Raw genomic sequence first — 72,089 nt, 5'->3', positions numbered from 1 at the left:
TTAGGTCAAATCATAGTCAATTTAGGGCACATTACTTAAAAATTTTAGGTTTAATCAAGGTCAAAATTTTTGGCCGCAAAAAAATTATTGACGAGAAGCCTAGTGTTACTGCTGCTTCGGGGGTCTTTAGTCATTATCCCTGAATTAAGGTTAAAAAATTTAGCCATCAAGCCAAATTCAGAGTTAATTTAAGGGTTCAACTGAACACTTGTGTAGCCTGAATCAAACCTGAAAATTGTAGGTTGATTCAAGGTAAATATTATTTGCAGAAATCCAAAACCAAGGCTTAATTTGGGGTTGAGGAAGGCAAAAAAAGTCTTACGAAATATGAATTATTGGCTTAGCCCAGATGGAAATTTTTTCCTGATTCAGTATTTAATCAAGGTTTAACTTTCAAGAATTGATCATGATTTTACTTTAATTTAAACGCGTTTAAACCTTGATTCAACCTCAATTAAGCCTTGATTATGGATTTCTGCAAATAACCCTGATTTTGGCTTGATGGTTTGATTTTTTTAACCTTAATTTAGGGTTGCATCCTTGAAAGTTAAAACTTGATTCAATACTAAATCAGGAAAAAATCTATATCTGGACTAAGCCAATAATTCATATTTTGTAAGACTTTTTTGTTTGCCTTCCTCAACCTCAATTAAGCCTTGATTTTGGATTTCTGCAAATAATGTTTACCTTGAATCAACCTACAATTTTCAGGTTTGATTCAAGCTACACAAGTGTTCAGTTGAACCCTTAAATTAACACTGAATTTGGTTTGATGGCTTGATTTTTTAACCTTAATTCAGAGATAATGACTAAATACCCCCGACGCAGCAGTCACACTAGGCTGCTCGTCAATAATTTTTTTGCGGCCAAAAATCTTGACCTTGATTAAACCTAAAATTTTTAAGTAATGTGCCCTAAATTGGCCATGATTTTACCTTAATTTAAACGCATTTATACCTTGATTCAACCTCAATTCAGCCTTGATTATAGATTTCTGCAAATAATGTTTACCTTGAATCTACCTATAATTTTCAAGGTTGATTCAGGCTACACAAATGTTCAGTAGCACCCTTGAATTAACCCTGAATTTAGCTTGACTATAAATACCGGTTTGCTATAAGACCGTAATTATAAGAATATTTAAATTCCTTTTCAATTAATCACTTCTATGTACCGTAAGTTGATCATGATTATACTTTAATTTAACCTGAATTAAGCAATATTTTTTTATTGTGGCCAAAAATCTTGACCTTGATTAAACCTAAAATTTTTAAGTTATGTGCCCTGAATTGACCATGATTTGACCTTAATTTAAACGCATTTATACCTTGATTCAACCTCAATTCAGCCTTTCGGATTTTTGCAAAAAATGTTTACGTTGAATAAACCTATAATTTTCAGGGTTGATTCAGGCTACACAAGTGTTCAGTTGGACCCTTGAAATAACCCTGAATTTGGCTTGATGACTTGACTTTTTTACCTTAATTCAGGGTTGCATCCTTGAAAGTTAACCCTTAATTCAATAATAAATCAGGAAAAATTGCTATCTGGGCTAGGCCAATAATTTGTATTTCGTAAGACTTTTTTGTTTGCCTTTTAATTCCATTACCTGTTGTTGAATTTGAACTGTAATGTTGTCACTATTTTATTAATTAGGCTAATTTTAAATATTAAGACAAAAAGAAAATTTCTGATATCATTGTTTGAAACCGAAATCTCATGAAATTAAAAGTCATATAGTTTACATTGTAGTTAAACAAGGTTATCATAATATAGCCATTTTAGGGAAAATAATGTTTTGCAGCAAAGTCTCTGGAACACATTTATGATCACTGTTGTGTTTCAACTGGAAAATATCATCTAAATAGTCCGTGACTAACTAGTGCTGCTACCTAGTAACGCATTGAACAACCATCTGTAGCGCTATCTGTTCGCAATTGGTGGCGTCAGCTTAAATACCGGTTTTTGACTCCTCAGTCTTTAAGCACATATAGCCGAGATGGCTAGGGCGTGAGTCATTTGGCCAGTGGCATTCGTCTGCTCGGGTTCGATCCCCGTTCTGTGTGGCAAATAATTGGTGACCTGTGTGTTTGTAGCGATATACTACAACCACTGGGGCATAGTGAGGTGTTCACAATCCTTGGTTTAGACATACACCTCGAAATCATCGGATTGGGCGAATCTTTTAGCTAAGTGGTTGTTAGTGTATCCTATGAACATGCAGGTCACCAATGGCCGTTTTGCTACTTTTTGTTAAAATAACCTTCCTCTCTATATCCCTTAGAGATTATTTAAAACCTTAGATTATTTAGAGATTATTTAAATTATATAAAACATAACATAACATTTTTAACTCAAGGCATACAAATAATATTTACAAATATGCTTACCATCTATTTACAAAAACTAATTGAGCTTATCATTCTTTATTACAGGTTGAAAAAAACTCCTTGACACTTTAACATGAGAAGCTAATGAGATCATTTTTTAAACGTTTCCTAAACTTGGAATGGTTTGATTCCAACTTCAGGGACTGGGATAGGTTATTGTGTAGTTTAATACCGTTGTGGAGTGTATGCTTTCTGAAAAAGGAGGTTTTATATTTCGGAATAGGTAAATCATGTGTATTTCGTAAGGGGTATGGACAGGCTGAAGATTTATCTGAGACTTAAAATAAAGAAAAATTTTGTTTGACAAAAGCTAATGTTTGCAGGATATATAAACTGAGGGAAAGTTAAAATGTAATATTTCTTGAAGTAATATCTGCAAGATTGGCACTTGGGCAGTGAAAAATAGTTCGCACTGCCCATTTTTGGAGTTTGAATAGAGACTTGGTGTTTCTACTCTCATGACCCCAAATTGGTACAGCATACGCTAAGTGGGGGTAGATGAGGCCATAATATGCAGAAATCAAGACTTTGTAGTTTGTTGTGTGTTTCAGGCTGCGCAACACAAATGTTCCTGAGCGTATCTTTCCTGAAATGCTTTCTATATGGCTCTTGAAACTGAGACCTTTGTCTAGGGTCAATCCCAAGAACTTAACTCTGTCAGTTGGGTGAACCACTGTTTCATCTACGAAAAGACTAAAACTCTTGTGGTGTTTTTTAGTTATGGAAAAGTGTATGAGTTGGGTTTTTTTCAGGGTTTATGGTTAACAAGTTGTCATCAAACCATTGGACTAGATTGTTCGCCTCAGAAAAGGCACTCAACTCTAACCGATCGATATCGCAGCCAGAAACTGAAAGGGAGGTGTCGTCGGCAAAAAGTGTAGGTTTTGCAGCTGGAGTGTATGAAGGGAGGGAATTTATAAAAAGGAGGAATAGGACAGGCCCGAGTACAGAACCCTGAGGCACTCCCCTCACTATAGAGGACTTGACTGTCAATGTGGCGTCTGCAAAAATATCGTTAATAATAATGACCATGCCCTGCAATGTGAAGGAAAATGTAAAAATTGGTTTCACATTCACTGTATTAAGTTAGGGAAAGTTAAATATGACCGTATTGTGAGCCTTGGTGATATAGTTACTTGGTTTTGTTCAGCATGCAAGAAAGACATTGAAGAAGGACATGAACCACCTGTTCCTGTTTGTGAACTGAAGGATGGTCCCCCTGCTACGATAGAATTATTGTGTGATCGTCTAGCAAAATTAGAAGAAAGTAATGATAAACTTTTTGATGTAATTATGGGTCTCGTCAGTGAAATCATGCCCAAGAAACAAAGCAGTGTTGATATTGAATCGGTTTGGTCTAGGCCTAATCGTGAGGAAAATTATCCCGCCAAAACCTTTTCTGATGCACTTAAATCGGCTGCAAACAAGGAAAAACTGAACATTGTGCCTAAAAAATGCACTTCTAATTTACCTAGTGTTTCAACTGGCAAGATACAGGGTAGTAAACTTAGTAAGCCTGTTCCAGGCCTATCTTCAGTTAAAGCACCGGCAAACCCTAGTCCTAGGCCTCAGTCTTTGGAGTCTTCATGTGATCATGCAGAGTGTAGGAGTAAGGATGAGGATGGTTTTTCGCGAGTGTGCTATCGCAAAAAGACCAGACAACCTAGGCCTAGATCAGTCAAAAGTAATAATCCTAGGGTGACTAAACTGATATCTGGTAAGAACAGTAGTAACAAACTCCTTGCAGTTCCTCGCCAATCTTGGATCTATGTCACAAGATTTCAAGCTACTACAACTGAAAGTGACATCGGTGACCATTTGAAAGCATCATGTGGTGATCTCAGTTTTGTCTGTGAAAAACTTCCTACGAGACACACATCTTACAATTCTTTTAAAATCGGTGTACAGCCCGAGTGTGTAGAGGACATCATGAACCCTGATATCTGGCCTACTGGTATATTAATCGGCAATTTTTTTCCGCCTCGTTCCTCTAGGCCTAGGTCGATAAGTAGCTCCACTGACGATAGGCCTACTCAGACTGTGAATTTTTTAGTGGAATCAGTGCCAACCGACTCGAAGAAATAAACATGGATGGTACAAAAAATAAAGTAAGTAAAATGCCTTCAAATTTGAGTTTTTGTGTGCTTACTCTTATTTTCCTCAACATCCAAGGACTGATGGGTAAGTTAACTCTACTTGAGGACTTTACGATGCACCAGCGGTGTGATCTAATATGTCTTTCTGAGCACTGGATTCCTCTGGCAGGTATAGACTTTTTTAACCTCAGCGGATATAACCTAGTCAGCAATTTCTCTAGATTAGAACATGGCAGAGGTGGTACTCTTATTTACGCTCGTTTGGAACTTGACTGTAGACCACTTGACCTGTCGTCTTTTTGTATTGAGAAAATAATTGAAGCATGTGGTGTCCTTGTTACCTCACATAGACTTATTGTTATTTCTATATATCGAACCCCAGACAGTGATGAGTGGCTTTTCTTAAACGCTTTGGAAAAAATCCTGACGTCTGTGACGGAATGGTCCAACCATAGGATCGTCATTGGTGGAGATGTCAACGCACAGTTTGACGTGACAACTACCAAGAGGTCGGTGGCAACTCTTCTCAACCTTCTAAGGGAGTTTAACATCTACTTCCACAATGACCAGCCTAGCAGAGGAAATGCCTGCCTAGACAATGTTTTTTCTAACATCCCCAAAGATGATGTATTTTGTTGTATTGAACCGTTCCATTTTTCAGATCATAATGCCATTCTTTTCAGAATAGTTAATGATATCATACATGAGCCTGATAAGATCAGCACCTTTGCCTTTAAAAGTCACTTTTCTCTTCAAAACATCACAAATTTCAAATTCAAAATTAACTTGATCAATTGGCAGGATAAATTTGACCAATTTTGGACTTCGACTGACTTCACAGGTAACGACATATTTTCTGTATTTTTTGAAATTTTTATGCATGTGTTTGACGAGTGTTTTCCTGTGTGCAAGTCTCGCTCAAAACCAAACCCAAAAGGGAAACGGTCACGTGCCTGGTACACTCCTGATCTTGACAGGCTCAGGCAGCAGGTAAGACATGCCTATGATCTGACCTGTGTAAGTAGTGACAATCTTTGTAAGTTAGAGTATAAGACCCTAGTTAAGAACTACAAACGGGCAGTAAAGGAGGCCAAGCTCAATTATAATGCCCTATTCATTGAAAACTCCAGCAACAAATGTAAATCAGCCTGGGCAATTGTAAAAGAAAATTCCCAATCTCTCGGAAGCGGTAATAAGCTTCCATTTCATCCAAATAAACTAAATAGTTTTTTTATTAACTCTGTTAACAGTATTAGAAACAGTATTAAGAAACCTGCAAATACTTATGATCATTTCTTACAAAAAGTTCCTTTCAACAATTCAGAGTTTCACTTTTCTTTGGTCACTTGTAGTGAGGTTATGTCAGTCATAACTAAAATGAAAAATACCAAATCCAAAGATATCTATGATATCTCCAACTGGTTCATTAAAGAAATTGTTGATGTAATAATTTCACCATTGACTTACTGTGTAAACGCCTGTCTACAGGGGGGATTCTTTCCTGATTGTCTCAAAATTTCCAAAATTTGTCCTATTTTCAAAAAAGGGGATAAAAACTGCCCAGGAAACTATCGGCCTATTAGTCTAGTACCTGTTCTGTCCAAGGTTCTAGAACATATTATTCACAATCAGATTAACAGCTTTTTTGAAAATAATTCTCTCTTTAACAAACAACAATTTGGCTTTAGAGTTGGACAGTCCACTGTGGATGCAATTGATGCCATGGTTCAGGACATTCACAGGGCTTTTGAAAATAAAGATTTTGCCTGGGCCACCTTCATTGATCTTAGCAAGGCCTTTGATTGTGTTGACCATGAGATCTTGCTGCATAAGTTGGAGTTTTATGGAATCAGAAACAGTGCTCTAAATCTTTTGTGGTCTTATTTAGCAAATCGTAGACAGGCGGTATACGCTGATGGTGAATGGTCCTCCATCGCCCTCAGCAACTGTGGGGTACCTCAAGGCTCCGTCTTGGGCCCCCTTCTGTTTTTAATTGCTATAAATGATCTGCCTATGAATCTTAGTTGCAATTCCTATCTCTATGCGGATGATACTACCTTGCTATCTTGTAACAGTGACCTTTTGCATCTTAAGTCAAATGTCAGAAACACAGTCAATACTGCTGCTGAGTGGTTTTCAGCTAATAGTTTTCTTTTGAATAAAGACAAAACACAATCAGTCATATTTTGCCTTAGACCTCTACATGATATAGGCCCACTTGAAGCTGAACTGTCCAATGTGGTAAAGTTTCTAGGTGTCCATATTGACAAACAACTGACTTGGTCTGATCATATAACGCAACTCTGTACTAGGTTAAGTAGAATGATTTGCCTTTTTCGTAAGCTTAATGATTTAGTTCCTATTAGTTATTTAAGATCAGTTTACTTTGCTTTATTTCAGTCTGCCTTGAACTATGGTATCATTTTTTGGGGTAATAGTTCTCATGTCTCCGATGTCTTAATATTACAAAAAAAGGTCCTGCGCATAATGGCTAGGGTTGATCCTGAGGAACATTGTCGCCCCATTTTTATTGAATTTAATATTTTAACTGTTATTAATTTATATATATTTAATATCATGTTAACTAGTTTTAAGGAAATGGACTCACATGCCATAAGGAGTGATTTTCATGATTTTCAAACTAGAAACAGACATCAATTTGATATACCCCATGTTAGACTGAGCAAAACAAAGAAAAGTCATAAAATTCTGGGCCTAAAATGTCTAAATAAATTGCCCAACAAATTGCTATCACTTCCTTACAAAGTTTTTAAAGCTAAAATTCATATGTGGCTAGTTAAGAATCCGTTCTACGAACTTAACGATTTTTTAGAATTTCCTAAACCATTAAATATTGAGTAATGATTGTACTTTTTTTTTCTCTTATAGTTATCCTCATCTGCATGTATTTTATATTATCTTTGTATATTTTGATTTGACCTTGTACTCTACATCTATTGTACTCTTCCTTGACAAATGTTTCCCAACATAATACCTTCATTGACCATTCCACATGCATTTGTAATGTCTATTGGAAAATAAAGCTTTGATTTGATTTGATTTGATTTGATTTGACAGAGGAATATGGACGCAAAAGCCCAGTCTCATCCGCAGAACGAATCTCCACAAAATGTTTTCTACCTTCAAGGTAACTCGAGATCCAGTTTAAGGCCAGGCCCAATGAGCACTTGTGCTCGTTGGGTGGATCCTTTTGTTTGCCTGACGATGGCGGGGATCAGTAAATAACCGCCGAAACATATGTACGGAAAGTAAATAAAAGAAACGTCTTATAACACTTAAAACATATATTGACGCTTATACTGTTACTCACAGGACTGTAAATATACAAAACAGATGGTAAGTGGTGATCGATTTCGATTGGACACTCCAATCATCATCAGACCCAATAGGCGAATGACAAGAATCTTAATGGCGTCCCTACTTATACCCTATTGGCTACCGGAAGCACCGGCCAATACATTTTTATAAGTACAACTAGAATCAAAATGTATTTGTTCATTAATCAACTTATTTCTATTTTTACATTTTTCCTTATAAATATACAATTCTTCCCAAGCATTCATTACATATCCTTTCTTACAATTCTTTAAAATATCTAGACTATCCTCAATTTTTCCTAGTGAGTGGCCATTTTGTAACAGGTGTTGTGCGACATTTGATCTTTCCGGTTTGTTGTTACTCCACGCAGATATGTGGTTTTTGAAGCGGTTAACGAAGTTCACAGTCTGTCCAATGTAGAAGTTATCACAATCGTTACAATTGATTTTATAGATGCCCGAAGCGTCGAATTTGTTGAAGTCTTCTATTTTCGGATGCAGTATTTTACTCATGGTGTTCTGAGTCCTGTAGGCTATTGAAACTCCGTATTTCTTGAATCTGTTAGCAGTCCTTTGTGTTGTAGTCCCCGTGTAGCTAAATGTGATATATCTGGTGTTTTCCTCTTTTATCTCTTCTAATGTTGTTCTGCTGTGTAGTGTATTCTGCCTATCGATTTTCCACCTCGTCTTCCTTGCGATGTCCTCTATCGTCTTGGTTCGAAATCCATTAACTTGAGCGATCTTCTTAATGGTGTCCAGCTCTTTCTTCCTATTGGCTTGGCTAAGTGGGATCTTATAGGCACGGTACAGCATAGATCTAAAGGCTGCGGTCTTGTGGATTGTCGGATGGATAGACTTGCTGTTGATTGTAGTGTCCGTTTGCGTGGGTTTACTGTAGATGTCAAACTCTATCTTGCTGTCATTTCTACCATTACCATTACCAACTCCTATGTCGTTGCCCAACACTTGTTGGATAGACTGCGTCAAATAAAATTACAGTAATAAAACTAATAAAAAAAATAACATACATATTTTGAGTGTATAAAGAGTATTTCGCTATCGTCAGTTTTCTTGCACTTCAGCCGCACTGTTGACTTTCGTTATTGACACTGCTCAAGCTATCTAATCAAAACTCCTTGTACTGTTATTGCCTATAGTCAATCTCTGTTAAGCATGTTGTTGAATGATACTTAAGTGGTCCCAATTCTTGACATTTAGTGTTAACTACTAAATCCTATTGAACTTTATTGAATTTATAGGTAAACTATTTTACCCAAACATACGGATTTTAGCTCGTGTATTTAATATGTTCTCTTACTCTCTCTGTAATGTCATATGATTAACTTATTTTTAGAAAATAATGATTACCAAAATTGGTCCTCAAAGAAAAAACGTTGTATAGCATAATTTTACGATAATTTGGCTGGTCCCTTATAAAAGTGTGTTCGTAATCCGTATAAGTTTACATAATATCGTTTATTTTTACCTGATTCTAAGGAACACAATATGAACTAAATCTAAATTTGGTTTCTAGATAAAAATTTATTTGATATGTAATCTGAATTTTTACTTTTAAGGTCATTGGATTTGACGTTTCTAAGCTTTTTGTTATCTTACACTGGCCAGTTTTTACAGCAAAAGTGTGTTTATTAGAAAAATTATTAGTTAAGCTCCCAATTTGGCCAAGAAAGCATTAGAGGACTCCACGAATGTCACTATGTTTTTTTGCCCAGTCACACTTCACAATTGTCTGTGTGTGATTGTACATGACCGTGTTTTGTGCAAATCATTCGTTTCTCTGCATAAATTACTCGTGATAACTGGTGAGAACTGTTTGTTACGTAACTGTATAAGGTCAGTCACTATAAAAACTTCCAAAACGTAGTGCAGTGTGGTCATATATGGTCATTTTAATTTATTTTCAGTTAAAGTAACTATGTGTATAAAATGTTTTGGATTCGTAAATAATGATGTATTTTCTTTATTTCAAGCATGATTTATAATCTGTGAATACCGCTCGTAGCTATTCGTTTCGATTCCGCTGGCTCCAAAGTTAAGATCCCAGAGGCCTTCGTTAGTTTATTATCCACCAACATCCTGCGTATTTATTTTACGCGTAAGTAAAAAAAGCTTCAGATGTATGAATACAGCTAAATTAATTTTTAATCGTATTTGCCATCATTCAAACTTTTCATTAAAAACGTTTACCTTCACCAAAACGTATATTAATTAAATAACATGGCTTGTTACACAACACAAATAAGAAAAATACCAATAAGGCACTTACCGAAAATATAAATTTAATATGGTCATTAAAAAACAATAATAGTTATTATGAATGTGTGATTAGTACCACAGTATGTAAATCTCAACTGTCTGTGTTTTAGTATGCTGGTGTTGAACTTAAAACCGATTGTAAAATACTATCGATACCACTGATTTAAAAGGTAGCTTAAAACGTGAGGTAAGGAGGAAGCAAGAATCAAGGTGAGTGATATTTTGTAGTTATAATTTCTGATCATCAATTGCCTAAATGTTAAAAAGATAATCTTTTCCAAATATGCGCACTTTTTGTACCTATAGTTTCCGTAATTCATCTATATATTACGTATAACCTTTGGCGATTGCTGGAAAAGAAAAATCTTAAAGGCTTTACACTTTTCCCAGACTTTTCATAAATAAATAATTGGATATTTTACCTTAACGAATACTATTGTCAGTATAGTACATTAAACGTCAAACTTTACACCGGTCGATCGCAACAAACCACAGCTTGTGCGCAAAGTTGTGCCAAATAAAGTTGAGTTTGAGTTTGTAGGACCACAAACTTAAACTCGCATTTACTTTTTGGACGGCATCCAACTTGACTCGTAGTTGTAAAAGTCACGGAATGGAACTGAACTTAACTTGAACCCTTGAATCACATGTCTATCATTGTAAATGTAATTATAAAGAAAAAAATAACTCCAAAAGACTAACGTTATAATTTTTGCAAAAGTTGGTATTTGTTAATATATAAATAATAGTTACACTTTTATCGTTTCATTTCCTTAAACTTAAGCACTTTTTTTAGCACCTTTTACAATCAAATAGCACCTTGGTCACAATTAGGAAAATGTATTTTTAACCGTCAATTGTTGTATGTATTAGAACAAATTCGTAACTTTAAAATGTGTCAATTTTGTTTTACTTCCTAACAAACACAGTAACAATTTAGTTTCACAACCTGCTTGGTAAATACTTTTTCGTTTACCCAACTAGTATTATAACTAGAAGAAATTAAACTTTTTAAATATGTAAGTAAATTACAAATTGGACAGTTGTAATATGAGTTGAAATTTAAAATAACATTGTACTTTATTTGTAAGAACTTCAATAAACATGAATAAAAACATCGAAATAATCACAGTTTTACCAGGTCTTCATTTAATGCGCACAGCTGGGTCCATATAATGTGTGCTGACTAAAGGATTACTCAAACCATTTGAATAAACAGAATCCTTTGGACCTGAAGAGATAATCTTTTTCCACTAGTTTAATTAGCAATTTAATTCGCAATGACTTATTGCCACAACCTTAGTAACGATTTTCCGTAAATTCAAAAAGCAGTTGTTAAGTTGGGATTTATAAATCTAGAGCATTTACTTACAAAATGTTTCATGCTCAACCCATAAACACGGCTGCACCAAACATAAATAACCTTTCCCAGCAGTTAGCCTCATTACCTACACGTGTATGACATAATTACTTGTCTACAGATGATCACACGCATAATTACGTCATATTTACGCATATTGCGAGTCTGTGTTTTATGTGTGAAGCGTGTAGCTTATATCATACCACTTAAACATCAAATTTTTGTTTTTTATTTGTGCGGTACAGCACTAGGTTCAAAAGTATTGCGACATTTCTTAAATTTTGAAACTATGAAGCTATTTATGCTACGAATTTTGAATAAAGTTTAGTAATGAAAAACTAAAGCGTTCCATGTACCTAAAACAAAGTGTACACTATACAGGGTGGAACGAAGTTAGTGTTAAAAGTTTTTTTTGTAGGTAGAGAAAAGCAGACAAATTGAGATTTTTTAAATATTTGTATTTGCTTACATAAAATGGCCATAAGTGCACTAGAAATTGTTTTATTCAGAACGTAGTGTCATTTTCAGAATCCTCATTAAATTTCCAATGGTACAGACACATTGGGATGAAACATCTGTATAAGCCTTTATTCTGCAACAGAAGTTTGAATTTGTGATTTTTGAGAAAAATTCAAACACTTTTACAGAAGTATTTTTTTTACGTTAAACTGGACTATAGAGTGTGTAAAATATGACTAAAATATTGTTCGGTTAATAACCTTTAAAATTGTGTATAAAAACCTAGTGTTTCTTTGATTTTTCATTCTTAAATTTAAGAGTTTCTCTTGAAAAACACGGAATGGCCAAAATTAAATTACTTTAAAATAACATGTATTTGCTTAAATAATATGGCAATAGCTGCATTACAAATTATGTTAAATTGGATTTTATTGTTGTTTTCAGATTCCTTGTAATATTCCTAATAAGAATATTGAGGAATTGTAAGGATTATCAACCTTAAGAACCTATGGTTTTGTGATAAATCTTCAATTAGGGTTCTTTTTTTTATTGTTTAGTATAAAAGAAGTATTTTGTTGTAAATGCCTTAGGCTAATACTACAATAAATCGAAATTTTCAATTTACTCTAATGCGTTTAAAGGACAAACAAGTAAACCAGGTCAATTGGTTCGGGTTTGTTTACACAAAAGCTTTGAACAACCTGATGTTATCTGTGTAAGGGATTAAACTGGGTAATTCTTATATTTACATTGGGAAATGATTTTCTTTTTTACCTCTATTAAAGACACGTTTGTTACAAACTTACAGTTGGTAATCTAGATTTTATCAGTACGCCTCCTAAGGGTTTAACTTTTCTTTAACCATGTTTATTATTTCGAAAATTGTAATTCAATTAAAAAATATATTACAAGTCTATTAAAATATTCAACGTTTTACATGAGTGTTGATTTACAGAACAACAAAGTAGTGATTACTATGAATATATAGAATTACGGCTATAAGTTTTTCTTAGAATATAACTACTGTAAATTCCATAAAATGCAAACATATTGTTTATTTGGTAAACGTACACTCGCTCCGTTTGGATTCATTACATTTAGAAATGGACAGAATCACTTTACTTAAGATATAGTCGTCTATAAAATATACAGTTGACCAATAATTTCATTGCTAAGTTTTTTCAGTAATTTAAAACTATTTTATCCATCCTCAAAGAATATTACTTTAATGAAAATGTATTTAAATTCGTATTTCATCCTCAAAAACAAAGTCGGTAAAACATAGAAGAGTAACCAAACAGTTTTACACTCCAGAGATACATAAATACTAACTTTCATAATGGATTTAGTAAAAAGGGGCAAAGTAAAATAAGAGTATCCTGCTAGATAGTACCCGGGTTAACCATACATTACTTGCTATTCTAAAACTTTAGACAGTCTTACTTGAATTCAAAACTATGTTCTTTTCTCTTTTACACGCTTATATTAAAGTTTCAAAAGATAAATAACTTTAGAAAATGTTTAAAACACTGTTATTTACTCCTCAAGAGTATTTATACTTGCAATAAACTTATTTATTTTGTAGAATTTTTATGGTTAGAGAACAATTAATAAGAATCATTAATTATAATCAAGGTTTTCAATTGCAAACAAATGTGTTTCCAGATTAAACAAAATAACATATTTAAGTAGTTTTTTCTAGACGTTGAAAATGTGTCTTCTTTCATAAAATATTAAACGGTTAAAAATGTTGAAATAAAATCTCAAAGTAAATTTTATAAATAGTTTTTACAGTTTAAAAAATTATCTAAAATTAGATTGAATTTTCGTTTCATAACATAACATAAAATACGATATTCTAAAATATGGAGTACGATTGATGAATTGTAAGGGTTTTTTGATAATACTGTTCACATGGGGAAATATATTTGAAACTCGACCAATGGCAATTGATTACATTCATTTCTGGACACAACAATTCAATTTCGTCGAGTATTGAGGCCGATTTTTCAGACACAGATTAATTGAAATAAGCTATATTATTCGGGAAAGTATTTGTCTGTATTGGTATGGTTTTCAGAGATTTTCTTCCATAACATTTATTTTCTAACAAGCCTTTTTTTCTATTACATGTTTAATTTGTATGTAGCTTTTTTAATAGATTTGCCTATTTACTTAGAGTTTTGTAAAAGTTTCAAAAAAAAAGTGTTAAAGCATCAATATTTTTTGCAGTTTGTTTGGACAAAAGTAAGAATTGTTATTAAATATTAACATATATTAAGTCCATATATTAACATATGTTAAATATCAACATATATTATATTTAGTCCATACATGTTCCCATACGAGATCAAATATTTCAGTGGTCACGATAAACTTTAAATGAATAGAGTAAATTTGTAAAATGGTTCATGTTCCTAGAGAATTTTTCTATATTATTTGAATCAATATACATAAATGCGAATCATACTCAAATTTACTAGTTTTATTATAATACTAATAAACTTTATTACCGTGATACTAAAAGACAAAGTAAACATCTCAAGTGTGATGATTTTATCCTTGCGTAAGACAAACTATGCCAAAGTAGCAGGGGTCAGATGAATACCCGAACCACCCCAAAATAAGACAAGCTAGGATAATGTTGTCAATTATTTCATTTTAATTGTTAAACGTATAGGCTACGTTATTATACTAATAATTCTCAAGTTACTTTTACAAGTTTTTTTAGAGGGCAATATTAACAAACTTATATTATAACCACAAAAGGCAATCAAAACTGAAGATTTATTGTACAACCTTTTACTTTAAGATTTGTTCAACAAATCAACATGTTGAAAGGGTTTAAATGTTAATTACAAAATATTGATAAATATACCAACATCATTCCATTCGAAAGCCTTCACAGCGTCTGTTATGAACACAGTTTTTATAATAATAATTATTTAATTTTTAGAATATCACAGTTCAAAAGCTCGTATTTCAAGGCTCCATACGTTTAATCAAATCCAAACATATAAAAAAATTACTTAATCCATTTGGAATGAAATATAATATCTCAGTCTTCATTCACATAATATACATAAACTAGTCAATTTAATTACTAAACCAAACAATATTTGAAATTTGAAACGATATTTCTAGTATTTCAGCGTAGGCCTACTGTATTGTTTCTAATCCTCCTTATTCACCTGTGTTTTAAATAAAGTTTCACATCAATTACATACTTAATAACAGGAAACTGGTTCAAATTAAAAGAAAATTGTTTGGTAATTCTAACACATTAATAATGGTATTCCACTGACGTTTGCATTGACTTTTTTTACTAAACGCTTAATTTTATGTTAAAATTAAAACATAGAGAACAAAGGTAATTAATTTATGTTAAGCCATAAGCGAGCGCTATTTGAAAGGTGTAAACGCGTAAACAAGCAATTCCAATCACCTGGTTTGACAATTAACTCCGAAATTACGTTTGTTATTGCCAACTGAATGTTGATAAATAATAATTTGCTTAGTTTTGCAGATTATCTAATAAGCAAAATATCCCCGTCCCAACAAACCTGCTGACTAACGAATTTCTATTTGCCTGATTTGATTTACACTTAAATATTTTTCCTTAAACGTGTCCTATTTCAATAACATTAGGTTTAACGAGTACGTAAGTGTGCTGCTACAGAGATGGTAATAAAGTGTGTTTTAGTCAAATGTTAATAGCGTGGTATAAAATAAATAGTTTTGTCAAGTTTAATCAAAGGATAACGATAAACAAAGAAACCGCAACAGTTTTCTTATTGTTTATTCCGAGAGCAGCAAATATAGGTTGTTCAAAAATTCTTCAACTAAAAGCAGCTGTTTTCATGTAAATGTTACAAGATATAAAATACAATGCTATCTTATGTTTCCTCATTGACTTTTAACCTTATGTCAGCAGCTCTCCTGTACCTGTCAAATATTTTTATATTTCAAAATTTCCTGAAATTATTTCATTGGTGTCAAGCAGAGTAGTTGATTATCATATAGGTTGTAACTAACAATGTTTTATCAAAGTAAGTTGACATTCAAAATAAGCAACTTGAGTGCAACTTGAGAAATCGTATGCACTTGAATGAATAAACATTACAATAATTTATTACCACAAAATATTATTGCCAACTACAAAAATGTTCTGTAAAGATTTATAGCCTTAAGAAAAAATTAGTTGGAAAATTGATTACATTTTAGCGAATTTCCCTATGGGGAAGTAGCTATTGTTGCACTATTGTTGTAGTTGTGTAGTTGTGTAGGTGGCACGGTAAGACCTAGACCCAGGACCGAGATTTACTATTTCATTTTGATGTCCCCAGAGGCCAAAAACACCATTCTTTCAAATTTTTATATATGTATATATATATATATTTATACTTTATATAGATTTATATATACACATATATATTATATATATATATATATCTATATATGTATATACACGTCCAAGAACGCGATAACTTGAGTAATTTTCGTCCGATTTTGATGAAATTTGGTTTAAAGGTGTAAAGCGAGATAAACTTGAATGAGTTCGCGAACCAGCATGATCGGACCATGGGAACGGGGCTTTACGGGGGGTTTTATGGGGTAAAATTGGTTTTTCTCACTTTTGACCCTCAAAACACAAAATTTCCCAATTTCTATTTAGACATTTTAAAAGAGCTTAAAAAACAAATAATTTAGTATATAAAAGTATTTTTGTTCAGTTATTGGTACCGGAGAAAATTAAAAAAATTGTAAATTTAAAATTCCCATGTTATTCTTACGGAGAATATTGTAAAATGTTGTAGTTTGCTTGTTTATGGATATATTTTTATCAAACTTGACAAATTTATTTATAAGCTATCAATATTTTACAAAAAACACACTTTATTAGTTTCCTTGTAGCAGCAAACCTAGGTACTCGTTAAACCTAATGTTATTTAAATATATTTAATTGAAAATCAAATCAGACAAATGGAAATTCGCTTAGTCGGCAGGTTTGCTGCGGCGGGGGTATTTTTCTTATATCTTCTCCAGAATGGCATGTTTCAATTAAGTCATTTAACCGCTTTTAAGGGAAAGATGTCCAATCCCAGTGCTATGCTATTTGCCGGGAATCGAATCCGTCCTTCCCTCACCGAAGTCCGAGACGTTAACTACTAAGCTACACAGTCAACAATTATTATTGCGTATGGTTATAGTTATTACCAATACTACATATTACGTATGAATATTAATCTACTTAAAATGTGCGGTCGGACATTGTAAGTTTTCGTCGGTAGGCCTACTCGTTTTTATTCGTAAAACATCCACGTTTGTACATAATATGTTTCCGTGTTTTGTATGTAAACTCTTTAAGACCTTTTAGAAGTGACAGTGTTTTAATGTTTTTGTACAAGATCTGATGATGAAGACTTAGTCTTCGAAACGCGTTATCCGTAACAAACAGGATCACTCTGGCAGTACTCAGGTAATTTTATACCTTTTATAGTACTTAAAATGTATTACCTACGTATTACTTTCAATGTATAATTATTGATTTCCTTTAGACAAACATGAATCTCTAGAGGTGGTATTTGTGATGTGTTTGTAAAATAATAGTCTTTACCATAATTTCCCCCTTAGTTTATATCTGCTATCAAAGGATTTCACCATCGTCGTAACTTCATAATTGAATAATAAACTGAATCTGAATTGGTCATTATGAATCACAAGTTTATAAAGAAAAGGCCTAATGAGGTTTGCCCTTCAGATTTCTATGCATTTTACCATTTACTACAGCTTCTTCCCTATTTGGTACAGCAAATGTTCTATTTTATTAAAACGTTTTTATTAGCTAACTTTCTTGTCCGTTACCATTTTTAAAAGAACTGAATTTCACTACTTTTTCTCTTAGGAGTGAATCATTAGAAAGGGATTATTTCTTATCAATGACCTAACAGTTCATTGTGAAATGCATCAATCATTTTCTGTTTACCTCGTATGTGAGGTGTTTCTTTGATGAAGTGGTTTATTTGTCTGTAGAGGCTGTCAATTATTGATACAGGCTTGTCATTGACGTATAAAGTGTTGAGAAGGGTACAACACATAATCAGTTTCATCATGGATTTAACAACTATCACCATCTTGGTTTTAATACTAGCAGGTAAGTTTATTTGATATTTTACATAGATAACTTTTAAGACATTAAAATTTCTTATAACAATGATCTCTATTTTTTTATCCGTCATTTTCCAGAGCCATTCGATTTTGTACTGTAACTCCTTTTGTTTTGCCTAAAGAAATCGAAATCTCGTATTATTCTTCGTTTAGCCTGCCATCCATTTTACTTTGTTGTTTTAACCATTTTCAAACTTCGAATATCATAAAACTGTTACTTAAATTGTCTATACCCTGAACTATGTAGTAGGCTAGTACAATACTAGAGTGTCACAATATTATAAACCTATATTATGATGTATAAATGATGTAAAAATAGTAATGTCCTTTTAAGATAGAACGATTGCAAAACAAATAAAAAATTGGATTACTTTTGCTGTTGTGACCTGTAGTTCTTTTAATATGGATAAAGTTAAATCTTTTAAAAGCCAAATACAAAGTAAGTGTGTAATGAAAATCCCGTACCTTATTGATTGAATGATACATGCAGCTATTCATCCCATCCAATGTCACAACAAATAACACAAACAAACAACAAAAATGAATATCCAATTTATTAATACTGTTTAATACTTTTAATACTTTTCAATGAAATGGCGACCATACAAATTAGGTATTTTAAGCCAAGTATGAATGGAGATAAGTGTAAGATGGGTGTCGCGATCTTGTAGTCTTGTTAGTGACTAAGGCCGTCATATTCCTTAGGCACAGCTGTAATTAATAGTCCATACGGCTAATGGCAATAGGGACCTACAGTTTATAGTGGAATCCGAACCTCATTTTTGCCTTTGGTATATACCACGATTACTAGCAAAATACCGGTATGGATCATAAGCATAAACAAATGACGTTGTTGGCCTGAATCCTGTACTAATAGCATTGAACATATTATGTTTTGGCAGTTCCATTTAAGCAATGTTAAAAAATGTTTATTTTCGGACCAAAAACGTCATTTGTTTATGTTTATGATCCATACCGGTATTTTTTCTAGTAATCGTGGTATATACGAATTAGTCTCGACTTCATCTTGAACTTAAAAAAAGTTTGTCTCGAGCCGACAAAACCTCATTAGCGGTCCTAGGTACGAAATATACTATTTCGTGTAGCTGAGCTAATCCCCGCCTAAACGCTAATGGCTATTATGTGTGATGATTCCACAACTCGGATGCGCATAGACCACTTTACACTTTAACTTGTATCATGAAAACATAAATAAGTAGCCTGTATTAGATAAAAATGTACCTGTATCTTAGGACATATTTTACTTTAAAAATACATTATTTGCAGCTTCTTCGTATACATTACCTACAACAAAGGATCCACTAATCATTGCTGGTGACATTGAAATCAAGGTTACGAATGGGAAGGTTACATTTTCTCTGATGAACAAAGGTAAGGAACAGTGACATTATAAATGGTTTCATATAATAGAATTACTAAGAATGGTTCTAGTTTTACCATTGACTATACACCGAGTCAATGGCTCTTCTAAACGCAAAACTTTTATTTTTGCTGTTATTTTCGCAATTTGCATTTATTAAGTTTTGTGTAAGGGAACGGTACAGACCTTCTGTTTGATAGCACCATTGACAGCCCAATGACAAATGGCATCTGTGAATGATAACCATATCGCTTGTAATCGAACCAGCGACCTTCAGATTTAAAGGCGATTACTAAAACCACTTGGCTTTCTAGACTATTAGACCATTGGTAAACCTCTAGATATTTTATGACAAAACATTGAAGAAAGTTCACTTTGATTTATTTTCAAGTGTTTCCATAATAACACCTACAAAATACCCCAATTATAATACTGTACATCATCGCCTAGATCGAGTTGTGTTTTAATATCATTTGGCTATTTCATGAAAATAAATCCCGGACATTTAAACTTGAAATAATTATATACTACATAGATTGTAGAAAATCTTGGAGATCAATTATAATGAGATCAATAAATCATGGGAAATTAAGTTGTACAGTTTCCCACTTTTATATTTTTCAAACGAGAAAAATTGGTGAAATTGACAAAAGTATTTTAATAATGGCAATAATAAAAAAATACTGACATACTTATACTTTTAACAGGTAACGGTGCAATATTGAAAGGGCAGCTAGGTGTTTCTTCGAACCCAGAATACAAGGTTAACCCAACTCTATGTACCGACGACGCAGACTGCATTCAATTTGGGAAAATCAAATTGAAGGCCGTAAAAGACGGTCAGTGCTATAACTTCAACTGGACAACTTCAGGCAACCTCACATTAGGCGACTGCTACGACTACGGCTCGGACAACTGGTATGGCGGCCCAGAGAATAATGTACAATACTGGCCCTTCAACAACATGACCTTCAAAGACTTCTCTTACATCACCAAGATGGAGGCAAACCAAGGCGTAGCTGAACCTTACTGGGTGACGTCATCGGGCTTTTACATCTACGTAGACAAGAAATCTCCTTTGTTTATAGATGCCAACAACGAATATACCAACGGACTTTGCCTCATCGCTAAACAATACCCGCCGTATCTCCCAAGAGGAGGAACCTACCTGGGGTACAAAGTTTGTGCATACGACGATGCAAGGGAAGCACACATGAACGCGGTAAAACATGATTTGGGCTCGCCTACGGGTATACCAGACCCTAGGATGATTAAGCATCCAGTATGGAGTACCTGGGCTAGATACAAGTTGTTGGTCAATGAAACAGCCGTGAAGCAGTTCGCTCAGGATATTGTAGACAACGGGTTCAACAACAGTCAGCTGGAGATAGATGATAATTGGGAAACCTGCTATGGATCGTCACAATTCAACACGAGTAGGTTCCCAAACATGCCGTCACTTGGAAAATACCTTCACAAGTTGGGGTTCAGAATCACCTTGTGGAATCATCCATTCGTCAACAAGAATTGTCCACTTTTCAGCACGTTGCAGGATGATGGCTACTTGGTCAAAGATCAAAGTGGGAATGTGGTGAGTACTTGGTGGGACGGCGAAGCTGGAGCGGTGGACTTTACCAATCCTGACGCAGCTAGGTGGTTCCTCAACTATCACCGGGATATGATGGCGAACAACCATATTGACGGACTCAAGCTGGACGCTGGAGAGTCTAGTTGGCTTCCTCAGGTTAGTTTGTGTAAAATTTTGTTTTAGTTTATCCTTCGTAAAACTGGGCTGTCCAACTTCCAGCTAAATGCTGTTTAACTTAAGTAATCTTTATTGACGTTTAAATACATAGTAAAGATCGCATGTATAGACTAAGGCTAATATATTTAAAATATCATAAGCATTTTACAAGGTGTGCTGTTGTGAACAGTTTAATCCCCAGAAACCGTTTGTAAGATATGCATCTTTGGTATGAACAGATTTTATGACCAATAGTAGTCTGGTGGTAGATGTTGTTAAAAAATGTCTTATAATTAATTTGTCTTACTGCAGATACTGACTACCAGTATTAGTCAATCAATCACTATTACTCATACTCCTCGACCTTCTAGGCCTACTTAAAAACAGACTAACAAGTATTTCACAGCAATATTCAAGCATGTACTAGTCTATATTGTCTTTGTTGTACACAGAACAGACCCAATACTGCAGATCTACATTTATGACCAACACGTGTCATCAATCTCTTCCGTATATTATCTTATTATATTATAAATATTTCTCAACTTCCTAGACACCCTTTGTCTTTTGAATCTGTATCCAAAAGACCATGAAAACATATTCTTAACAAACGCTTTACCAACTGTTCTTACCTCCGAACACATTGTGTGATGGCTGATAACTGATGAGATAAGCAATACTCGTGTTAATTTTCATACAATCCAATTTATCAACCTTGCAGATCCCCGTTCTGAACTCAGACCCAGAAGACCAGCCCAATTCGTACTCCTCAGCCTATACCAGAACCGTCGCCCAGTTCGGTGATCTCACAGAAGTGCGAGTTGGTCATGGTACCCAGGATCTCCCCATCTTTGTCCGGATGCTGGACAAGGACTCCAAGTGGACGTTTGAGAATGGTCTACCCACTCTGCTGACCACGTTGTTTCAGTTGAATCTTAACGGATACACTCTAGTGCTTCCGGACATGGTGGGAGGCAACGGTTATGGTCAGGATGTCGTCACCAAGGAATTGCTCATCAGATGGTTGCAAGCCAACACCTTCATGCCGGCAATACAGTTCTCTATTGCTCCGTTTGACTTTGACGAAGAGGTTAGTACTATTGCTTTTAAGATTTTTTTCTTCTCTTTACTTGTAAAACAGTAGCCAAATGTATCCCAATGTATGCCCATATAGTACTTATGGAATATTGTACGCATAGCCTTCCCGAGCTAACATTGACTTATTTTATTGAGCTTATACAGTACCAAGTGGGTAAAGCAATGCGTAAGTTTTCTAGCTAAGAAGCCTTTCAGGGATTTATTTACACTAATGTAGAGAAAAACCAACAACAATGCTACCTACTGTTTTACTAGATTTTTTTATCTACGCCAGAGGCATTTCACGAGAGAGTCACAAGAGAATAAATGTTTAGTGGATGTGACGGGGATTGAACCCGTCCCTCCCGCACCGAAGTCCGAGACGCTAACCACTAGGCTAGCAACACAACCATTATATTAAAGTATAATTATTAGTATAATTATATTAATGTTGTTATTACCTATTGCTGTTATCTTTATCCTTGAGCCACATATTCAAGAACAGAATCAACAACAACGAGGAAATAATCAATTTAATATAACAATGCTTTGCTTTAAGTCATTTTTACATTCGTCATCTTTGCTCTTTTTATAATGCCTATTATGGAAGTATAATCACTATATTATACCTTTGTATGATTTAAATCCTGGGGTTTTAAGAGTTGTAATATGAAAGGTGTCTAATACATTAAAGGATTGATTTCTTCTTTTCCTTTGTAACTTTGCTTTAAAAAAAAATCTACCTACCAGCTACAACAATGGTAGGCATTTTAAAGAAATATTTAATTAAATTTTGATTTCAGATTAACAATTTTAGCAGTACAGTGTAAAATTTTCCCTTTTACTCTATTGACGCAGTAGTGATATTCAATTAAAGTGCACTCTCGGGGCAGTCAATGTCGAACATTTTATAGAGCGATGTCCCCCCCATCCATCTCTAACGCCCTGAATTGTAGAGCAAGCATCGGTAGCTTTCCTTATAGGTGGAACGCTAAAAGCTAATGAATTTGCACTCCTTTTACTGCAGCTAAATCAAAAGGAAGCTGCTATTTGTTCCACAAAATATCTTATTTTATGGATTGAAAACATCTATTAAACACAAATATCCATGCAAATAGTTAAAAAAATATTTATTTCAATATAAAATTGCAGTTACTTTGTAAACAATATTTTTTTTCTTTGGAATGTAGCTAAAGAGAGAAATTTTGGTCTTGAAGAAATTGTAACAAGTTTAACGGTACTAATAACTTAGATATAAAGTACCGGGGGAACCGCCTTTGCTCGGATTCAATAAAACATTTATTAAATAAGTTAATTATTGAATTGACACTTTTGCAAACCTTCTCATTGCCCATACTGGATTTGGATAGTTCCGTTGTTTATCTTTACAGTTTCAGCATTAAGTATAGCAAGGGTTGCACGGTATTTCATATTTTCGAATATTGTCTGCTTGCGATGTTGGTGCATAACGCATATTCAATAAAATAACTCTAATCCACCGACATGGCAACTTTATAGGTTTAAGGAATATTAGACTTCATTGGGCTGACGTTCAACCAAACTGCGCTGATGTCGAGCAGTGATTATTCGACTCTCCTGCCCAAAATGATCAGCCTGTTTTTCATCAGATTGCTCGGCCATAAGATCTAAAATTATTTCACTACTTTCGGTCTTCGATGCGTGACTTGTCCAAGGTTCTGAGACATTTGGTGAGGTGTATAAGCTGATTGGATCTGGTCCGGTTGTAAACTTGTTTCTCGATGATCGATTGCAGAGTCTCTCCCTTGCAAATTCTGTAAATAGTTCCGCTTTGGAAGTCTTCCGCGTATAATTTTTAACCTCAAAAATTAACCTTGAAAACCTTCAACACTAATAATTACCTAATAAATTACCTAAATACAACTATTCAATGCTTTGTCAAATTAACCAATGCAGTTATTTTTGTTTAAACGTCAATTTAAATTATGACAGTAAAAATTAACTGTAACAGCTGTTTTATTAACTGTAGCTACAAAAAGGTATTGACGTAAGGTATTTTATGGACCCTTTTTTTACCAGCCTTGTAACTAACCCTAATGGATTTGTTACAATGGACCCCAATGGACTAGTGGCCAAATACCCCATTCTGAACAAAAAAATTTAAAATCGTCGGACGAAAATAAAAGTTTGTCCGTACACGCACTTGTTTTAGATTATTGGATTAAAGGCGGATAGCTGAGAGGCTATACATCTCGCCTGGTAAAAAGAAGGTTCCCTATTTGATCCTGACAAAAGTCAGTAGTTTGAAGTAGTGGTGAACCCAGAAAGATAAGTCACTTTAGGCGTTTTTTCCCATAAGAATAACATGGGGATCATTTTTTGGCCACCAAAACCAAAAATCCTGATCTTTGCCTACATATCCCTATAAAATTGTCAAACCTTATTTCTTACTTATTCCTCATAAATATATTCGAAGTAGTGGTGAACCCAGAAAGATAAGTCACTTTAGGCGTTTTTTCCCATAAGAATAACATGGGGATCATTTTTTGGCCACCAAAACCAAAAATCCTGATCTTTGCCTACATATCCCTATAAAATTGTCAAACCTTATTTCTTACTTATTCCTCATAAATATATTCGATATTAAGCTAAAAAAGCTATTTCTTATATTTATTGACCCTTACAAGTGTAAATGTAGAGTAGTGGCGAACCCAGAAAGAGCCATCACTTTAGGCACGTTTTCCCCATAAGAATAACATGGTGAGCTTTTTTTGACCACTTTTTTTAAAATCCAGCTCTCGGCCTATACAAGCCTATATAAATGTTCAATACCATTGTATAACTTCATTACTATTTCAAATCCACATGCATTCACATGTATATTCTCAAAATCATCAACTTGACAGTGTGAGGTTTGTACGCGAACTCATGCGTGCTCCCAGCTCATGGCGCGCTCCCTTGGACATCCTTAGTGGAAATCCATGAATTCTGGCTACTTGGGAACCCAAGCCATTTGACATATAATAAATCACCTTTTCTCCTAATAACCTTTTCTATCAAATACATGTCTTTATATTTGGTCTTTAACAATTCCTCTGTATAGAAGCCTCCCCTGATTATATTACCATTTTCATCTTTCAAGATATAAGTCACAGGCTTTGTATTCTTTACTTCTGCTATTGTAAATAGCTCCCCTGTCCAATTCGGGGCATATCCTTTACTAAAAACATGTTTATACTTGGAAATTCTCACACTATCACCTACCTTATATCTTGGCTTTTTAACTTGCACTACTTTAGAAGTCAACCTCTCATGCACATATTTACTGTTCTTAATATTCACTTGGTTAGGCTTCATTCCTATAGATCTATGCACCTTATTATTATATTTTTGAATTAACTTTGGAAGTAAATCCAACCATTTATAACTCCCCTGAGCACTAAATTCCCTATATAACCAATTCTTTAAAGTTCTCTGAAACCTCTCCACAATTGCAGCCTTAGTTGTAAAAAATGAGTGATAGTGATTAATATTTAGTTTACTAAAATATTGATTAAAAAATTCTTTTCCATTGTCAGATTCAATGTTTTTAACCCCCTTTGGTAGAATGGTTTTAATGGCTTCTGTAACCACCAACCCTGTCTTATTCTTTATTGGAGCAGCATAAGCTTTTTAAGAAAATGTATCTATTAAAGTTAAAATATATTCATTGCCAGATTTTTTACCATTTTGCTATATCTCAAATAGTTTTCGAGATATAAGTATTTTAAAACAATATTATGGACTTAAAAATGTCAAAATGTGCAAAAATGTCAAAAAGTCTGGACTTTTAAAATTTTCGTGATAACTGTTATTTGTACCCATATAAAATAATGTTAAAATTGTTTTTGAATTTTAGATTTTTTATGTTGTAATATTGTTTGTAATCAAAAGTTGACACCCACTATGTGTGCCAGAATTTCAACCGTTTTGCCATATCTCAAGCCGTTTTCGAGATATAAGCATTTTTAAACAATATTATGAGCTTAAAAAATTTTAGGTGAGTAAACATGTCAAAAACTATGAATAAGAAAGTTCTATCTTTTGATGATGACGAGAGGCTTATTCTGGAAGATGACATTAATACTCTTGCTCTTAGTAATTATAAATTGATCAAACTTAAATCTATAATTGCAATTATTATTTAGCCTTTCAGTAGTGGCAATATGATGGTATGACCCCACTTTAGGCGTTTTCCCATAAGAATAACATGGTGATCATTTTTTGGCCACCAATTCCAAAAATCCTGATCTTTGCCCACATATCTCTATATAATTGTCAAACCTTATTTCTTACTTATTCCCCATAAATTTTACATAAGTTGTGTCAAATCGTGTAAAGTTGTGTCAAATTGTGTGAAATATGTGTGATAAAGTACACACGAATTCACATCACAGTCACAGTGAAATTCACAATGCATGTGAAATTTCATTTATAGTTTCAGAAATTGTGTAAATTTGTGTGAAAATTATAAAAGTTGTGTGAATTGTGTGTGATAAAGTACACACGAATTTACATCACAGTCACAGTGACATTCACAATTCATGTGTAATTTGTGAAAATAGTATGAAATGTGTGTGATGAAGTACACAAGTACACAAAAAATTCACATCACAATCATAGTTAGTTGTTGTATTTGATGATATGAATAGTCCAAATATTACACCATTTTTGTCAAAAGGTCGACATAAAAATATTGACTGTTTTTACTTGTGTAAATCTTGCAGCAAAGTACACAAACATTTATGTGATAATGTAAATTTCCTAATATTATCCAAACAAGACGATTTAAGTTTTAAAACATGTGTATCACAATCATGTTGGTAATGACGTTTCATTTAACCAATTTAGCGATCTCTTCCTCTAAAATTTGGATAAAACTAAATATGGCTTTTTCATAAATAGACAACGTGCTTAAAGTAGGGTCTCTTTGCTAGTTCGCCACTACTTTACATTTACACTTGTAAGGGTCAATAAATGTAAGAAATAGCTTTTTTAGCTTGATATCGAATATATTTATGGGGAATAAGTAAGACATAAGGTTTGACAATTATATAGAGATATGTGGGCAAAGATCAGGATTTTTGGAATTGGTGGCCAAAAAATGATCACCATGTTATTCTTATGGGTAAACGCCTAAAGTGGGGTCATACCATCATATTGCCACTACTGAAAGGCTAAATAATAATTGCAATTATAGATTTAAGTTTGATCAATTTATAATTACTAAGAGCAAGAGTATTAATGTCATCTTCCAGAATAAGCCTCTCGTCATCATCAAAAGATAGAACTTTCTTATTCATAGTTTTTGACATGTTTACTCACCTAAAATTTTTTAAGCTCATAATATTGTTTAAAAATGCTTATATCTCGAAAACGGCTTGAGATATGGCAAAACGGTTGAAATTCTGGCACACATAGTGGGTGTCAACTTTTGATTACAAACAATATTACAACATAAAAAATCTAAAATTCAAAAACAATTTTAACATTATTTTATATGGGTACAAATAACAGTTATCACGAAAATTTTAAAAGTCCAGACTTTTTGACATTTTTGCACATTTTGACATTTTTAAGTCCATAATATTGTTTTAAAATACTTATATCTCGAAAACTATTTGAGATATAGCAAAATGGTAAAAAATCTGGCAATGAATATATTTTAACTTTAATAGATACATTTTCTTAAAAAGCTTATGCTGCTCCAATAAAGAATAAGACAGGGTTGGTGGTTACAGAAGCCATTAAAACCATTCTACCAAAGGGGGTTAAAAACATTGAATCTGACAATGGAAAAGAATTTTTTAATCAATATTTTAGTAAACTAAATATTAATCACTATCACTCATTTTTTACAACTAAGGCTGCAATTGTGGAGAGGTTTCAGAGAACTTTAAAGAATTGGTTATATAGGGAATTTAGTGCTCAGGGGAGTTATAAATGGTTGGATTTACTTCCAAAGTTAATTCAAAAATATAATAATAAGGTGCATAGATCTATAGGAATGAAGCCTAACCAAGTGAATATTAAGAACAGTAAATATGTGCATGAGAGGTTGACTTCTAAAGTAGTGCAAGTTAAAAAGCCAAGATATAAGGTAGGTGATAGTGTGAGAATTTCCAAGTATAAACATGTTTTTAGTAAAGGATATGCCCCGAATTGGACAGGGGAGCTATTTACAATAGCAGAAGTAAAGAATACAAAGCCTGTGACTTATATCTTGAAAGATGAAAATGGTAATATAATCAGGGGAGGCTTCTATACAGAGGAATTGTTAAAGACCAAATATAAAGACATGTATTTGATAGAAAAGGTTATTAGGAGAAAAGGTGATTTATTATATGTCAAATGGCTTGGGTTCCCAAGTAGCCAGAATTCATGGATTTCCACTAAGGATGTCCAAGGGAGCGCGCCATGAGCTGGGAGCACGCATGAGTTCGCGTACAAACCTCACACTGTCAAGTTGATGATTTTGAGAATATACATGTGAATGCATGTGGATTTGAAATAGTAATGAAGTTATACAATGGTATTGAACATTTATATAGGCTTGTATAGGCCGAGAGCTGGATTTTAAAAAAAGTGGTCAAAAAAAGCTCACCATGTTATTCTTATGGGGAAAACGTGCCTAAAGTGATGGCTCTTTCTGGGTTCGCCACTACTCTACATTTACACTTGTAAGGGTCAATAAATATAAGAAATAGCTTTTTTAGCTTAATATCGAATAGTAGTGGTGAACCCAGAAAGATAAGTCACTTTAGGCGTTTTTTCCCATAAGAATAACATGGGGATCATTTTTTGGCCACCAAAACCAAAAATCCTGATCTTTGCCTACATATCCCTATAAAATTGTCAAACCTTATTTCTTACTTATTCCTCATAAATATATTCGATATTAAGCTAAAAAAGCTATTTCTTATATTTATTGACCCTTACAAGTGTAAATGTAGAGTAGTGGCGAACCCAGAAAGAGCCATCACTTTAGGCACGTTTTCCCCATAAGAATAACATGGTGAGCTTTTTTTGACCACTTTTTTTAAAATCCAGCTCTCGGCCTATACAAGCCTATATAAATGTTCTATACCATTGTATAACTTCATTACTATTTCAAATCCACATGCATTCACATGTATATTCTCAAAATCATCAACTTGACAGTGTGAGGTTTGTACGCGAACTCATGCGTGCTCCCAGCTCATGGCGCGCTCCCTTGGACATCCTTAGTGGAAATCCATGAATTCTGGCTACTTGGGAACCCAAGCCATTTGACATATAATAAATCACCTTTTCTCCTAATAACCTTTTCTATCAAATACATGTCTTTATATTTGGTCTTTAACAATTCCTCTGTATAGAAGCCTCCCCTGATTATATTACCATTTTCATCTTTCAAGATATAAGTCACAGGCTTTGTATTCTTTACTTCTGCTATTGTAAATAGCTCCCCTGTCCAATTCGGGGCATATCCTTTACTAAAAACATGTTTATACTTGGAAATTCTCACACTATCACCTACCTTATATCTTGGCTTTTTAACTTGCACTACTTTAGAAGTCAACCTCTCATGCACATATTTACTGTTCTTAATATTCACTTGGTTAGGCTTCATTCCTATAGATCTATGCACCTTATTATTATATTTTTGAATTAACTTTGGAAGTAAATCCAACCATTTATAACTCCCCTGAGCACTAAATTCCCTATATAACCAATTCTTTAAAGTTCTCTGAAACCTCTCCACAATTGCAGCCTTAGTTGTAAAAAATGAGTGATAGTGATTAATATTTAGTTTACTAAAATATTGATTAAAAAATTCTTTTCCATTGTCAGATTCAATGTTTTTAACCCCCTTTGGTAGAATGGTTTTAATGGCTTCTGTAACCACCAACCCTGTCTTATTCTTTATTGGAGCAGCATAAGCTTTTTAAGAAAATGTATCTATTAAAGTTAAAATATATTCATTGCCAGATTTTTTACCATTTTGCTATATCTCAAATAGTTTTCGAGATATAAGTATTTTAAAACAATATTATGGACTTAAAAATGTCAAAATGTGCAAAAATGTCAAAAAGTCTGGACTTTTAAAATTTTCGTGATAACTGTTATTTGTACCCATATAAAATAATGTTAAAATTGTTTTTGAATTTTAGATTTTTTATGTTGTAATATTGTTTGTAATCAAAAGTTGACACCCACTATGTGTGCCAGAATTTCAACCGTTTTGCCATATCTCAAGCCGTTTTCGAGATATAAGCATTTTTAAACAATATTATGAGCTTAAAAAATTTTAGGTGAGTAAACATGTCAAAAACTATGAATAAGAAAGTTCTATCTTTTGATGATGACGAGAGGCTTATTCTGGAAGATGACATTAATACTCTTGCTCTTAGTAATTATAAATTGATCAAACTTAAATCTATAATTGCAATTATTATTTAGCCTTTCAGTAGTGGCAATATGATGGTATGACCCCACTTTAGGCGTTTTCCCATAAGAATAACATGGTGATCATTTTTTGGCCACCAATTCCAAAAATCCTGATCTTTGCCCACATATCTCTATATAATTGTCAAACCTTATTTCTTACTTATTCCCCATAAATTTTACATAAGTTGTGTCAAATCGTGTAAAGTTGTGTCAAATTGTGTGAAATATGTGTGATAAAGTACACACGAATTCACATCACAGTCACAGTGAAATTCACAATGCATGTGAAATTTCATTTATAGTTTCAGAAATTGTGTAAATTTGTGTGAAAATTATAAAAGTTGTGTGAATTGTGTGTGATAAAGTACACACGAATTTACATCACAGTCACAGTGACATTCACAATTCATGTGTAATTTGTGAAAATAGTATGAAATGTGTGTGATGAAGTACACAAGTACACAAAAAATTCACATCACAATCATAGTTAGTTGTTGTATTTGATGATATGAATAGTCCAAATATTACACCATTTTTGTCAAAAGGTCGACATAAAAATATTGACTGTTTTTACTTGTGTAAATCTTGCAGCAAAGTACACAAACATTTATGTGATAATGTAAATTTCCTAATATTATCCAAACAAGACGATTTAAGTTTTAAAACATGTGTATCACAATCATGTTGGTAATGACGTTTCATTTAACCAATTTAGCGATCTCTTCCTCTAAAATTTGGATAAAACTAAATATGGCTTTTTCATAAATAGACAACGTGCTTAAAGTAGGGTCTCTTTGCTAGTTCGCCACTACTTTACATTTACACTTGTAAGGGTCAATAAATGTAAGAAATAGCTTTTTTAGCTTGATATCGAATATATTTATGGGGAATAAGTAAGACATAAGGTTTGACAATTATATAGAGATATGTGGGCAAAGATCAGGATTTTTGGAATTGGTGGCCAAAAAATGATCACCATGTTATTCTTATGGGTAAACGCCTAAAGTGGGGTCATACCATCATATTGCCACTACTGAAAGGCTAAATAATAATTGCAATTATAGATTTAAGTTTGATCAATTTATAATTACTAAGAGCAAGAGTATTAATGTCATCTTCCAGAATAAGCCTCTCGTCATCATCAAAAGATAGAACTTTCTTATTCATAGTTTTTGACATGTTTACTCACCTAAAATTTTTTAAGCTCATAATATTGTTTAAAAATGCTTATATCTCGAAAACGGCTTGAGATATGGCAAAACGGTTGAAATTCTGGCACACATAGTGGGTGTCAACTTTTGATTACAAACAATATTACAACATAAAAAATCTAAAATTCAAAAACAATTTTAACATTATTTTATATGGGTACAAATAACAGTTATCACGAAAATTTTAAAAGTCCAGACTTTTTGACATTTTTGCACATTTTGACATTTTTAAGTCCATAATATTGTTTTAAAATACTTATATCTCGAAAACTATTTGAGATATAGCAAAATGGTAAAAAATCTGGCAATGAATATATTTTAACTTTAATAGATACATTTTCTTAAAAAGCTTATGCTGCTCCAATAAAGAATAAGACAGGGTTGGTGGTTACAGAAGCCATTAAAACCATTCTACCAAAGGGGGTTAAAAACATTGAATCTGACAATGGAAAAGAATTTTTTAATCAATATTTTAGTAAACTAAATATTAATCACTATCACTCATTTTTTACAACTAAGGCTGCAATTGTGGAGAGGTTTCAGAGAACTTTAAAGAATTGGTTATATAGGAAATTTAGTGCTCAGGGGAGTTATAAATGGTTGGATTTACTTCCAAAGTTAATTCAAAAATATAATAATAAGGTGCATAGATCTATAGGAATGAAGCCTAACCAAGTGAATATTAAGAACAGTAAATATGTGCATGAGAGGTTGACTTCTAAAGTAGTGCAAGTTAAAAAGCCAAGATATAAGGTAGGTGATAGTGTGAGAATTTCCAAGTATAAACATGTTTTTAGTAAAGGATATGCCCCGAATTGGACAGGGGAGCTATTTACAATAGCAGAAGTAAAGAATACAAAGCCTGTGACTTATATCTTGAAAGATGAAAATGGTAATATAATCAGGGGAGGCTTCTATACAGAGGAATTGTTAAAGACCAAATATAAAGACATGTATTTGATAGAAAAGGTTATTAGGAGAAAAGGTGATTTATTATATGTCAAATGGCTTGGGTTCCCAAGTAGCCAGAATTCATGGATTTCCACTAAGGATGTCCAAGGGAGCGCGCCATGAGCTGGGAGCACGCATGAGTTCGCGTACAAACCTCACACTGTCAAGTTGATGATTTTGAGAATATACATGTGAATGCATGTGGATTTGAAATAGTAATGAAGTTATACAATGGTATTGAACATTTATATAGGCTTGTATAGGCCGAGAGCTGGATTTTAAAAAAAGTGGTCAAAAAAAGCTCACCATGTTATTCTTATGGGGAAAACGTGCCTAAAGTGATGGCTCTTTCTGGGTTCGCCACTACTCTACATTTACACTTGTAAGGGTCAATAAATATAAGAAATAGCTTTTTTAGCTTAATATCGAATAGTAGTGGTGAACCCAGAAAGATAAGTCACTTTAGGCGTTTTTTCCCATAAGAATAACATGGGGATCATTTTTTGGCCACCAAAACCAAAAATCCTGATCTTTGCCTACATATCCCTATAAAATTGTCAAACCTTATTTCTTACTTATTCCTCATAAATATATTCGATATTAAGCTAAAAAAGCTATTTCTTATATTTATTGACCCTTACAAGTGTAAATGTAGAGTAGTGGCGAACCCAGAAAGAGCCATCACTTTAGGCACGTTTTCCCCATAAGAATAACATGGTGAGCTTTTTTTGACCACTTTTTTTAAAATCCAGCTCTCGGCCTATACAAGCCTATATAAATGTTCTATACCATTGTATAACTTCATTACTATTTCAAATCCACATGCATTCACATGTATATTCTCAAAATCATCAACTTGACAGTGTGAGGTTTGTACGCGAACTCATGCGTGCTCCCAGCTCATGGCGCGCTCCCTTGGACATCCTTAGTGGAAATCCATGAATTCTGGCTACTTGGGAACCCAAGCCATTTGACATATAATAAATCACCTTTTCTCCTAATAACCTTTTCTATCAAATACATGTCTTTATATTTGGTCTTTAACAATTCCTCTGTATAGAAGCCTCCCCTGATTATATTACCATTTTCATCTTTCAAGATATAAGTCACAGGCTTTGTATTCTTTACTTCTGCTATTGTAAATAGCTCCCCTGTCCAATTCGGGGCATATCCTTTACTAAAAACATGTTTATACTTGGAAATTCTCACACTATCACCTACCTTATATCTTGGCTTTTTAACTTGCACTACTTTAGAAGTCAACCTCTCATGCACATATTTACTGTTCTTAATATTCACTTGGTTAGGCTTCATTCCTATAGATCTATGCACCTTATTATTATATTTTTGAATTAACTTTGGAAGTAAATCCAACCATTTATAACTCCCCTGAGCACTAAATTCCCTATATAACCAATTCTTTAAAGTTCTCTGAAACCTCTCCGCAATTGCAGCCTTAGTTGTAAAAAATGAGTGATAGTGATTAATATTTAGTTTACTAAAATATTGATTAAAAAATTCTTTTCCATTGTCAGATTCAATGTTTTTAACCCCCTTTGGTAGAATGGTTTTAATGGCTTCTGTAACCACCAACCCTGTCTTATTCTTTATTGGAGCAGCATAAGCTTTTTAAGAAAATGTATCTATTAAAGTTAAAATATATTCATTGCCAGATTTTTTACCATTTTGCTATATCTCAAATAGTTTTCGAGATATAAGTATTTTAAAACAATATTATGGACTTAAAAATGTCAAAATGTGCAAAAATGTCAAAAAGTCTGGACTTTTAAAATTTTCGTGATAACTGTTATTTGTACCCATATAAAATAATGTTAAAATTGTTTTTGAATTTTAGATTTTTTATGTTGTAATATTGTTTGTAATCAAAAGTTGACACCCACTATGTGTGCCAGAATTTCAACCGTTTTGCCATATCTCAAGCCGTTTTCGAGATATAAGCATTTTTAAACAATATTATGAGCTTAAAAAATTTTAGGTGAGTAAACATGTCAAAAACTATGAATAAGAAAGTTCTATCTTTTGATGATGACGAGAGGCTTATTCTGGAAGATGACATTAATACTCTTGCTCTTAGTAATTATAAATTGATCAAACTTAAATCTATAATTGCAATTATTATTTAGCCTTTCAGTAGTGGCAATATGATGGTATGACCCCACTTTAGGCGTTTTCCCATAAGAATAACATGGTGATCATTTTTTGGCCACCAATTCCAAAAATCCTGATCTTTGCCCACATATCTCTATATAATTGTCAAACCTTATTTCTTACTTATTCCCCATAAATATATTCGATATCAAGCTAAAAAAGCTATTTCTTACATTTATTGACCCTTACAAGTGTAAATGTAAAGTAGTGGCGAACTAGCAAAGAGACCCTACTTTAAGCACGTTGTCTATTTATGAAAAAGCCATATTTAGTTTTATCCAAATTTTAGAGGAAGAGATCGCTAAATTGGTTAAATGAAACGTCATTACCAACATGATTGTGATACACATGTTTTAAAACTTAAATCGTCTTGTTTGGATAATATTAGGAAATTTACATTATCACATAAATGTTTGTGTACTTTGCTGCAAGATTTACACAAGTAAAAACAGTCAATATTTTTATGTCGACCTTTTGACAAAAATGGTGTAATATTTGGACTATTCATATCATCAAATACAACAACTAACTATGATTGTGATGTGAATTTTTTGTGTACTTGTGTACTTCATCACACACATTTCATACTATTTTCACAAATTACACATGAATTGTGAATGTCACTGTGACTGTGATGTAAATTCGTGTGTACTTTATCACACACAATTCACACAACTTTTATAATTTTCACACAAATTTACACAATTTCTGAAACTATAAATGAAATTTCACATGCATTGTGAATTTCACTGTGACTGTGATGTGAATTCGTGTGTACTTTATCACACATATTTCACACAATTTGACACAACTTTACACGATTTGACACAAATTTTACATAAGTTGTGTCAAATCGTGTAAAGTTGTGTCAAATTGTGTGAAATATGTGTGATAAAGTACACATGAATTCACATCACAGTCACAGTGAAATTCACAATGCATGTGAAATTTCATTTATAGTTTCAGAAATTGTGTAAATTTGTGTGAAAATTATAAAAGTTGTGTGAATTGTGTGTGATAAAGTACACACGAATTTACATCACAGTCACAGTGACATTCACAATTCATGTGTAATTTGTGAAAATAGTATGAAATGTGTGTGATGAAGTACACAAGTACACAAAAAATTCACATCACAATCATAGTTAGTTGTTGTATTTGATGATATGAATAGTCCAAATATTACACCATTTTTGTCAAAAGGTCGACATAAAAATATTGACTGTTTTTACTTGTGTAAATCTTGCAGCAAAGTACACAAACATTTATGTGATAATGTAAATTTCCTAATATTATCCAAACAAGACGATTTAAGTTTTAAAACATGTGTATCACAATCATGTTGGTAATGACGTTTCATTTAACCAATTTAGCGATCTCTTCCTCTAAAATTTGGATAAAACTAAATATGGCTTTTTCATAAATAGACAACGTACTTGTAAGGGTCAATAAATGTAAGAAATAGCTTTTTTAGCTTGATATCGAATATATTTATGGGGAATAAGTAAGAAATAAGGTTTGACAATTATATAGAGATATGTGGGCAAAGATCAGGATTTTTGGAATTGGTGGCCAAAAAATGATCACCATGTTATTCTTATGGGAAAACGCCTAAAGTGGGGTCATACCATCATATTGCCACTACTGAAAGGCTAAATAATAATTGCAATTATAGATTTAAGTTTGATCAATTTATAATTACTAAGAGCAAGAGTATTAATGTCATCTTCCAGAATAAGCCTCTCGTCATCATCAAAAGATAGAACTTTCTTATTCATAGTTTTTGACATGTTTACTCACCTAAAATTTTTTAAGCTCATAATATTGTTTAAAAATGCTTATATCTCGAAAACGGCTTGAGATATGGCAAAACGGTTGAAATTCTGGCACACATAGTGGGTGTCAACTTTTGATTACAAACAATATTACAACATAAAAAATCTAAAATTCAAAAACAATTTTAACATTATTTTATATGGGTACAAATAACAGTTATCACGAAAATTTTAAAAGTCCAGACTTTTTGACATTTTTGCACATTTTGACATTTTTAAGTCCATAATATTGTTTTAAAATACTTATATCTCGAAAACTATTTGAGATATAGCAAAATGGTAAAAAATCTGGCAATGAATATATTTTAACTTTAATAGATACATTTTCTTAAAAAGCTTATGCTGCTCCAATAAAGAATAAGACAGGGTTGGTGGTTACAGAAGCCATTAAAACCATTCTACCAAAGGGGGTTAAAAACATTGAATCTGACAATGGAAAAGAATTTTTTAATCAATATTTTAGTAAACTAAATATTAATCACTATCACTCATTTTTTACAACTAAGGCTGCAATTGTGGAGAGGTTTCAGAGAACTTTAAAGAATTGGTTATATAGGGAATTTAGTGCTCAGGGGAGTTATAAATGGTTGGATTTACTTCCAAAGTTAATTCAAAAATATAATAATAAGGTGCATAGATCTATAGGAATGAAGCCTAACCAAGTGAATATTAAGAACAGTAAATATGTGCATGAGAGGTTGACTTCTAAAGTAGTGCAAGTTAAAAAGCCAAGATATAAGGTAGGTGATAGTGTGAGAATTTCCAAGTATAAACATGTTTTTAGTAAAGGATATGCCCCGAATTGGACAGGGGAGCTATTTACAATAGCAGAAGTAAAGAATACAAAGCCTGTGACTTATATCTTGAAAGATGAAAATGGTAATATAATCAGGGGAGGCTTCTATACAGAGGAATTGTTAAAGACCAAATATAAAGACATGTATTTGATAGAAAAGGTTATTAGGAGAAAAGGTGATTTATTATATGTCAAATGGCTTGGGTTCCCAAGTAGCCAGAATTCATGGATTTCCACTAAGGATGTCCAAGGGAGCGCGCCATGAGCTGGGAGCACGCATGAGTTCGCGTACAAACCTCACACTGTCAAGTTGATGATTTTGAGAATATACATGTGAATGCATGTGGATTTGAAATAGTAATGAAGTTATACAATGGTATTGAACATTTATATAGGCTTGTATAGGCCGAGAGCTGGATTTTAAAAAAAGTGGTCAAAAAAAGCTCACCATGTTATTCTTATGGGGAAAACGTGCCTAAAGTGATGGCTCTTTCTGGGTTCGCCACTACTCTACATTTACACTTGTAAGGGTCAATAAATATAAGAAATAGCTTTTTTAGCTTAATATCGAATATATTTATGAGGAATAAGTAAGAAATAAGGTTTGACAATTTTATAGGGATATGTAGGCAAAGATCAGGATTTTTGGTTTTGGTGGCCAAAAAATGATCCCCATGTTATTCTTATGGGAAAAAACGCCTAAAGTGACTTATCTTTCTGGGTTCACCACTACTGTTTGATGATGGTATGAACCGGGGCTCAGCTGATCTTGACAATTCCTTGATAAGAATATCCTGGTTGGAGAAACAACTTGTCCAAATAAGCAAGTTACACTCCATCTCACTCCATTCTACACTCATCCTTTGCGCATACCTACTGAGAGTGAAATATGACCAGTATAAATATATATGTATTCATAATACCAACAATCACTGTATGTTCGTACATTACAGAAAAATACTGTAGTTAACTTTTTTATGGAGTGAATACTAATAGCTGGGTAGCTAAATGTATACATTGCCCACCTGATCAAATAGTTGCCGGTAAGTAGTTATGATCCTATCCCGGGAATAATCAAAATTTGTTATGATGAGTAACTCGACCCAGCTATCCTTGATCATTGGAATTTTAATGAATGATTCTGGTCAACCAACAAACCGCTCTTAGTTAGTAACAAATCTGTCATTCCACTCATTCTACACTTCACTTATCTTGTTTAAAACTTTACAGGTTGGTTGGCAACGTAAAACTCTTATCTGTAATTTAATCTTACTCTAAATATAAGACACCGATAACTGAAAATCAGCCATAACTTCTATGTACTCATAATCAAATCTATATTTTCCCAACAGACAGTAAGGATATCTAAGAAGTTCACTTCATTGCATGTCGCATACTCTGGCAAGATCATCCGTACAATGAGGAGGTCCGTGAGGTTCGGAACCCCCGTCAACACTCCTATATGGTGGGTCGCTCCAACTGACCCTGAGGCTCACTCTGTCTGGGATCGTAAGTATTTTACACTACTATTTATATAATATTATTATTGTAAAGACGCCCGTGGCATTATTCAGTTTTTGTAAGGGAATAGTCCAAACCCTGGTCTTGCTTTTGACGTCAACTTTCTATTTGATAGCATCAATTGACAGCCCGATGACATTCTTGGATTCGGATCGGTCCCAATTGGAATCAAACCGGCAACTTTCACAATCAAAGAAAGCACTATAACCAAGAAGAAAGCTTGGCTAGACATCAGTTAGATTATGATTATGGGGTAGGTTAGCCTCGCCATAGTCCTCCCATTAGCCTCCCGAGTGTTAAAAGTTGTCCTGGAGGTTGTTTACTAAAAACATTTAATGCGTTTTTTTTGTTTTTTTTTTTGACAATGTTGTAGTTTAATATTGGTGTAGTGGCTGAAGCAGAGCCTCATTCCTGGAGGTTCTTGATCAAACCACTGATAATCTTAGGCATGTGAAAATTACGTGACTCAATTGTTTGGAGCCATTTTAAGCTGTATCTTCGTCAATCTACGAAATAAAGAAGAAGGGCTATTCTGGTTATACAGTTTTCTCTCTGGGGTGAGCCTTCTACTCCAAAAGCAACTTTTTTTACTGCTGTAGTGCTTGAATTTGATATCATACCACTGGGTTGTTTTGATAATAAACACCTTTTTGAGGGGAACATAGGCGCAAGTCTTAGTTTGGAGTCCATATACCTGGTGTAAGGATGTGAAATGTACACGACTTCTTTTCTGAGGAATTTTCACATGAATTTAGAACTTCAGAGGAGTTCTTGCTGATTTTTAATAACTGAAAATGACTTCAGTGCCCTATGAACAAAAGACCTAACTCAAAACAAATAATTAAAAATCAAATAAGAATGTTTTCAGTTCGTAAGTGAAATTTCTAGAGTACCTTGTCTAATTAGGTTATTTTCTTCTAGAATACATGTTAGGCGAAGACCTGCTCGTGGCCCCTGTGGTACAGAAAGGAGCGACGTCCCGCGACATCTACTTACCATGTGGTAGATGGAAGGATGAGAACTCCCATCGAGTCTACCACGGACAACAATGGTTGAGAAACTACCAGGCACCTCTGGATATCCTTCCTTACTTCTCCAGGGTGGGAAGTTGTTAAAGGAATGTTTAGGGTCGCCTGTAAACCAATTCGAACAAGACTTGAAGAAACTTTGTCTGCTGTCTACAGCTGTGAATGCAGTTCCATCCATTAATTTTAGGGAATTTCGCGATGTGATTTGTACGTTTGACTGTCAACTCTTGAACAACTGTTTTACAGTACGGACCTTTGTGGACATCAATCACTCTTTTAGTATAGTTTTACAATTCTGAAATAGTCTCACTTAATGCAGGAACATGGTAACATTGAATTTAAAGGACATATTAATTTACTAAAACTGTTAAAAGTTAAAGCAATGCAATGATGAAATTTATCGCTGTAGCTTTACTATTTCTTAGATTTCGAAATAATGTGGTTGAATTGGTTTTATAATTTACTAAACGAGTTATGTAGGACTCGAATTCGCTCAATTCGACTATAATTTAAAAGAATGCAATTTATTTGTAATACCATACACACCAAGTATGGTTGTTCTATACCATTTATTGCAATGTGTTCATTTTTTCGCCATTTAATGTGGAACTTCAAACTCTATAGTAATAAAATAATATGTAAAATCAATAAACCTTATTAGGTATGTAACGAGAGCTCACCCCGTGGACGAAAACTCGACCAAAAGTAGGGTATTGTGCAGACTACTCCATTTTCAACCCACACTGTAAATAAAACATGTGATTGGAATTTGTTTAATCTGTTTTGATTTTTTATATTTTGTTGTTACGTCGTCACCAACATAGCAACCCATAAGGCTCATGTACTTTTTTAAATTTAAAATTCATTTTTTGTGCTTATTTTTTAGCCTATTTTAATTTATAAAGGGATTCTGCACATCTACACGAAATATCTTTCATTTGGTACCAACCGCCTGTAATTCGGTCCAGTAGTATGGTCAGGCTAGCTGTCATAGGTTTTGCAAAAGTTTTTTAGTATATAGGACAACATTTTCCACTAAAATACTTCAATGTTATAGTAGGTTTTAGATAAGCTAGGTCACAAAGTTGAACTGTGTGTGTTTTTGAACATACCTTAATTTTTAACATATTTTACAATGTATTTAAATTATTGTATATAGTAATTTTAAACCCTCAAATTTGGAAGCTGTGAATATTCGTTATTCGTACTATTTGTTTGTAATGTTTGTACGATTAACTTATACTAGTTTTAAGTAATGTCTAAATTAAAGATACTGTATAATGGATGATTGATATTATTTCTACACACAAATTTTATTTCCACCTTTGTTTGTAATGTTTGAAAGACGCTAAAGTCCTCCTAAAATATGCATTACTCTTAAAAATAAATAATTTACTCGACAATCTCGCTAAAAGTAATACAAAAGAGTTTTAAAGATTATACCATTTCACAGAACCTTTTTCTCTTTGTAATCACTGTGCGCTTTATAGTCCTTGAAAGCCCACTCTACACAGGCTGGGTAATTCTGAGCAATTACTTGGTCAACCCCAATCTTTTTCATATTTTACTACGGTCATCAGAAGGTTCTCAGAAAGCAAGAAACATATATTTCAAGCCCCGCAAGGTTAAGTTAGGTTAGGTTAGGTTAGGTTAAGTTAGGTTATTAATTAACCTAACCTAACCTAACGTAACGGTACTGTTACAATTGGCCTTAGAGATGTATTTCAGACTATAAAAAAACATAATAAGTTAGGTTAGGTTAGGTTAGGTTAGCTTAAGTTAGGTTAAGTTAGGTTATTAATTACTTCAGTAATCGCTGGGTTCAACGTCCTCATCCGAGTCAGCGGCAACTGGATCAACATTCTGTTGCGCCGATTCCCCGTTGTAAACTTCACCGATAGCCTGAAACAAATGGCGTCACATAGAAAAGGATTGTCGGATGAACCACTAGCCATAGCCATAACGGTACTGTCGCAACTGGCCTTCCGCGCGTCTCCCGCAAGCCACTGTTATCGCTTGGACTTTGAACCTTCTTATCGCTCGGCAACCTGTACGATGGCCTTGCGGGGCTTGAATTATATGTTTCTTTCTTTCTGAGAACCTCCTGATGACCATAGTAAAATATGAAAAAAATTGGGGTTGACCAAGTAATTGCTCAGAATTACCTTCCTGAATCCTTTCTTCCAATCAAACCAACTAAATGAAAGACTCCCAAATTCAACAAATATGTCATGTTTCCCTCACAAATATTTACATAGAACTGTTTCTTTGCTAAAACACTTTCAGTTTTGCAAAAAGCGTGTTTGGCAACTAGGCCTAATCTCGTTTGTTTCGAGAAATAAATTTAAAAATAAAAAGTATATGAATAGGTTATTTGTCAAATTACTTTTTTCAGAGGAAGAATTTTCGTAACAAATTCGTAAAGTTTCGCCAAATGGACTTTTATTTGTATGGCGACTCTTTAGGGAAAATGCAGCATAGTTTTTATAATGGATCAAGCTAGTAAACATTTGATTTCCAGTTTATATTGAAATACTTAGTAACATTTTTTTTTTTATATATGTGGAAAAACTAAGTCCAAAAACAAACGGCCAGACATCCATAATCTGTTATCCATCAACAAAACCTTGAAGTATTTAAGCTATAAGCACTTCGATTATCTATTATTTTTATGATATTTTATCAACAACTATAAGAATAAGGCTCGATCAAAATGTTTCGTGGTATCCATATATTAATACGCAAACAGTTTTCTTTTCGGAGTTATAATTCGATGAAGGCGTATGGGAAGGTTGGACGGATTTTTATTTTTGATGTGTCAAATTAAAGGTATTTTAACGTATATGTGCAAATAAGTCTCAGAACATAAAGAAAGGGCATCACCATAGACACCCCCCTAAAGGCTAAATTTTCGGAAAGGTAGAGCTATCTACTGACATACTATCAAACTCAGTTCACTTTGTTCACAACTGAACATATGGATATGGATTGAAATCTTGAGGTTGTTTTATTCTTGAGGTTAATCCTGTAGGACTTAATACTGCCAAAGCAAAGCCATAAAGTATTTCCTAGCCAGATGTAGGCTAAACGTGGAATTGGTTTTCCTTACATCGTATTTTACTGAATTATCATATAGTTTTAGTTACAGTTTGGTATGATAAAGTGTATGTTTGAAAGTGCTTATTAGCAGTGCAGTTACCCGTTACCTTGCTCATGTACTTTACAATGTGTAACAAAATTTCTTTTTAATTTTGTTTTCTCTTGTACGGTTAACTTTCGTGTTTTGTTTAAATATAAAATTCAATGCCACCTAAGATGAAGAACGGTGAGTGGCCGGAGGGAATGTGAACGTGACCTCTTGCATCACCCTCCCAATGGAACATTTGACGGATACTCCAGAGTGGCAGTAGCCGACATGGTGCTACATCCAACCTCGGATAAATGAACATTAAAGATTTACATTATTGTGGCTTACATTTAAACAAGAAAAGACTGGCCGAGACAGTTCAGGAACTTATTGGAGACTCCCAATCTGAAAACAGGGGTACAATACTTATAGAGCCAGAAACTATTTGGGTAACATTCATAAATTCAATTCCGCCTTTGCACATGGCCAGATACAAAACTCTTTTAAATGAGAGGATCACGCATGGGATCTAAATTTAAAGAAATATGACACGTTTCACCACCAAGTAGGTCCTCTCATTCCTTAAGAAAGTCGTGACCCTAAATGCGCACAGATTTATATGTACGACGTTGACACTGGAACCCAATAGAGCATGAAACAAAATGCAAACGTAATTTTCGGGCAATAGTTACACCTTAAAAAAACCAACCCAACCCATTTGTCCAATCTTTTAGGACTGTCAGAGATTTTTATGGGCAAGAGCTTCGAGGAATCAAGTGAGATTCTTACTTTATTCTTTTATAACACGTTGCAGTATTGCTAGATTTTGAGCAACGAGATATAGTTTTATTTTTTATTGATTTAAGCTGTCTTTAAACTTATAGTTAAAGATACAATTATAATTTCTTTTAGCATAATTTGTCAACTTACCTAATGTTCTAAAGCAATTCAACCTTACTGTGCACCGGTCGAAAATGAAGAAGGAAACCCTCCTGAAACGGGGGCGAAGGGAGAAGAATGAGAGGAAAGACAAACGAGTTCAAGGAAAAAGCCAAAGATATAAAGAAATCCTAACCTCGTAGAAGATTGGCAGCATGAAGAGAAGGACCTGTCAACCTCAGATAGTCGCCTCTCACGACATGCCGGCAAGACTTCGGTCCCATTCTAACCCTGGAAACCACACGGAGAGAAAAGCACTAATACTAGGTGCAAAAAGTTCCGCTCAGAACTCAAAGTAATAGTTTTACATATTCGTACAAAAAAAGTAGAACCAAAAAGCCGACTATGGTATGTGTGGTTCAGGATTTTATCTCATCATCTATCTTTGGAATGTTTTTTTTCTTATGTCCCAGCTTCACATCCTAGGACGCTGGGATTCTAGCCCGGAACTGTTTTTCACATTACTTCAGGCTAGAGCTAGAAGGTTGTGGCATTATCACATAGATAAAATCCATTGGTGATTGGCTTCATTTGAACCTGGGAACTTGGACTTCGAAGTCCCGGTGCTCCACCACTAGACCAGCACGCTTCCCTTGGAATAAAAAAAAATCCCTTAGAAAGGTTAAAAGGTAATTATTAAATTTTAGCATTTTGAAATCAATGGACCTATATTGATTTCTTAAATACCTATATAACATTTAAAGAATTGATAGTTTAAAATATTTAATACGCGTAGAAAAAAGCAAATAATAAATATTTGTAGATTTGTCACAACAAACCTAATGCAATACACTATGTATTGCAAAGTTGAATTTTGAATCGTATGTATAAAGCGTTAGGTTATACTGTATATCAGAAATGAGAAGTCATATCTGTATGGCCATGTAACTACAGCATTTAACATAGCTTAGAAAAACGTTAAATGTAATAACCTGAATACATTTGTATTATTACACTATTATATTAGATGTTTTATGGTATGTGATATGAAATGCTTCTATATTTTGTGTAAAAGAGAACCAAAAGGTCACGTACGGAAACATCCATGTGATTTCCAGCTGTGGGAACAAAGGACTTTTTACAAAGGCGCGCGAATAAATCACAAACACAATAGAACTATGACAGGTCCAACACGGAATTGTGTTAAATACTACAATGTGAAGAACATGAAAAGGTTATTATTATGACTTGTTTAACAATTAAACTACGTCTATTTATGTAGTCTGTTAGTGTATGGGGAGTGTCTGGTCTAGTGATGGGAGTGTAGGACTTCCTTCTCAAAAGCCCCGAGTTCAATTCCCTCCAATCATTAATCCCCTATAATAGCTTGATCATGACGTTAGCCCAGTGGTTCATAAAATAAGCTGTAGTAACACTGTTCTACAAAGCAGAATAAAAATTTTCATATTAAAATAAATTTGATATTGATGCAATTGAACTAGCATGCTTATACTTGAGTTGGTTCTTAAGCAACACCGACCTAACTTTGAGACTTGGGGCTTCGATGATATCTCTAGACCATGGTGTAAGAAATATGTACAATGTGTGCAAAAATAAACTAATGTGGTACACAATCAAAAAATGTCCTGTAAATTAGTAAAAACAACTGTGTATGAAATATTACGATGTATTATTCATTGTGTTGAATAAAAAAAGCTTTATGGTCTATACGAATCGAACTATAAATCGTTACTCAGCTGCAAATGTGGGCTATATTGCATGTTAATTGTAACGATTTTTGTGTGCAAAATACTTTAAATGCGTGTGTTTTAGTTTTAAAACGATTTAGCTGAACCCACTCTTTTTAAATAATAGCAACAATGTATGTTTACACCATTGCTTGTGCTGTGGTTTCACCCTTACTTACTTTACTGTGAAATTTACTTACTTTCACACTCCCATCGTTATTTATACTCAAGCAACCACATAACTGTTTCCACTTCCTTCGGTCCTCTTTGTTTTCTTCGTCGGTTTTCAACAATCTAATTTCTCCGTTACTTCAACTTTCCACCTTCTCTTTGTTAGGTAAAGGGGCTTCTTTCAACCAGTTCCTCATAGCTTCTATAACCCTATTATTGTATTACTAATCTGACGTCATCAGTCAGTTGAATTTTAACTTATCAACTACGTTTGTTGTAAAATGTATCCTAACAATAGAAACATAATTAGCTGCCATAAGCTTACTAAAATCTTAAACCGTGTCTGTCATTAAACACTAAGATAGGTTTAAAATTGTAAAGCATGAAATAATTAATTATAAGACTAAATCAAAGTATGAACTAAATAGTTATAAAATAAGAATAGTACAAGTACAAAACTATTTATGGTTCCAAAGTCAACTGCATGACGTTTTACGATTTGAATGAATTCTGCAAACACTTTCTAGTTACCTTTGTGATAGTTTAAAAGCTACTAGTAAAGAGTAAAAGTAAGAGAGGTAAATTTAGAATAGCTAAAAATATTTTACCAGGGACATTAAACCCTGAGCTGTCATGTCGCTACTGGTATCAATCCGAATTCCTCCCCAGTGTCAAATGAACATGAAAATGCGTCATGACTGACGAGATTACTTCCGTGATTACTCTCACTGTCTCATTTTATGGGAAATTATTATCTGCTAAAGAAATTAGAGAAAGTTCAAATAAAAACGCATTTTGTCATGTGTTTGAGACCCGTTGAAACTTCAGTGGAATCGCGATCGATATGGTAGTAAACTAAGTATTAGAAGTTCAAGAATATATTTTTCACCACACTATGATGTTTTTGGCTGTATTACATACGTTAATTGGTGGCTGAAAGTTACGTTTTGCTGGCCATGCCAGCTGTCATCGTAATTTGGGGACGAGCAGGTTTTTACAGGCCGGGGCCGCAAAATCAGCTGTCCGCTTACTTACTTAAAACATGAATGCATTTTAAATACACAATCAAAATCCATAGCATTGCAATAGAATTGTGTTATTGTCACCGTTGCCTAGCAACTATTTATTTATATTTTTGCTGATTCCTCAAATTATTTCTTAACCTTAAAGTTGTAGTTGTGTTGACTATCAGTGTGCATTATTATAGTGGTGAATAGTGGTAATAGGGTATAGTGTGGTGAAAAATAGCGTTCGTACCACGGACCGAAATGGTTTTGCAGCTCTCGATCGATTTAAGTTCTCGACTTCGTCTCGAACTTAAAAACTATCTCGAGCCGGCAAAACCTCATTTTCGGCCCTTGGTACGAAATATACTATTACGCCCCACTTCACTATTTTGACGAACTTACCACGCAAGGATTTAGTCCAGAAAACAGATGTTTGCCACCAACCACCAGCTTAATAAAATGGGGTTTCATTACGTCTGTAATGAGTTTTACCGGACACCAGTCAGCTGTTTATACTGTATGTGGGTGGCAATGAGTGGTTATTAACAATAGTTATTTGTGTAACTAGTGGTGAAAGTGGCACTTTGCTGCACACGAGAGCAATGTTTACGGAATGATCTCGAGTGCAGCAAAGGCCTTTTTCACTCGTGTTACACATTATATTTTTCCTACAGTCACTATAAAGCATATGGATAATTAGTATTTTAAACACTATACAACACGTTTTTAGGTTCAGCTGGCAACACAAATGGTGCCCTAGAGAAAGTAGTACCCGCGGTCCGTATCACTCCGCTATTTTTCCTCGGCAAGAAATGTGCTCCGTGTTTTGAGAATATAGTTCCGTATGTTTTTGTAATTAGAAGTGGATTCCGCGCATAACAAAATGCTTTAATTAAAGGTATTTTCTTGTTTATTAAGATCGTAGGAATGTTTTAAAAACGTTTAAAAGAAAAGTCCAGAAAGTTCAGAAATACCAAAACTATAAACACGAAATGACAGGTTAAATCGTAGTTATAATAGGCAATCAGCTGCTCATAGTATTATTATCTTTAAGTGTTGCCAACCTATTTCCAAGCATACACGGATTACGTGCATAATAGAACCACGCTGTTTTGTGTTGTTTCGTTGGAATCCTGATGTGCGGCAAAGTATAAACCGTACGACAAAGTATAAACCGTACGGCAAAGTATAAATATGCAGCAATTAGCAGCTTTCTGTACTATAAAAGTACAAGGAAGCCAACTTTGTCGGGTGACTGTAGGAAAAAAACATATTATGACTACTGATTTTCAGTCCTTTAGTTTGTGGTAATATACAGGGAGTTGTACAGATTTAGTAGTATGGCGTAAACTATCCTACGTAACTTGTCCAAAATGTGTTTACCGGACGAGTGTGGTCGTTCCCGTGCGAGACGTCGAGTACGGTATTACCACACGAGTATCCTCTTATTTTCAGGGCTAGTACCGTAATATACTATTTTATAAACATTAAGTAATTCACCAGTCTTTTTCGATCGTAAGATCACTAAATCGTCTAATTATGCTTTCGTAGGAAAAAATAGCCGATGTTAAGTTATTTTCCCGACTTATTCTAATAATTAATTGTAGATCCACCTATCTAGAAACAACAATGGTATATCTCCAAAACGCGGAGAACTATTTCCTCTACTAGATAGCCTAGATCTACTTGAAACCTTAAAATGCTTAGTATCAACTTTATTAATACAGTAATTGGTATAGATACTGAAAAGTAATATAAGCTTTTTGGTAAACCATAACATATCAAATTGACACATTGACACGATTTCAGAATGAGTTTGTTGAAGTGAAACACCTGTGTCCAACTACAAAACAGAGGTGGGAAAATGATCACTCCATATCTGTCCAAAGCAAAGCCAGCAAACTTGTGAACTGAGATTGGGAAACCAATAAGTGGAACTTACTGAGTTGTGACCGAGAAAAGTTTAGCCAGCAAAGTACGAGTATATTGTAAAGGTTTACTTGGGGAAATGCTAAGCTACTTTTCACAGTGTTATTGATTGTATATGTAGATTGTTAATAAAAGTTCAAACCCACTTATTTATGGTACATTTACTTTTTCGTTTTGATGTTCCCAAAGGCCGAAAATGCCATCCGATCCAATTAACATATATTTGTATTGCATTTTGTACAAACATGTAAAACCACGTTTATTCGAACGAGATCGCGAACCAGCATGATCAGTAATCAGTGTTGGAACAGGGTGCTATGGAGGTTTTATGGGATAAAAGTTTATTTCCCCCATATTTGGCCCTCAAAACATAAAATTTCACAATTTCTTCCTACTATTTAGTAAAGCTTAAAAAATAGTATATTGAAGCGTTGTTGTGTTTGTTGTGCTTATAAATAAATTGTTCTAGTTTGTTTTTTTATGAATATATTTTGAATGACATTCACAATGTTGTTTAATCATACTAAACTATTAATATTTTCAATAAAACACACCTTATTATTTTCCCTGCATCAGCAAACATGATTTCTCATAAAATTAACGTTATTTAAATAAGAAATAAATCTGACAATTTTAAGACAATATTTTATTGAAAATTTAGCCAGGTATATAAAAAACGCTTAGTCTGCAGGTTTGCTGTGACAGGGTATTTTTTAATTGAAAGAACTGAGTACTGGTACGACTGGTCTATATTCTGATAAGATGTATAGGTAAAAAATCATCGTTGATTATCTAAAAAACAAAATATCGATAGTGGTTAGTCAATAAAGTATGTTGTCTCTCAGTTTGATAATAATTTGTGATATGGATCGCAGGTCGAGGTTCGTTAAATGATAGACATGTTAACGTTGGCATGGGTTTATTCAAAGTGACCGAGCACTCCATCTAGGTCTAACGGTACAGTTCAAACTCAGTACAGTCCAAGTACAACAACAAGAGTACAGTCTGGTCGAATGATATAAAACTAACATGATATATATAAAAGAACATATTATGACATCTCCCTCTTTTAAAAAGAAAAAATTACATTTTTTTTACAAATAAAATATTCAATCTTTTTTTTTTCAAAATTAAAAATTACTTTTACATACCAACAGTTTATTTTTTATTTTTTAAGTTTGATTTTCATAACAAATTAAACTAAGCCTAACACATCTGAACAGCAATATAATCATCAAAGTGAATTTACAATAGTCATAAAATTACCAAATATAAATTTACAATACAAAATCACAATATAAATTTACGATACAATTAATAATCAAAATTTGAATTTTAATAAGGCATAGTTACTAGCCTAAATGAAATCAATAGAGCGCAAATTTCAAAGTATTAAAACTAAACAAGGTTACTGGAAACAACAATTAATCATAAAAAATATACAGAGTTTGAAAGTTACCACAAGAATTATAGACACGTTAGGCTAAGTACAATAAAAGAAACATAAACATGGATATTACAATAAAAAAATAAAATACTTCAAGTTAGGCCTACCTATAATATAAATCATTAGGGCCTACAAATTCATTTTGTCGACAGGTTTTATCATACGGCCAGAACGGGTCGTGTAGTGATTGTGGTCAGCAGGAAAGTGTACATGTCTAGGACTGTTAGGCCTTTCAGGAGATGAGGTTACTTCTTTGGCAGGAGACAAAATTGGTCTCAAAGGAGATTGGCTATGCCGTAGGTTATGGGAAGGAGACTTGATTGGGGATCTGGTCTTTACAGGCGATTTCGGGTTAACACCAGGTACATCATTACTACTGACAAAATAAGGCTTACATGATACGTTGAATGGACGGAGATCCCGTCTGTTTCTAACATAAGTCTTGTCTGAACGTTCACTTTGTACAATATAAGACCTAGGCTCATCTCTCTTTCCAACAATTTGACCTTTTACCCATTTGTTTTTGTATTTCATCAAGGCATGTTCATTTACCTGCAAAGGCCTTAAGGGCTTTGCACCTCTATCATAATACCTTTTTTGAGAGTCTTGTCTTAAAATTAAGTTTTTTCTAACATTTTTCTGTACTCTAGGCCTAAGCATTTTGTCTTGACATGGCAAAATACCATTAAGTTTCCTACTGAAAAGAATTTCTGCTGGAGAAGGCAGATTACAACTGATTGGCGTGTTTCTTAATTCTAAGAGAGCCAAATACAAATCAGTTTTTTCTAGCACAGACTTTTTGATCAGATTTTTAACACTTTGAACAGCTCTTTCTACCATCCCATTTGATTGCGAATAATGAGGACTTGTGCGTACATGTTTGAATTCCCAACACTTCGAGAAATTTTCAAACTCACTACTGTTAAAACTAGTATCAAAACCAGAAATCACAACTCTAGGAATACCATGTCTGCTAAATACAGATTTCAAACTATTTACAACATAAACACTAGTCATATTTTGCAAGATCACAACTTCAACATATTTAGAAAGATAATCGACAACTAGTAAAAACTTTTTATCTTCAAAAAAGAAAATATCAATGCCTACCTTGTCCCAAGGTAGCTTTGGTACCTTGTGTGGCATCAGAGGTTCCTTTACATTGCTGTTTGCATTCAAAATACATGTTTCACACTTTGATATAACATCTGAGATTTGGGAGTTCATTTGCGGCCAATACATTACATTTTTTGCCCTGAGCTGAGTTTTGGTTACCCCTAGATGTGGATAATGTAACCTTTTGAGCATTTCATTTCTGATTCCCCTCGGAATCACTATGCACGGTCCCTTAAACAACAAACCATTACAATAGGTTAAGTCATCTTTAACAGACCAATGTTGTCGCACAGATTCTGGAAGCTTACTTTTGTGGTTAGGCCACACATTACCTTTAACAAACTTAAGCAATGTAACAAGTTCACTATCATTAGCAGTATACTCTTTTAACTTAGACATGTTAATAGGATCAACATTCAGGTTTTGAGTTACATAATTAACATGAGCTTCTATGTCATCAGTGTCCAAGTTGAGTTCACTAGTATCGGAGCCATCAAAAGAACGGGACAAAGTATCCGCTATGAAAAGTTCTTTGCCACGTTTATACACTAAATTAATGTCATACTGCTGCAATTTTATTAACATCCGCTGTAGCCTAGGGGGACACGAATCAAGATTCTTCTTGAAAATTGCTACCAGTGGTTTATGGTCCGTTTCCACAGTGATGGTTGATCCAAATATGTACTGATGAAAACGTTCGCAGCCAAACACCACGGCTAAGAGTTCCTTTTCAATTTGGGAGTAACGTCTCTGCGTTTCATTTAACGCTTTGCTGGCATAGGCTACAGGCAGATTGTCTTGTAGCAGTGCACTACCTAAACCATTTTGAGAGCTATCTACAGTCAGTACAATAGGTTTGTTTACATCAAAGAACTGTAAAACAGGTCTGTTTGTTAACAATGATTTAAGTTTTTCAAAAGCGTTTTGTTGTTCATGTTGCCAACTAAAAATGCAATCTTTTTTTAAAATAGAACGTAGAGGTGTTGTGTGCTCGGATAGGTTAGGTATGTACCTATTTACATATGTCACAAGACCTAAAAATCGTTCCAAAGACTTGCGGTCTGTTGGAGGTTCCATACAGGTTATTGCTCTGATTTTACTTTCATCAATGTCAATGCCATTTTGTGTAAATTTATGCCCAAGATACTTAATTTCTGTTGTGCCTATTTTACATTTTTCTTTATTTAGCTTAATATTTTCCACTCTCATTTTGTCTAACACTAACTTTAGTCTCGCATCGTGTTCCGCTTTTGTACGACCCCACAAAATAATATCATCAACGTAAACCTCGACCCCTTCAAATTCATCAAAGATTTGTCTCATTTTTTGCTGGAACACTTCACTAGCAGAGCATATACCGTATGGCAACCTCAGAAATTTGTAGCGACCAAAGGGGGTATTGAATGTGCATAGATCCGATGACTTGGCGGTTAACTTCACATGCCAAAACCCATTTTTACTGTCAAGAGTACTAAAAAACTTAGCTCCAGCCATTTTGGCGGAAATTTCTTCAAAAGACGGAATTTGGAAATGAGGCCGCATTATTGCAGCGTTAAGATCTTTCGGATCTAGGCACAGTCGCATATCTCCATTGTTCTTAGCAACTATGACTAACGATTGAACCCATTCTGTAGGCTTAACTACTTTCTCAATTATTTCATGTTTGACCAAATTGTCTAGTTTCCTTTTTAATTTAGGTTTTAATGCAAGTGGAACTTTCCTACATGCATGAATAACTGGAAGAGCACCTTCCTTTAACTGAATTTCATGTTCACCTTTTATACATCCAACACCAGACATCAAGTCTGGGTATTCATCAAGAATACAATGAGAAGACTCAGGACCTTCACTTAAGCCATTATTACCTTTTACATTGTCAACCCTTTTTATGAGGTTCAGTTTGACACAATCAGACAACCCCAAAATGCAAGGCGATTTACTATTTACAACAAAAAACTCTACACTATGTACTTCATCTTTGTGTTTAACATCAAGGGAGCATTTACCTACAGTGTCTAAGCCTTGACCTGTGTAAGAGGTTAGCCTAGCTTTGGTTGGCTCGAGTTGTACATTTAGGTTAAGATCATCAAAAACTTTCTTACTTAATATGGAAATATCAGCACCTGAATCAAGCTTAAAACTAACATTTTTATCATTGATCAACAAATCTGAATGCCACTGGCACTTACCATATTTATTTTTGTTAGAGACAACATGTATCTCCCCTACAAACAAATTATCATCATCTTCACTGGAATCATTAATAATAACATTACACATATTTACATTCTTATTTTTGCATTTAGTAGCAAAATGATTCAAAACACCACACTTTGCACATTTCTTACCGAATGCAGGGCATTTACCATAAGCATGATTGTAACCACAACGGGAACACACAAACTGAAACTTCTGTTTGTTGTTGTTGATGAAGCCCTTTTTTAGATGAGTCTGCGTCGTCTGCGAGTGCAGCCGTTCTCCTGAAGTCGGTATGCTACGATTGCGTATGAAGCTGTTTGATCGTGACGTCACATGTTGCCCTTTCTTGCAATCCTTGCTTGCAATTTTGTGCACGTCTATACTTGCCGATCTAGTGTCTGAGCAAATATCTCCTAATTGTTTGCTAGCAGTTTCTGAAGCCCTACATATTTCCAAAGCTTTATTTAAATCTAGGTCTTTAGTTTGCAAAAGTCGGTCTTTCAATGTTCTATTTCTAATACCCAAAATGAGTTTGTCTTTGATTAAACTGTCTGTTAACTGACCAAATTCACATGAGCTAGACAAATCCCTAAGATCAGTTACAAAAGAGTCTATATTTTCATCAAGGTTTTGCTCACGCAAAAAGAAAATATGACGTTCATAAGTTACATTTTTAGTGGGTATAAAATAATTATCAAACTTAGATATTACAGTCTCTAACTTGTGCTTGTCTTCTCCTGTTGAATACTGAAAATTGTTGTAGATTTTCAGAGCACGATCACCAATGACTGATAGTAAAAGAGCGATTTGATAATCACTAGTCTCTTTTTCACTTTTGCTAGCAACCATGTAGATTTTAAATTTTTGTTTGAAAAACGACCAATTTTCTGACATATTACCTGACCATGTCAATTCTGATGGTGGGCGTATTGAAGGTGTAGTCGAACTTTGCACGACGATGGGCGTTTTTTCCTCCTCTTCTCCTGCTTTCGGCATGATTATAAAGCTTCAACGTCTTGTCTCAATAATTCAAAATAACCGTATTAAATTCAAACATACTTTTAAGACTCACATAATTAAATTTTACCGACTGCGCCATGTGATATGGATCGCAGGTCGAGGTTCGTTAAATGATAGACATGTTAACGTTGGCATGGGTTTATTCAAAGTGACCGAGCACTCCATCTAGGTCTAACGGTACAGTTCAAACTCAGTACAGTCCAAGTACAACAACAAGAGTACAGTCTGGTCGAATGATATAAAACTAACATGATATATATAAAAGAACATATTATGACATAATTCATTTCTCAGGTTTCCGCTGTATTCCACAATAACGATTGTCAAGCCATATACAGTACGAACTGGCTACAGCAACCAACTCCATATCCTTTGGCCTAGATTATATCCGCAGCTCTATCTTGGCAAGGATACTGTTGAAATGTTCACTGGCAAGCTGTCAACACTGAACCTCTGGCTCTCAGGTAATAGTATTGTCCTAGTTACATTACTGCGGCTATACTGCTAACATAACATAATTTATTCCATGCAATTTTCAACAAGTAAATTGCTTATTAGGTAAAAATTCCCAATAAAATATGTTATACAATTATTACTAAGGTTTATTTACTACTATGCGCAGACTATGGATTTCTTTATGCTGGAGTGATAACGGCAATGTGCAATATCGTGTTGCAAGGATAGAGTCGTTATTTTTTCTCTTGTTTGAGATTAACCTCTACGTATAGCCCTATATGAGCCGGACCCATTTTTTCTTTTTTCTTTTTTTTACTTTTCTAACCTGCTTTGCCTTGGTAGCTTCTTGGGGTCGCAATAAAATGAGTCCTTTTTGGCTCTTCTGGATTTCCCTAAACTCTCTAGTGACCTTGTAAAATATCATTCCTAAATTAAGACAAACAAAAATGTCACTTAATAAATTTCCAAAACTCAAAAATTACTTGTACAGCTTCTATTTGGGGTTTTAAAACTATTTTTGTAGCGGCTTTTTTGATAAATTTTAATTTATTGCATAGATCTACAATTTAAGGAACTAGTTTGAGAAAGAATTTAATTTCTCTGTCCTGTTTAGTTTCAAAATAGCGGTCTTTAAAACTATTAATCTGTAATTACGTAAAAACCACATAGATACAAACTACTCATTGTTATTTAGGCAATCTTTTTGGAAATCTAACGATACAAAAGTTAAGAGAATAGGTAAGTTTTGAGTTATTTCAGTATGAACATCTTAATGGCCACCATTTCGGAATATATATTTTTCAATAGACATTTACATTAATTATCCATCTAGAAAAGTTCATTTCCCTACAAAAATCAGTTATCGAATAAGTAAAGTGTTGTTGAAAAACAAAATGGCTGCTGTACGGGTAATTTTTTTAGTTATGAATTTTTTACGTAATAGTTTAATTTGTCTTTGTTCTAGGAATAATACCTTGAAAGGTCGGTAGAAAGTTGAGGGATGCTCTGTATATACACCAAATAAAATTATTACCACCCATTAAACAAAAATAATTATCACCCAACTATATCATAGTCCTTAAAGGGTTCAATATTATTTTCGAATATGAATCAATTTTATTTAGTAGGGAAAATTCCGGCTAAAGAATATCTTTAAAATGCTCCACTAACCGTCAACATACCAATATTGTATATGTTAATATACAATGAAGGGTATAATTTTATTGATTAGTTATAAGGGTGTTCATTTGAAAACTTTCCATATCTGTTGTGTGCAAAGGTAAGGCTTTTTACACTTGTTTGTTCTCATTTCCACCTAATTTGGACATGCCAAATCCAATAAAATTATTTTCAATTTTGAAAAATGCCCCAAAAGGGCCCAATTTGGGGGGTAGGGGTGCTTTTTGAGACATTTTCAAATGTAAACATGGGTTGTGTGATACATCAATTTAAAGGTCTAATCACCCCGATCATTTTGGTGCAAAAAAAGTTTAATTATCTTTAACCGTATTTACAGGGTGGGTCAGAACGTTTTAAAAAAGGACTTTGAAGTTAAGTACCGTATTACCCTAACTAATGAACGGAACAGCGCCAAATTTCTTTCCAAGCTTATTCTTGAGCTACTCTTAAAGATAACTTGTAGTAAGGGCATTTTCCATGTTATTATCTAATTTTAAAAAAATCTCAAATTTTAAGAATAAAAGAAAGCTGAAAACTCAAAATTCTTAAATAGCAAGGTATAACAAATTTCATACCACGTGAAAGGTCATTTTTTAACAAACATTTTACGTATTTAAGTTTTCTTTCTATCTCTTACCGTTTAAAAATTGCAGTAGAAAAACATAATTTTCTATTGTAAAATTGTAACTAGTTTTCTAATAAAACAGCCAAAATTTGTCTCTAGACACATGTAATGGTGCAACAACTGAAGGAAACAATTCATAATTATTTATAGGCAGATAGACAAACAAGTTATTACGTTTTACTTTGTGAAAAACAAGTTTTATAGCTGATGAGAAAAACCCAAGCGTGGGCCGCTTTCTGTAGTACCATTTACTAGTCAATGGTAGTACTAATTTCAAAAGTACCATTTCCTGTAGTATCTAATCAAATATGGTGTACACTAAAAAAAAAGACTTTATTTTTACTTATTGGTCAGAACAAAGGTGTTCCAGGATAACTGCAAAGTGTTTAACAATAGATATCCAGGTAAGACCTTGAGTCATGTGGCTGTAAATGATTTAGTTAGGAAGTTTTCTGAAAGTAGCTCAGTTACCAATGAGAAAAGAACAGGATGAAGGGTCCAAGATGAATTCTGACACAAGTAAAAGTAGTCGATCAATTTGTAATAAATCCTACTACATCGTTGAGCAAAGTGCAATGTGTTTTATTAGAAAAATTTATAATTTTACCATGGAAAATTATGATTTTCTACTGCAATTTTTAAACAGTAAGAGATAGAAAGAAAACTTAAATACGTAAAATGTTTGTTAAAAAATGACCTTTCACGTGGTATGAAATTTGTTATACCTTGCTATTTAAGAATTTTGAGTTTTCAGCTTTCTTTTATTCTTAAAATTTGAGATTTTTTTTAAATTAGATAATAACATGGAAAATGCCCTTACTACAAGTTATCTTAAAGAGTAGCTCAAGAATAAGCTTGGAAAGAAATTTGGCGCTGTTCCGTTCATTAGTTAGGGTAATACGGTACTTAACTTCAAAGTCCTTTTTTAAAACGTTTTGACCCACCCTGTAAATACGGTTAAAGATAATTAAACTTTTTTTGCACCAAAATGATCGGGGTGATTAGACCTTTAAATTGATGTATCACACAACCCATGTTTACATTTGAAAATTTCTCAAAAAGCACCCCTACCCCCCAAATTGGGCCCTTTTGGGGCATTTTTCAAAATTGAAAATAATTGTATTGGATTTGGCATGTCCAAATTAGGTGGAAATGAGAACAAACAAGTGTTAAAAGCCTTACCTTTGCACACAACAGATATGGAAAGTTTTCAAATGAACACCCTGTATAGTGGCTAAATAGGATGTAATTAACGTATGTTTCGACATATCCTGCAGTATGTTGTCAGCCGAATGCACCTTGTGGTATGGGAGATGACACCTCGGTAATTACCTAATTATTCCCGTTTCCTCTTCAACTATCTCCAATGTGTAATTACAATTTTATCGGATCTTTCATTACGACAATGATATCATAGTTTCTACTACCAACTTATCAAGAGTTATTATGGTATATTATTATTTTTTTCACCATACTATGATGTTTTTGGCTGTACATACGTTAATTGGTGGCTGAAAGTTACGTTTTGCTGGTCATGCCAGCTGTCATCGTAATTTAGGGACCAAGCAGGTTTTTACAGCCCGGGGCCGCAAAATCAGCTGTCCGCTTACTTACTTAAAACATGAATGCATTTGAAATACACAATCAAAATCCGTAGCATTGCAGTAGAATTGTGTTATTATCACCGTTGCCTAGCAACTATTTATTTTTATTTTTGCTGATTCCTCAAATTATTTCTTCACATAACCTTAAAGTTGTAGTTGTGTTGACTATCAGTGTGTATTATTATAGTGGTGAATAGTGGTAATAGGGTATAGTGTGGTGAAAAAATAGCGTTCGTACCACGGACCAAAATGGTTTTTCAGCTCTCGATCGATTTTAAAAACTATCTCGAACCGGCAAAACCTCATTTTCGGCCCTAGGTACGAAATATACTATTTTATAATGGTTTTATTATTATTATTAGCACTTAAGGCATTTTTCTTGATTCAAACATAAAATTTAACACTCATGTTAATAGTCTGTAAGTAAGACAAACTCTTTAAAATTATTACTTATATTAATACTACAATACCTTAATAATTTAAAAGCTGTAATACTTCTCTTGCGCTTCATTATAAGCTTTTCTCGTTAAAAAATTGTGTAACATTGTTTTGTAGCACAGGCTGCTTGAACAAACCAAAATGAATACGTTTTAAAACTAAGTTTCGCACTATTGAGTCTAATATATATACAGCCGCATATGTAACTCACTGGGGGATACAAATTCTAGCCCACTTCTAGATGAGCTAGAGACTTGAAATTTTCGGTGTTTTGTAGGTCTAGTGCCCAAACCCCCGGGAAAATTCCAAAAAGTGACATTTTTAAATTTTAACCCCCCCCGAAATTAAGGGTTTCCCCCCATGTTATTCTTATGGGGAATAACATTAAAAATGTCCGACTTTGGTGTGCCCATCCGAACGGTTTAGAAACGTGCTAGAGACTTGAAATTTGCGTAGTATTGTACTATGGGATCTTAAATTAACGGTGAATTTTACAAAAGTCCCATTTTCAAATTTTAACCAACCCAAAAATCCAAAATGGCGGACCTCTGAAAACGACAAAACACGTTTTTTCCAACCGGATGTAGCTCGAAAACGGTAAGAGATAGAAAAGATTTGAAAGTATATCCAGGAACAGGAATTAAATTTTATACAAAACCCTCTTAGGCGTTTTCCAAAAATCGGACTCCTTCAGCTTCAAAAAACGGCCTACTTTCAAAATTTTGTAAATTTCATTCACATTTTTTACGGTTTTCGCTATTTTTTCATATTTAAATAATTTCTTTTTGCAGATATTATTAATGCTCTGTAATAATCTCACTTTACTTTATATTTTACTCATTTAATGTTTTTTTGTATCTTTACTCCTTAACCCCCAAAACTTAGGTTTAATGTCAAAATTTAAAGGTTTTTTACAACTTTTACACGCCCCATGTTATTCTTATGGAGAAAAACATTGAAAAATGCCGACTTTAGTATGCTCATCTGAACCACTTAGAAACGTGCTAGAGACTTGAAACTTGGTAGTATTGTAGTATGGGATCTTACATTACCGGTGAAATTCCCAAAAGTCCCATTTTCAAATTTTAACCCCCCCAAAAATTCAAAATGGCGGACATTTGAAAACGAAAAAACACTTTTTTTTCAACCGGATGTAGCTCGAAAACGGTCAGAGCTAGAAAAGATTTGAAAGGATCTAAGCGAAAGGAAATTAAATTTTCTACAAAACCCTCTTTGGCGTTTTCCAAAAATCGCACTCCTTAACCTTCAAAAAACGCCCTACTTTCAAAATTTTGTAAATTTCTTTGAATCTTTTTACGGTTTTCGCTATTTTTTCATATTTAAATAATTTATTTTTGCAGATATTATTAATGTTCTGTATTAATCTCACTTTACTTTATATTTTACTCATTTAATGTTTTTTTGTATCCTCACTCCTTAACCCCCAAAACTTAGGTTTAATGTCAAAATTTAAAGGTTTTTTTACCACTTTTACAAGCCCCATGTTAATCTTATGGAGAATAACATTGAAAATGGTAGACTTTGGTGTGCTCAACTGAACCGTTTAGAAACGTGCTAGAGACTTAAAACTTGGTATTATTGTAGTAGGGGATCTTATATTAATGATGAAATTTGCAAAAGTCCCATTTTCAAATTTTAACCCCCCCAAAAATTCAAAATGGCGGACATTTGAAAACGAAAAAACACTTTTTTTTCAACCGGATGTAGCTCGAAAACGGTAAGAGCTAGAAAAGATTTGAAAGGATCTTAGCGAAAGGAAATTAAATTTTCTACAAAACCCTCCTTGGCGTTTTCCAAAAATCGCACTCCTTAAGCTTAAAAAAACACCCTAATTTTAAAATTTTGTAAATTTCTTTCAAATTTTTACCGGTTTTCGCTATTTTTTCATACTTAAACAATTCCTTTTTGCAAATATTAATATTGCTTTGTGTTCTCCTTACTTTACTTTAAATTTTACACATTACATGTTATTTCGTAACTTTACTCCTTGACCCAAAATACTTAAGTTTTTACCACTTTTACGAGCCCCATATTATTCTTATGCAGAATAAGATTGAAATTTGATGACTTTGGTATGGTCAAATGAATCGTTTAGAAATGTGCTAGAGACTTGAAATTTGTTAGTATTCTAGTAATGGATCCTAAGTTAATGGTGAAATTTGCAAATTCCAATTTTTAAATTTTAACACACCCAAAAATCCAAAATGGCGGACCTCTGAAAACGACAAAACACGTTTTTTTTCTGTCGGCTATAGTTCGAAAACTGTAAGAGCTAGAAAAGATTTGAAAGATTTTTCATGAACAGGAATTAAATTTTCTACAAAACCCTTTTAAGCGTTACCCGAAAATCGCACTGCTTCAGCTTCCCCCTACTTTCAAAATTTGGTAAATTTCTATAAAATTCTTACCGGTTTTCGCAATTTTTTTATACTTGAATAATTTATTTTTGCAAATATTATTATTGTTTTTCCCTTACTTTGTTTTAAATTTTACTCATTTAATTGTTTTTCGTAACTTTACTCCTTGACCCCCAAAACTACGAGCCCAATGTTATTATTATGGAGAATAACATTGAAATTTAATGACTTTGTTATGGTCATCAGAATCGTTTAGAATCGTGCTAGAGACTTGTAATTTGGCAGTATTGTAGTATGGGATACTAAGTTAAGGGTGAAATTTGCAAAAGTCACATTTTAAAATTTTTAACTCCCCAAAAGTCCAAAATGGCGGATATCTAAAGACGATATAACACGTTTTTTTACGGCTATCAGAAATTGGTATTTTTCAAATTTTTACTGGTTTTCGCTATTTTTACATACTTAAATAATCGCTTTTTGCAAATGTTATTAATGCTTTGTATTTTCCTTGGCTTAATTTCGGTTTTAATCATACATGTTTTTTCGTAACTTTACTCTTTAACCCCCAAAACTTAAAAGTTGAATATCAAAATTTAAAAGGTTTCACCAGTTTCACGAGGTAATAATAGACTCTTTACCTTTTCTGTATGCACAAGGTTATTAAAACTATACAAAGTTTACTGTATTAGAGCTAACACCAAGGTATGAATATAATAAGGACCATTTAAAAAGTCCCCCCCTCTCGAAATCCCCCTTATATCTATCCTATAGCCACCACAGATTCATCGGTCTAAATCACGTTTACCAATTTCTAGATTAGCTAAAAATCCTGAAATTTGCACCCTGTCGCCCTGTGGCACATTTGTACTTACAAAATTTTACCCCCAATTTTCGCTACTTTTCCCAATCTATGTAAATTCTTGGGAACTGTTTCATTGACTGCTTTGTTACCCTCTTTGTTACAACTAAACTACTATCTACTAATTCACACCCCTTCATCCCACCGCTAATGACGACTAACAGCTAGGGGGCCTGGGGGCGGAGCCCCCAGCGAGCCAAAGGCGAGTTTTGTTTCTAAAATCGATGCACAATTTTCCACTGTTTTTGGTTTCTGTAGTCAATGGCATGTGTGTAATTATTATTTTTCTTATTTTCTATAATCAATTCGAGATTGTGCTGAATGGCATAAATATGCGTGTGTTTGGACATGTTCAAAATATTTCTACAATGTATAATATTAAAACGAAACAGTGTTTTTTTTATTTCACGATTCTGAATCAACCACTTGACGGATTTTTCATAATTTTTGTGTGAAAGAAAGATAATTTTGAGAACTAGGGAATGTCGAAGCCATAATTTTAGTTTAAGGTTTCGGTTTTTTAGAAATTAAGTATAAATTTTTAAAAAGTCTAGCAGCCGACGCTAACATTCTAGATTGTCTTTTTGTATCAAGCCGTTTCCTTAACGTAACAGCTGTAAACATTCAGAGTTTGTGACACAGATTCAGCATTTGGATAGAAATGAAATGACATACGTATAATTGATTTCTTTATACTATGTGTAATGCTTTAATAATTAATGCATTAATTTATTTGGTAAGGGGATGACAGATTATTTTAATATAGCCTACATTGTAAATACTTGATGATCTAATTTATTTTTAGAACAGTCTTTAAACTCTTGAATTTGTTTCAGTGCAATATAATTTTTTTGAACTAACATCTGGATATACTGGGTTAGTAAAAAGTGTGGAGACCCCCTGTTATTTTTTTAACTGTTTTAATTGACTACTTGATTCCCGTACGTAGGACGGGCTAACAGCTAGCATTTATTTAAGAGTTTTGTGAATAATTGGGAATCCTTGAGGATGTTTTATAACAACTTTCGAACAAACTACGGAAATGCGTGATATAAGTTGGTCTAGAATGTTCTTGAAAGAATTACCACTAGGCCTATCATAAAATTATTGAATTTTGATACGGGCAACGACGGATTTCGCTACTGAGTCTACTCCTTTAATCTGTTCTGTTAGTCATTATTATTATTTCAATAAACCACTTTTCCACGGATATATTATAGTTAGTCACTTATAGTTAAGATCACTTATAGTTAGTTACTAACTGGTAACACCTTAATACATAACTAATGTTAACAGATTTGAGCTTTTACATGTCTTAAAAATTGCCTTTTTTAAGAATGTACCCAGTATTAGTATTAAAGAGGCAAGTTTTATAATGTATTCTGTCATAGTTAAATTTCCAATACTCACAATTCTCGCGTGTATACACAATTTTATTAAAACACTATTTAAATGAGATTGCTGTTACTAAATCTGGATAGAGGTAAAGGCAACCCAGAAGTTTACGAAAAGAAATATAAATGCTGATAATTTTTTGTTTGTTGCAGAATAATCAATTAAAACATTCCGAAATATCTTAACAAATTAATGTTATACCATTTTAATTCACGACTTTCTTTCTTTCTTTAATACTTTCTTATTAAATGGCGACCATACAAAGTAGGTATTTTAAGCCAAGTATGAATGGAAATGAGTGTAGGATGAGTGGCGCGATCTTGTAGTCTTGTTAGTGACTAAGGCCGACCCGACATTCCTTAGACACAGCTGTTAATTAATAGCCCATACAGCTAATGGCAACTAAGGGACCTACAGTTTATAGTGGAATCCGAACCACATTTTTGCCTTGATATATACGAATTGGTCTTATCAGGATAGTACTGCGGATAGTCGACGGTATCAATTGCAGTTGCAACTAGTTTCGGATCCTATTTGGATCCATCATCAGGCGATACAAGGACTTCCTTTCTTCAAATGAAGAGCGTCAAATTTAACACATAAATAAATAATCATTTACACACGATACGTACACGGAAAACATTTATAGTAACTGATCATTTATAACAGACGACGCTAACCCGGCAGAGTTTGAGTCCAGACTGCCTTCTTTTTACTCACTTTTTTACCTTTTTTACTTTCACAGAATTAGATTTATATGTCAACCAAATCATTATGTATATATTATCTTTTTATGTTTAGTTGAATTATTTTATGGATTGATTTACTATCATCGTCAGATTATAGCCAACAACTAACTGTTGAATGTCTGATAAGGTGAACTACGTTTGGAATGTAAATCTCTGCTCTGATTTCCCTTGGGATCTTCTGACCGTTGTTACAGCTTTAACTGACTTGATAATTTTGTCTAAACACGATAAGCTTAACAATTGATGTTAAAAATGTTATATATTACAGTTTATTGTTAATATCACAGCGTAAAAAACTGCATTACTTACACTAACACATACATTACAGAACCATCTCGGATTTGCACCAACAAACTTACCACCTGACAGTTGTAATTTCATTGCCAATTTTAGTAGCGTTCTTTAGACTCCTGTTACATGTTAACTGTCAATACTAAACTACCTTTGTAAATATGTTATTTTTTGACATCAACTGTATTACACTACTGATGTAGTAAGCTTAGAATGTTTAATTTCATAATCAGTTGAGCATTTAGCTCCGAAGCTATGCACCAATGGTCATGCATAGCTGCCAGGCATGTTCTGTATGAAACACCAAGTACCTCAGTTATGCCAACAATGTGTCCACAATAGATGCAACTACTTCATGTTGGATGAAACAGCTGATTAACATTGTTTTACCCTTACAAATTTATTCAACTTAAAAGATTCATTGTTAAAAAACACATGTCATATTTTTACATTTGCTGTGACAATCGTTGTATTAAACTATTATTAGGTATTGACTAGTGCACCTGTTGCTCGAATTCGAGCAATGGCAAAGTACTACAGGCGTTATTTAAAAACGAATAACAGTCATAATTTCCGATGACTTTAAAGAGTCAACTCAAAGATAATGTAATCAATCACTTCACTCCAGTTATCAAAACTGAAAACGAACTCTGAAAACGAACGTTCTCGTGTGTATATTGTGTTTACTATGAACAGCTGTAATTCTTACAAATTCTTCGTCTGTTTAAGTAAACAAAATCTTTTCTTCATAAGAAATACATTGGGATTTTTATGTCCTTTGGGGCAAATCCCGAGTACTTGTATTACAGAAATTGGCGATAGTGGGTGTCTACACAAAAAATACTAAATTTTGACTCATCGTTTGTAAAAATCCGTCCATTATTAACGGAGGAGTAGTGTTTCGTAGAAATCACCTTCACGTATTATATATAAGGATTGAGCATGTTATATTTTTATGTGTTGGTAATTATTTCAACGAATTAAATTACTGCGATACATTACCATTGTCCACCTTCAATGTGTATATTGAATATGACGAATTAATCTGTAAAATCGTCAACCTCATTTCAGGTTTACCTGTCAGCTGCTAAAAAAGTAAAGATTAAGTGAACATCGCGAGCATCAGATGGGTTGGTGCTGCTTCACAACTGAAATTTCATCAAGCATGCTTCCTTAGAGGTACATTTTACATTGAAAAGACAAGGCAAATGTTTTACAAATTCTGTTCCGATTCGGTTGGTATTTTTTACAAATGGCTTAAAACGCTTGACTACAGGTATGTTCAACTAGGGTAGATAACTGGTCCCATAAAAGTACAACTAAGTATATGCATAGCAAATTTTACAAATTTTTAATGGTTTTTATTTGTCATTCTTCTTATAAAAACTAACTATTTTTAATAACGAAAAACCACAAGGGTCAGTAAACAAGAGTAATCATGTAGTTAAAGGTCAATCTAGTTGATTGTAATTACTAGTTAACGCGTACAAATTTGGCACAATTAAGTAGCAATTAATTACTCTTGGTTTAACGTAAATAAATTACCTTTGTTAGTCAAAACAGAGACCTAATTACTAAAAGTACCACATATTTGAAGAGGGCTTGATTACTAAACAAATTGAGAATAATTATTTTGCTCTCGCTAATTTAGTGAAACTTGATTACAACCATAAAACAACGAATCAACAAAAAACACTTATATTGAACCAATTTCAATATTGTTTTACCACAAAGGTAACTAGTTTCATGGAATGTGGTTCAAAATATAAATAAAAATAGTTTTTAATCCCAAATAAATTCATAGGTATTGTTTTATCATGATTAAATTAATGTGAGTTTGTTTTGGCGAATTTCACATATAGGGAATACGTTGTTACCGTAGATCTGAGACCGATGTCTTCGTTTTGATGTCATCAGAGGCCAAAAAACAATCCTTTCAAGTTCATAAGAGTTTAATTACTGGATTCACATTGTGAATGAAGCCAAGGTCCACATCGGGCTGTAGCGCCAAGGGATAAAATGTTATGACTCTCCTTGTAAAAGCACTTGCACCTAGGTAACTCATTAAACCTAATGTTAATCAACTAGGGAATAAATCGGACATGTTTTGGAAAATATTCAAGTGTAAATCTAATCAAGCAAATATAAACCTTTAAGTTTGCAGGTTTGCTGCGGCGTGGCAATTTTTAATTTACTTCGTATTAACCGTTGTTAAAATGTTTTATAAATTGAAAGTATGTCCAAGGTGTCTACAGAGATTGAATAGGAATGCACATGTAAACGAGTGTGCGTATGAGTCACATATCACTGGTAGCCTTTTTTTACCCAACGAATACAAATTTGTCATACAATAGAAGGACACACTACAAATCCCAAACAAAATATACACTTCCTATATTCTAAGTTGTTTTCTAATTCAACCCTACAAGCATTTCAAACGTAGCATGCAAGTTAAAGGGTCTATGCATCATAAACCAGCAATCCATCTATATATATAATACGCTAAGCCGATTTTTGTAAACAGAACTCCTCCCTCATTTTTGGACCGATTTTGATGATTAAAGTGTCAAACAAATGGCCCTAATCTGTAGTTTTGCAAAGTGTTTTTAGATTTTTGATATCTTTATTTGTTTGGGCAGGATCTTCCATCAAAGTTGGGTTTTCTCCCATAAGATTAACATGGGGGAATCTAAATATTTAATTGGAAACTTTGTCTCCACTAATTTGAGAGAACGGCTGGGCGTAGAAACTTGGTAGAGGGGTCCAAAGAAAGGTCTTGGTCTGTAGATGAGTTATCAAAAGAAAAAAGAAGTAAATTCGCTGAGGGCTCTGTCCCAGAAGCCTTTAAAGACCCATCCACAGATTTGTTTACATTTTGGCCATGTGGATAATTTTTAATGAAACAGCTGTTAATTTTAATATTGTATTTTAAACAACACACATTTATTGGGAGTTAGAATTGTCCAAAAGAAGTATTTTCAATGTTATTTTCTGATTTTAAAATTGATTTTCTTCTGTATCATATCATTTGCATTATTTGTTGCCAATGAAGCCGCACGACCACATAATTGAGGAGGCCCCTAACAGTTCAAGAATAAAATCCAACTTTACTTCAAGTATATTCCACTACACCTAACATTCTGTAGAGAGATTATATTGACAACTTTATGTAATTGATAAGGCTGAGACAACTAACTGACATCTCCCATGTCAAGGAATTCCAGCTTTAACAGTAACCCCACAACCAATTTCTCAAAACATTGCTAGAGAAATGTGCATAGGCAAATTTTGTGTGTGATTCATAGGCACAGAAGTACGATATGAACTGACACGACGTGACGAAGGAAAACTCAAACTTACACTGTAACGGATATACAGTACCTCTGTTTGAAGTTAGAACGTGTCTTCCCAACAAACAGATATTTTTTTCAAATAAAATCCTAGATTAATCTGCATTACACTGATGGAATCACGGAAGTGTTTAACTACAAAAGATCCACCAATACGATTTTAATACTGGTACCTATAAAGGTTCTTCCAAAGGAAGAGATACCAGATAAGACTAATAGTATGGGAAATATTTTATTCATTGAATGATAAACCATATTTTGGTAACTAACGCAATTAATATCATTATTGTTTTTACACTTATTAATCTTTAAACAATGCTAAATGCTCAAAATATGTATAATTTCACTCAATTTATTGCAGCAGATGAATTAGCGTACGCCTTGAAAGTAACCGTCGATTTCGACGGGTTTCACCTAGTTACATTACATATCCATGTTGGCAACCTGCCTATAAACATCTACGGCATGGTTAGTTCCATATCTTATCGTGTTCCACATAACCCTATCCCAGCGTTAGTTATTGCTGGCAAGCTCAGTGTTAAGCTATTGTTTAATATTTCTGTAATGTATTTTGTAAATACAGGGTGTTTCCAAATTGTGTGGACTTGTTCCTTGGGCTAGGACAAAACATAAAATGCCATATAAGTATGGGTCTGAAATGCCTAGATTTCTGTTTGTCGGTCTGTTTGTGATTTTTAAGAATTATTCTATATCTTGGGCGTTTTTCAAGATAGAAATTTCAAAATTAGCATAAACGTTTAATTTAGTAGGTAAAAAAAGCTTACACAAATTCACTCCTATATCTCAAGCCGTTTCAATATGGTTGCAATTTAAAATCTTTAACGCCAAATTTCATGAAAACCGTAATTATTAAGAAAATTTTTTTCGGATCAAAAAAGATATACAATTTAAATCCAAATCAAATGAGACCTTGTTTGTTAAATCGTATGACAAACAACCGAGTTATTAGTTTTCTTCTACATTCGGTTACACAATTTAATAGGACTTCCATATTGTTTATTATTTGTTTTTTTTAAACGCTCAGGATATAAAATAATTCTTAAAAATCGCAAACAGACCGACAAACAGAAATCTAGGCATTTTAGACCCATACTTATATATGGCATTTTATGTTTGTCTGTATATCTGTATGCACTTGAAAACACTGTTCTCCTATAGTTTTAACAACAAACCAACACAAGGTTATAACCTTAAATAGTGATCTGTTTGGTACTTATTACTTAACACCTGTACACATTACGGTTAAATGCGTCCTAGAACGTTTACATTTTCAGACTAGACTTATGAGAAAATATTAGAATTTTTTGATAGGCTAAGTAATTGAGATGCTGAGTAAGTTCAAAACTAGATTCCTCAGTTCATTGTGATTTTGTAAAACTTTGCAACTGAGAACTTTGGGAAAAAACTGGGGCACACCTTTTATTAGTCCCTGATATACAGGGTGAGTCAGTGAAACGGGCTATTTTCTTATAACGTTAGTGAGTGGAGGGGAAGAAGGAAAGGGGCCGAGTAAGTTACCCTGCGTTCCCAACCTCTGGAAGTTTAGTTGCCATACAGCTTTAGCTTTGGATCGGACCACAGGGAGGTTTTACCGTCAAGGCAAAAACAGTGAAAGTTCTGCGCGTACACCACATCGGGCATTGCACATTAATTTTGGTCTGCCCCCTCAAGTCCCATCGAGACATGCAATTCAAGGCTGAAACTTGGAAGAAACGGGACAAACCACAAAAAGAAGAGGTGGGAGTACCAGAACTGTGCGGACACCCAAAACATTTGAATCAGTTAAACGATTGCCAGAAGTCCCTGTGGATCTGGCCAACGGCTTAGCAAAGCACTTGGACTTTCCGCGCCAACAGTGAGGCGAATTTTGCATTAAGATCTTAACATGCATCCGTACAAAATTCAGGCTGTGCAAGCCTAGAATATGGGTGATTTTTGATCTTGCATTATTTTTTGTGAGCATATGCTTAAGCAATACATGCAAGATGGCCCAGAGCCTATGGATGAGCGATGAGGCTCATTTCCACTTAACGGGATGTCAATAAGCAAATTTTTGATATTGGTTGGTCCACAAGCACTCTAATAAAGCTACGGTTTGGTGTGCCGTTTCTTCCCTTGACATGAAATGGGGATATTGCCTGGCCCCCTTGATCCTCTGACTTCAGCTCCTGCTTTTTTTGTGGCTTGACTAAAAGTTTAAGGAGTTGACTCTGATATTATTTTCAAGACTTGATGCTTGTTTTGTTGGTTCAACACAAACTTCCACTCATTTACTACGTTTTTTAATGAATAAATCGATCTTATGATGTTTGACCTTTTTTTAATACTTACCGAAAAATGGCCCGTTTCACTGACTCACCCTGTACTTCATTCTCAAATCGAAATAATATAACATGTTTTCAAAAAATTTTGTATTTTTTTTGTTTTGTTTTACAAATGATATAAAGACCTTCCGTGCTTTCCAATAAAATTAAATGTTCTAAAAACTAAAATTAAAATTAAATTAGATTAAACAAAAATATTTAAAATTTTTAGATGAGATATCCGATACGGCAGTGTACAGTACTGTACTTTAATATTATTTGCAACATTATTCAATATTCCTTTATTCCCATTATTCCTTTTACTGTAAACGTCCAAAAACTTAGACGTATTGTATTCTATTTTTAGGCATATATAGTTATGTATTGGTTAAGTAATTGAATCTGGGGCATAATAAACATGGCGCTTGCCCAGGGGGGGATAGTTTACGTTTGTTGGGGGTGCAAGGAAGAGAAATTTCCTCCACAAGGTAGGTGGGAAGGGGCACAATTACCTCTTGGGCCCCTTAGCGCATCACATTTTAACCGCGGGCCTGGTCTCTGTTGATGAACAACCATAGAAATATAAATTGTTATACTTTAATACTTTACTTTACTTTAATACTTTATAAATGGCGACCATACAAAGTAGGTATTTTAAGCCAAGTATGAATGGAGATGAGTGTAGAATGAGTGGCGCGATCTTGTAGTCTTGTTAGTGACTAAGGCCGACATTCCTTAGACGCAGCTGTTAATTAATAGCCCATACAGCTAATGGCAACTAAGGGACCTACAGTTTATTGTGGAATCCGAACCACATTTTTGCCTTGGTATATTACGATTCTATAAAAAGTAGGGACAAGACAAGAATGCTACTGGGATGAAGGTTGTTAGCAAATGAAGGAACTATTTAATCTCTTCAGGACCCCAAAGGATGCCTCTTGCATAGTTTCAATAGTTCAATAGTTTGAATATGGGTTTAATAACATCCATAGTATGACATGTTAATAAAATCTTCATACTAAGGGATGAATGGATATGATTGTGGTTCCTATATTGTAAATCAATTCCAAAATCCTCCAACTAGAGGCTGGTGGCAGAGTGGTTAGATGCTTGGTTTGTAATGAGAAAGTATTGGTTTGGTCCAGAGAAAATGTCACCAGTACTTAAACCTAGCTGCCTGATCTTTGAGAATTTAATTAACTAGGTGAAACCCTTCGAAATCGACGGTTACTTTCAAGGCTTACGCTAATTCATCTAACTGCGATAAATTGAGTGAAATTATACATATTTTGAGCATTAAGCATTGTTTTTTGAGAGTAATAAGTGTAAAAACAATAATGATGATATTAATTGCGATGGTTACCAAATATGGTTGATCATTCAATGAATAAAATATTTCCCATACCGCACGTCATTGGAGTTATTATCATTATCATTACTGTATAATGTTATCTGGTATCTCTTCCTTTGGAAAAACCTTTAAATAGTATTAAAATCGTATTGGTGGATCTTTTGTAGTTAAACACTTCCGTGATTTCATCAGTGTAAT

At 33.7% G+C, this 72,089-nt stretch overlaps 2 protein-coding genes across 2 annotated transcripts; one reads left to right on the top strand and one right to left on the bottom strand.

Moving 5' to 3' along the window:
• Nucleotides 1–17,971: 17,971 nt before the first annotated feature.
• Nucleotides 17,972–41,616, top strand: LOC128996659 (myogenesis-regulating glycosidase-like). Its single transcript, XM_054422089.1, has 6 exons — nt 17,972–18,074; nt 19,376–19,480; nt 20,177–21,213; nt 21,935–22,303; nt 39,053–39,209; nt 40,143–41,616. Exons 1-6 carry the CDS (start codon nt 18,032–18,034, stop codon nt 40,334–40,336), a joined length of 1,905 nt encoding a protein of 634 aa, XP_054278064.1. The 5' UTR covers nt 17,972–18,031; the 3' UTR covers nt 40,337–41,616.
• A 2,830-nt stretch (nt 41,617–44,446) lies between these two features.
• LOC128997534 (uncharacterized protein K02A2.6-like) lies at nt 44,447–53,925 on the bottom strand. The gene is made up of 3 exons (XM_054423174.1): nt 53,863–53,925; nt 50,691–51,904; nt 44,447–44,546 (listed from the first exon to the last, which is right to left on the bottom strand). The coding sequence occupies exons 1-3, from the start codon at nt 53,887–53,889 to the stop codon at nt 44,447–44,449; spliced, it is 1,341 nt and encodes a 446-aa protein (XP_054279149.1). The 5' UTR covers nt 53,890–53,925.
• Between the last annotated feature and the right edge of the window lie 18,164 nt (nt 53,926–72,089).

This window comes from Macrosteles quadrilineatus, unplaced genomic scaffold (assembly GCF_028750875.1).
Source record: "Macrosteles quadrilineatus isolate MER2022 unplaced genomic scaffold, UCM_ALF_1.0 Scaffold_6__1_contigs__length_79288215, whole genome shotgun sequence".
Classification (NCBI taxonomy): Eukaryota; Metazoa; Arthropoda; class Insecta; order Hemiptera; family Cicadellidae; genus Macrosteles; species Macrosteles quadrilineatus.
Note: the sequence above shows the minus strand (reverse complement) of the source record. Positions and strands in the feature narration are given on the sequence as shown.

What these genes read in the sequence shown, in the direction of transcription:
- LOC128996659 (XM_054422089.1), top strand. Translation starts at nt 18,032, where the DNA reads ATGGATTTAACAACTATCACCATCTTGGTTTTAATACTAGCAG. An exon ending in ATTTTCTCTGATGAACAAAG is followed by an intron (nt 19,481 to 20,176) that starts GTAAGGAACAGT and finishes TACTTTTAACAG; the next exon opens with GTAACGGTGCAATATTGAAA. An exon ending in AGTCTAGTTGGCTTCCTCAG is followed by an intron (nt 21,214 to 21,934) that starts GTTAGTTTGTGT and finishes TCAACCTTGCAG; the next exon opens with ATCCCCGTTCTGAACTCAGA.
- LOC128997534 (XM_054423174.1), bottom strand. Translation starts at nt 53,889, where the DNA reads ATGTTGTCTCTAACAAAAATAAATATG. An exon ending in CTCTAACAAAAATAAATATG is followed by an intron (nt 51,905 to 53,862) that starts GTAAGTGCCAGT and finishes TTGTTGTTTAAG; the next exon opens with GGACCGTGCATAGTGATTCC. An exon ending in CCTGTCGACAAAATGAATTT is followed by an intron (nt 44,547 to 50,690) that starts GTAGGCCCTAAT and finishes TGTGGTTTCCAG; the next exon opens with GGTTAGAATGGGACCGAAGT.